Source organism: Bombus pascuorum, chromosome 10, assembly GCF_905332965.1.
Source record: "Bombus pascuorum chromosome 10, iyBomPasc1.1, whole genome shotgun sequence".
Lineage (NCBI taxonomy): Eukaryota > Metazoa > Arthropoda > Insecta > Hymenoptera > Apidae > Bombus > Bombus pascuorum.
The window spans coordinates 11,334,077-11,406,165 of record NC_083497.1 but is presented as its reverse complement, the minus strand read 5'-3'; the positions used below and the strand labels follow the sequence as shown (position 1 = coordinate 11,406,165).

At 45.2% G+C, this 72,089-nt stretch overlaps 2 protein-coding genes across 3 annotated transcripts; one reads left to right on the top strand and one right to left on the bottom strand.

Annotated features, from left to right (window-relative positions):
• Window positions 1–12,711: 12,711 nt before the first annotated feature.
• On the bottom strand, window positions 12,712–69,798 carry LOC132911504 (uncharacterized). The gene is made up of 7 exons (XM_060968195.1): window positions 69,558–69,798; window positions 64,983–65,082; window positions 61,788–61,950; window positions 24,994–25,182; window positions 17,855–18,044; window positions 17,190–17,482; window positions 12,712–17,125 (listed from the first exon to the last, which is right to left on the bottom strand). The coding sequence occupies exons 1-7, from the start codon at window positions 69,796–69,798 to the stop codon at window positions 16,574–16,576; spliced, it is 1,728 nt and encodes a 575-aa protein (XP_060824178.1). The 3' UTR covers window positions 12,712–16,573.
• LOC132911521 (uncharacterized) lies at window positions 65,076–70,541 on the top strand. 2 transcript variants are annotated; one of them, XM_060968223.1, is made up of 7 exons: window positions 65,076–65,367; window positions 65,438–65,967; window positions 67,722–67,919; window positions 67,978–68,056; window positions 68,121–68,188; window positions 68,309–69,453; window positions 69,543–70,541. In XM_060968223.1, the coding sequence occupies exons 2-4, from the start codon at window positions 65,587–65,589 to the stop codon at window positions 68,026–68,028; spliced, it is 630 nt and encodes a 209-aa protein (XP_060824206.1). In that variant the 5' UTR covers window positions 65,076–65,367; window positions 65,438–65,586; the 3' UTR covers window positions 68,029–68,056; window positions 68,121–68,188; window positions 68,309–69,453; window positions 69,543–70,541. The 2 variants fall into 2 exon arrangements, with proteins under 2 accessions (XP_060824206.1, XP_060824207.1); XM_060968224.1 differs by lacking the exons at window positions 65,076–65,367; window positions 65,438–65,967 and adding an exon at window positions 66,007–66,992.
• The last annotated feature ends 1,548 nt before the right edge of the window (window positions 70,542–72,089 follow it).

Below are 72,089 nucleotides of genomic sequence, written 5' to 3'. Positions count from 1 at the left end.
CCGGTTGACTGACTGCTGGCTTGGCAAGCACGCCGTCATCCCTGACAACGATAACGACAACATCGCCTTCTCAACGATACTTGTTCCACGGTCCTCCGGTCGCTTCCGGTTTCGTCGTTCACGCGAACGACTGATGCGAAAACACCGTGAAAATCGCCAGGTTTCTTCTCTTTTCTCGCTTCGATTTCTGGCCGTACGATATTCGTCGATCGAAACGACGTTTCGTCGAACCGATCGTAAAGAAAGGAGAAACCGGATTTCTTTCGGGTGGGCGACGTCGCGCGTCGACGTCGATAGGTCAAGGACGCTCTCACGGTTCTCGAGGTCAGGTCGACAAATCACCCTTTCCGGGCCGAACGTCCGCGAAAAAAGAGAGAGAAAAATAGGGAGCGATCGGGAGAGAATTCAACACCCTTCTGACGCTCTCTCTCTCTCTCTCTCTCTCCCATCACCGTTCCCCTTTGACCCTAAAAAAATACAAATCGCACGACCAATCCCGGTCACCATCCCGGCGTTCGCCTCATCGGCCACGGAATTACGTGACTCGCCTTCAACGCTCGGATAAACGGCCGGAACATATGCTGGAAACGGTCGGCGTGCCACGGGAGACCCCTTCATCTGCCATTTGACCCTGTCGCGACGATTTCGAGCGGACCGTTTTCGAATCGTGAAAAGTTCGATGGACCAAACTTGATTTCGCTTTAATTAATTGAAACATATTTATTGAACCGATCACTTACACGAATTGGCGGCAGCAACAATTAATGATTTTCAGTCCGTGTCCCGTATGTATGCCTCTCGAATCAACGACGGCCCGTTAAAATTAATAAAATGTGTCTGGTGAAACGGCGAGCGCTCGCCATTCCATATTGTCGGCGAAAAAATGGATTTATCGTTGCGACCGAAATTCCACGTAACGAAAAATACGCGCCGCGTATATCTCGGATATCAAACTATACGAGAATAACGTACTCGGGCCGCGGAGCAGCGAATTGGTTAGATTAAGAGCCGGCTCGACTACTAATTGCCTGATAACGGGCGTACAAACGCCGCGATCATAGCTGACCCTCGCGTTTAGAGGCGGCCGATCAATCATTCTGGCTATTTACGATGCGTTTGCCTTCCGTCCTCTACCCTGGGCCCTCCCTACCAACCTTTAAAATTCTGCGCGTTTCTCTTTCACCGTCTTCCGCTTTCACCGACTCGCGAATCGCCTGCTCGCGCCGTGTACATGCTCTGACCGACTTCCATATGCATTTCCACCGCGGATCTACGATAGCTTCTTTGTAAAAAAACAAGAAGGTCTACGTCCGTTAAGGCAATAGGTTCTCGTAAGCGAATCATCAATCGTTCGCTGTAAATAAGTTCTGAATAGAGAAAGGAGCAGAATTGCGATAAATGTCATGGAATTTCAATGACTAAAGTTATGTCACGCAATGGGATTAATAGAGAAACAGTTAGATAAACGGACGGGCGGTTGGCAATAGGGGAGAACGGGGGTGGAAAGGTGAGAGGTTGGTCGACCACGTGTGTCGGTGCGTGATGCTACCGGCGTCGGTACTCCGGAGCGTACGTGACTCTCGTTTTCGCCGGGTGCCGTATAGAAAGCGAAAACGGGCTCCTACCTACATTTCGCCCATTCACGCAGAGAGCCCGAGAACGAGGCTGGAGGGTGGCCGAGGGGCGCGAGGAAGGCTGGCAACGGACGGCGAGGGGTAGTAGCGAAAAAAGAAAAAAAAAAAAGGAAAAATAAAACGACGAAGGAGGAAGGAAAAAAGCGTAGAAAAAGGGAAAAAGCAGGACGCTGGTAGGCAAGCAGCGGTGCCACTATCGGCAGCGACGCGGCGAAAAAGGGTGTTTTGCGGAGAGACACCGAGCGTACGGTGAACCGTACATACTAATAGGCAGGCGCGCGTACGGATACGCGGGACGAGCTCGTGCGTAGGCTACGTTTGCAAACGGATACGCGTCCGCTCGAGGGTGGTCGGAGGGGAATCGCGAAAAAGGGTGTAGGTTCGTCGCGGATGAGTTGTAGGGCAAGGGATACGGTGGGGTGGAACACGCGACGAACCCGTGGAAGAAAGGGAGAGAGAGAGTCACGAGAGCGAGGAAGGACAGAGCTGAACGACGCGAGAGGTAAAGGGGAACTAGAGAGCGAAGAGTAGAGGAAAGAGAGCGGGTGGAAAGAGAAAGAGAGCAGGACGGGCAGAGGAAGAGGGTGGAAAAGCGAGAAAGAGAGAAGTTGAACGCGGGGTAAAAAGGGTGGCTAGGGGGCTGGAACGAGCGGGAGCGGGATGGGTTCGTTGCCAGGGATGAAGTACGTAGGTATTGATCTATTTAAAGCCTAGAGTTCCAAACGAGGTCCTTATTAAAAAGCGGAATGAAACAAGGGGCGCTTCGCCCCCGCGTCGTCTCCACAACCCTCGTTCTTCCTCCTCTCTCTTTCCCTTTCTCGCACGGCACGCCTTTCCGTTTCTTCCTTCTACTTTCTTCTTGCGTTCTCCACGCTCGATGCTATAGGGTCGGCTTGCCAAGCAAGGGAGGAAAGTTGCGTAGCGAACTGGTGGCAGACATTCGGCAGCCCTTTGGACCTCTCTCGAGTGCCCACCCACGATTCGAGAATCGTTGCTCGTGGACCTTGGCGGCGCTTGTCGTTGAAAAATCTTTCTTTCTTCCCCTTCTGTTCGTTCGTCGAGCTAAGAAAATAGGCCGACGATTAACGACACCAACTCCGTTCCCTGTTCCTTCCTCTAAGCGGAAGTCACCCTTCGAGCAGTTGACTCCAACTCCGACGCTCGTAGCTCCTTGTTGAGAACGAGTAGGACAAACAACGATAGGAAATCCGCGAAACCGATACTCTATAAAGCAAATAAAGAAAAACCAAGGAAGGGTGGCAACGAATCGATTCGTCGGTGTACGTTCGAAACGAATCCCGGGTTCGAACGATTCGATAAAAATCGTGGATCGCATCGGACGGACAGATGTTCGAGAGGATGATCGCCTTTGGGGCGCTACGGCATCGAGGAGACGCGTGTTTCGGCTGTCCTTGAACCGAATGGGGAAAAAACGGAGAACCGGCAGGGTGGAGCGCGTTAGGCCTGGCAACTCTCGGTCGGATATAAAATTCAGGAGTTTAAAGCATTTTAGTATCGATCCTCGTTTTTAGTACTAGACGCGAAACTCCCTCATCGGCGGTCGGCTGGTGGGGATGTACCTGGACCACGATGGTGGGAGATTCAACATCCCTCTGGCAGCCAGCCCCTGTCGCGGGTTGGCTTGCCAGAGAGCGATGCGTAGTTACACTGGCTGTATAAGTGTGTAAATGCATAATAAAACTCGCGCGCTGAGCATCAGAGAGACGTAATTCCTGCACCCCTGATTTTACTAAAGCGGCAAAAAACATGCATTTCCATTTGACGCGTTTCACCCCGACTGCCTATCGCGCTAGTTCCGACCACCACCCTTTACCTTCTCGTGCCACCTCCTCGCCCCCTCCGAAGCCTCCGGCGTTCGCGTAATTCGATGAATTTCGTTTATAAATTAACATGACCATTTATAATAATTAGTCGCATTACCGTAGAAAGTATATACCTATCGTTATTTTGCCGTAACAACGAATGCATTTCATAATTATCTCGACAGTTAAACAAACACGGAGGAGAGGTCTTTCTGTTTCTATGATAATTGCGTTCCCTCTCCTCTTACCCTGCTGCCATTGCCACGCATACGCCGGTGCTCGGTTGTCGGGCTTGTCGTAAATATTCGATTAATAAATTAAACCAAGGAAAACGACTATTAATTGCGTTCGCTCGGTATCGACGCAATATCTACGCGATAAGCGGCGGCGGTCCGATATCGGACGATACGACACTTCGAGCATCTGAAATAGCCGGTTAATCCTTACGTTCGTCCGACGAATCGATGAATCGAATTTACAAAAGCGGTCTCCGAGCGTTCTCGCTTTAACCTGTCGGAAGATCGGAAATTTTTCGAAAGAAGCGTAATTCCGTGGTTAAGCCTTTTGATTGAGTTTCACCGGTTGTTCTTACAGCCGAAAGAAACGATAACCGCTGCCGGCTTTCACGAAAGAACGCATCTCGTGATTATCGATAATCTGTCGTCGGTTTCGCGCGCAACTTACGGCACGTTGCGTTGGTTGACTGATGGTTCGTGGTATTACCGTTCATCGGATCCTTTTCCAATCGGGTGTAAAAAGGATCTCTCCCGGGACGGAGATGTCGATGACACCGGTCGACAAGATTTTCGCGCGTTTCTTTACGCACCTACGCGAGATACACGCACCGCGAACCAACCCTTCCCGATACCGTGAACCGCTTTCTACCCTTCCCTTCTTGCACGCATCGATGACCGTCGAACGCGTTGCGTTTCTCCCCTGGCCTGGATTTATCTATTAATAGCGGAACCTCGAGCTTTCCTTTCCTGTGCGTGCGAAGGAGACACGCGTTTCGATGGGCGGACGACTAGAAAATACGATGGACGGTCGCCTGCGACGATCGAACGATTCTCGGCAAGAAAAATATTTTTCTAACGACACCCCTTCTTCGTTCGCGCGATCCCTCGCGGCAGATTTCCTGCATAAATCGTCCACGGTTACAACGTACGAGTATTCTCGTCGAAGAATATACTATAGCCTGTACGGTGCTCGTCGGGTATGGACGTTCGCGTAACTTCCGTGAAAACAGTGAAAATAGAAGGTATATCGCTCGAGAAAGGAAAGAGGCTGTTTCCGTAAGATTTCAAGCTGCGCAAACACACCGACATTCTTGGAAAATTAGTTAGGGAAACGCGGAAAAAAGAAATATATATATATATGCATTACTCGAGACTGCTACGGTGAAAGAACGTCGAAGGGGAGACACAGGCAGGCAGGCAGGCAGGCGACGAAGTTGCCAGGGGTAGCTAAGAGGCTTCAACTTTTTTTTCAACTCGTACCGGTGGTAGAGCACGATGCGTATATTCGTTGCTTGCTCATATCGGTGCCGCTTTTCCCTCTGGCATTTTCAAAGGCACGCGAACCGACGCGTGTCGGGGAACCTACGAGTGGCTCGTCCTCTCATGGACGCCGCGCCGTCGATCTTACCGCGACTACGATTGAAAGCGTTCCCCGTAAATCAAAGACTACGACGTTTCGCGTATACCCATAACTCAACTTTGGCAAAGGAGGAAAAAAATTGGCGCGAGTGTTACTGCGATTCCGATCGTTTGGCGATATCGGACGGACGCCGGGGATGGCAACCGATGATAACGAATGTCATTCGACGGGTATTGTTGCGCCCGATGCGCGCGTGTGTAGGATCATCGGCGATCTATGCGTGTATAAATTACGCGACCGTATGATATTCGACGGGGAATGGAAAAGTTTGCAGAACGAAAGAGATGAGACGCGACTAGAACCAAATTCGACGAAGAATCCTGTATCCGCGTAGCCGACTTTTTTTTCCTCTCTCTCTTTTTTTTTTTTTTTTTTTTTATTTTCTGTAAGCTATAGGTATAATCGAGTACCGCCGCTTCGACGATTTTCGCGAACATTACACGCAGCTGGTGTTGGCAGAGTCCTTTTTTTAGACGATCCTGTGCACGTAGGTGTACGCGTACATTATATTTCTGTACGCAGGGAGAAAATTATGCGCGTAGGGAGGAAAAGAGAAGGGTAGCTCTCGGCATCTCGGTGTGCTCATGCATAATTCAATCAGAGTTAGACTAGAAACGTCAATACAGCTCGCAGATTATTTCTTTTCCCGGGCTGCTGCGCTCTCCCGCCTAGTCTTGTTCTTTCTCTTTCTCTCCGGCGCGTTCTACCTTCTCCCCGCTGTTGCCGGTCCAGAGAGAAGAGGAGCAAAAGCGAGAGGGGAAAAGAGATTTCTCCTTCTGGCGCCTATCCGCCACCCCTCCCGCCGCGCCACCCCGCCCGTGCCGAACCCTCCTCCATCCCCACCGCTCTTCTTTTATATTTTAATCAACTAATTCTGCGCAATGCGTACATTTATTGCGCCCTTTCGGTCGGCGGTATCCGCCTACCCCTTCCCGCTTAACAGCCCCGGCTCGCCGCCACCCTCCGTCACCCTCCGCCCGTGGTATACCATCCCGCGTTTTAATTGCAAATCTCACCTCGTCCGCTGATTCGATGGGATTTTTTCGCTGCCGGCCAATGAGAACGATCACGACCGATGCCGGCTTTTGGCAAAGTCAATTTTTTGTCGCTCTTCTTTGCCCCCTCGGTGCCCCTCTGCCGCCCTCGACACGCCGGTTATACAGGCGAACCCCCGTTTCCACCCCCTCGATCATACCTGGCTCGCCTATCGCCAGGAAAAACACACCGTTGTTTCTCTTTATATCCCCTCGCCGCTGCCCACCCGTCCGACCACCCAACCGCCCATCCCAACCACCCCCCCTCCCGCCCCCGCTCACCATCCTGCGATTCGTAATATTGTTAATTAAATGTCGTAACTCCGCTCTTTGTGTTTCACAGGGCATAATGATATTAATTATCCGTCGCGACTCGTTCGTTCGTTCGTTCGAACGAGTTCCGATGCGTAAAGCCATTATTAATCGGATGTTAATAAATAGCAAGCGGCGCTAGCGGAGAAAAATTTCTCGGCCGCGATGCCTGTTCCGACGAGAAAAGGAGCGAGAGAACCTTAAAAAACGCCATCATCTTTCACCACGTTCGTCCGGCCAATATACACGCGTACGTGTAGGCGCACATCTCGTCGTTTCTCCTCGGGAGAGCGTCGCCTACTCTCGGAGAAATCCAGCCTGCGGGGAGGGAAAAAATATTGCATTACCTTCTACGCTAATAGTTTCCTTTGACGGCCCATCAGCGTCTGCCTTTAATCTAGGCGGCCACAAAGGAACTCATCCTTCACCCTCTCACGCGCCCGCGCTCTCGCTCCCTCTCGCACTACCCTCCGCTCTCACTCTCGCTTTCTCGTTCCTCGACGTGGAAGCGCGTGTACGCGTAAAGTACGCATTTGTCCGTGATCCGCGGCACGCCGCGCGCACGCGGTTGCTGTCAGTGGAAAATAGCAAAAAAAAAAAAAAAGGGAAAAAGGAAGAAGAAAGAAGGAAGTAGAGGAAAGAAGAAAAAAAAATAGAAGGGAGAAAGAAAGAAAACTCGCGCGCGAGGACCGACCAGCGCGCGACGAGAATTATCGCGGAGGTCGTCCTCGGTTGCTGACGAATAGAAGCACATGGGGTGAAAGGGGTAAGGGCATGCCGAGAAGATTCGAGCAGGGCAAGGAGCGCAGAAGGGGGTGCTAGAAAAGAAGGGAATGGGACAAGGAAGGAAGGAGAAAGGGAGGAAGAGAGGCCGTTTTTTAAACACAAACTCGCTTCGGCACCGCGAACCTCTGTGTTTTACACAGTCGAGGGTATGTTCTCCTCTTTTTCGCGAGCCCTGCACCGTCCCACCCTCTCATTCAATAGTACCACCCTCCTTTTAGCCTCGGCTTCTCTTTTTCTAACCGAGTTCCGGTATCTTTCTTCGACCTTCTATTCGCAGCTCTCTCTCTCTCCCTTTCTCTCTCCCTCTCTCTCATTCTTTCATAGTGCTCTAACTCTCTCATCCTTCAGTGATACGATTTCACCCTCTTTCCTTGCCTTGCCTTGCCTCGCCTTGCCTTGCCTTGCCTTGCCTTCCCTCGGGCATCGGGATCCCTCCCACCCTCGAAGCGACTACCTTTGCCTTCGGCTAAAGAGGGAAATGAAAGCGAAACTGTTCAGCGATGCTCTCACCCGACGTTGTGTTTCTCTCTCTCTTTCGGTCCCTCGCGCGGGCTCTCGTCTCTCCTCTTTCTCCCTGTGTCGCTCGCCTCTTCGTATTCTCTCCCTCGACGTGTATCTCTCGCTCGCACTGACTCCTACTCACCCTCCCTTTTCCTTCCTCCCGTGTGTCAGCCCTCCTCGTGCCACCCTTCTAATTTTTCCACCTCTTTCACTAAAATTAAAATCAATAGTAGCACCACGTGCCCGGGGACCCCGCCAGGAACACCGCCACCCTCATCAGCCGCCGCGTCCCTCGAACCCTGAAAACTGCTTCGAAATAGTGCCTGGCATCGATACACTTTCTCTCGATCGTCGCGCGATTTCACCGACGTTCTCTCTACATGCACAGCGCTCCGCTCTCCGTCCTTTTTTTCCTGTTTGTTGTTTTTTTTTCCCTCTGCGCGCTCTCGCGTTGCTCCTTTTTTTTCTCACCGCGTCGCTTTCGCTGTGGAATTTCGTTAAAATCCGTTTGGCAGCGACCGTGAGCGGCGGATTTAATCCCGCTGTAGCCGCGGTGCGTATAACGCGAAATATTATTGCATACACGCGATCGAAGAGAGGACAAACCGCCTCGATTCCGGAGCCGCGAAACGGTCCCGGAATCACGGAAGGATAATCGGTGTACCTGTTGTACTCGCGTAACGGCGACCCATTCGTTAAATCGAAACGTTTTCCAGCGGCACGTCGGTGATCCGATTTGTTAGTCAAATTGCTTCGTTCTGGCAGAAATACTTTCTCTCGATCTTGCCTCTTCTTCTCCTCCTCTGTTCTTCCTTCTCAAATTTTCCTCCTATTTCTACGTGTTACAGATAGCTCGAAAGACGATCAGACAAAGAAATTCGGATCAAATTGATTACTTCCGATAGACCCAACACGACCATACAACGTAACAACGAGCATATGTATTGGTCGCAAGCGTCGTACGTACAAAAGATCGGGTACCAAAGCGTGACGATGCTATTTCTGTTCCGTCCCGCTAATCGTCTTTCCTATAGCACACGCTGACAAATGCAGGTAAAAGAAGGTCCGATATGATTAGTCGACGAATCTTTTCTTCTGCTCGATTTCTTCGTTTTCGAGTCGACCTGCTACGTAACGTTTCGTCGTCGAATTCGAGTTTCGTTACGATCTCGTCGTTATCCCGGAACGGGAAAAACGGATCCACCGAGGAGAGAATAATCGGGGTAAGTGGTGTCTTTAACCGGAAACGGAAATCCCCGGTCGAGGGCCTCGGGCCGACTACCTCGGTGCGCCGGACGAGTAACAGGTAAGGTTCGATCCACGGTTAAAGCATACAGGTGGCCGAGCACGCTTTCATCATCCTTTCCACGTGCGACCGTGTGTGCGAGCGTGCGGTTGTCCATGCCGCGAGTCTGTGTCCGTGAGGCACACGGCCTCGTATGTTTACCAGCACGAAGACGAACACACACAACGGAGAGTGTGTCCGCCATCGGATAAGAAGCTGCGAGAGGACGTCGACGAGCGATGGGGTTGCCAGCGACGCCGATGGTTACGTATCGGAAAACCCACCCCCGGTCGACACATCCGGCAGAACACAGACGGTTCCGTTGCACCCTTCCACCCCGAACGAGAGCGAAGGAATTTGGTCGAAGGGTGGAGAGGACAGCCGCTTGAACGACAGTTATTCCGTTCCCTCAAGATCGGCGACCTTGTGTGTCCTGTTTGTAAACAAGGGGATCGACGACGAGAGGGTGGCTCAATGGAATTCTTTTGTTCGATTTCGATCAGGTGTCGTATCCATCTACGAAACTTGGATCTAAGTCGCATAGTACGGATACGCTACTGGTCGCTCGTTGGATTCTTTGTAAACGAATTTCGTTGGTCTCGACGTACATTTTCTACATCGTTAGGACGTACGCCGGGGAATTAATCGTGGAGTAAGGAAAGGAAGCTTCTAATCAACGTAATTATCCAAGTAACAGGCCGATGGCTAATCGACTGCCAGCTGACTGAACCCATCACTTTGGCGTGCCAATCGACAACGATAATGTGTTTAGCAAATAATATGTCCGTTTTGTGACCATTGTCCGGTTCTACGTAATGGTCGTGCTTAATTAGCAAAACCAATTAAAATAATTAACGTAAACTCTAATTTCGTGTCGCGTATAAATTGGCCGGTCGTTGATGTATTAAAACGGTTACGAAATGTACATCGAGAATCGCGACATCGATATTATTGAAAATAAATATTCCTCTCTGCCAATTTGTTCGCGTTTGTCCGTGCACCGCGTGGGAAGCAACCTCCGTCGCTCGGCGCGCTTTTTTTTCGTTTTTTTCCCTCCCTCTGTTTTTTATTCCATTTTTCCCGTCTATTTTTTAATAATCCCCCGATACTTTCTCTGTCGCGCATCGATCAAAATCCAGCTGACCGAATTAAATCGATTTCGAGTTCTGCCGCGACTGACTGCCGTCCCAGTTCCGTGTTCGGTTTCAACGGAGAAGAACGATCGATGGGAACGAGCGATGCGATCCCGAAAGTCGTTCCCGTTTCGCTTCTGGGCACGCTGCCGCGTTCGGTGTTGTTTCGCCAAGGATGACGTGGCGAATGCTTGCGTCGGTGGGCAAACGACGATTAACAACGAACCGTCCCGCGGCAGCGACGCTTCCAAAGCGTCGACAAGGACGGATCGCGCTGTCAAAAGCCATTCTCACGGCAAGTGCAACGCGCGTCGTTCTCGTTACGAGGCTGAGCAGTGCCGTAACCGGTGCTCATACTTTTCACCCGGCTGAATCGTTTCTCCGGCACCCCTCGCGACCATCTCCTGCCGCCTCCCTCTTGGTCGGTGCCTATCCTTTTATCACACCCCTTCGCTCCTCTGCCGATTCCCGCGGCAGCGCCACCGACCTTCCTTCCTCTCTCTCTCCCTTTCTCTCTCTCTCTCTTCCTCCTTCCTTTTCTCTTCTCTTCTCTTCTCTTCTCTTCTCTTCTCTTCTCCTGTATTCCGGGATGCGAGCGTGCCGCCCCCACCAGCGCACTCCCTACAATGCGATGGTGGTATTGATTTAAAAGTACATTCGTGTTTTCATAATGCCGTATCTGTACCGACGCTCAAGCGCACCCTTCTCTGCCCTCCGTCGCCCCGCGCTCCTCTTCTTTCTCTTTCTTTCTGCTCGTCGTCCTCTCTGGCCCACCTCCGTGTCTCTTCCCTCTGCGTTCGACTCGCTGTATCCTTCTCTTCTCTCGCTCGTTCTCTCCGCCCGCTGTCCCGCTCACCCTTAACCTCCTGTTTAGCCTCGCTCTCTTGTCACCCACGCGTAGATATGAACGCTCCCGCCCTGCGGCCACCCCTTTTTCCTTCTATTTTCTATCTCCCGCGTTTCCTTCCGTCTTTGTCCATCCCGACTGCCATCCCGTTCTCTCCGTCCTCCTTCGGTCGGTCGTCGAAAGGACGACACGAGTGGTGCGATTAAATCCGCGTTAATCGCCGCGCCCGATAATTCGATTTCACGGGTAAAAATAATTGGCCAAGAGCGCGGTGCCGTGCGTCGGTGGGCAGTCCCGTTTCGCTCCATTCGCGGCCTGCGTCAACCTCGCGGATGGTGGGACGTCGGTGTGAAAGTTCGTCGCGAGTTCGTCGGCCGCTGGCCAGGCCAGATCGTTGCTCGCAAGTGGGCCGATTTTTCCTTCGGCATACGCCCGCTTTGGTCGTTTCGGCCCATCCCGATAAACGAATGAAGCCGCTGGCGCTTCCCACCGTGGCAGCGTGTTTCTCGTGAAATCGTCTTAGCGAGAATGAAATTTCAAAAAGATATGGAAATTATGCGCGAAGGTCCCGACCCTGGTTACGACAAAACCACCCGGAGAACTCTCGCGGCTGCGGCTATAGACTTTCCACGGTTCAACCATCCTGTCTCTCGCTCTCTGCTACAAACACCTGCCTCGTTTTTGCAATCGTCTTTAATAAACAGCAATTATGGTCGCGCGCACGTATGCCTTTTGCGTACCTCTGCCTCCTATTGCTCTCCGGTAACGCTCGCTTCGTGTCTTTCACGAGATAATTGGCCTCGCCTTGGAAAAATTATCGAATAAACGGCCATTATCGATGTCGTTTGAAATTTTCATATGCCGCTGTTCCTTACGCCTTTATTAACGAGCAAACTCGCGTATCGTTCACTAGCAATTTCTTTTTGTCTCTGTCCCCTCTATCCAGCGATTATATCTCGCGTCGATACGCAGGTCTTTCGTGCTTCGAATCATCATTTCGCTCGTTATCTCGTTTGACGCATTAAAGGAAAAAAAAAATTGTACCTTCGAAATCCCCCGATCGACCGCGAGAATAGAGAGCCAGTATTTGGCGGCTCCTCCCACACGCGATCGGAAAGGGTTGTCGGCAGATGGGCATTGGTGAATTCTAAATAGCGGAAAAATGGTGGGGATATATTAGCGGTTTTTACTATTGATTACCGAATTAAAAACGCGCATGTATAATTCAGTGATATTTTACGTTTCGCCAGATTCACCGTTGGCGCCGCCAGCCTCGCACTTCCATCCTCCTCCTTCGACTCTCTTCCGCCCCCGTGCAACGTTTTATCAGTCGAGGCGTTCGCTTTTAACCCCCGAGCTTTTCCTTCGATAGGTGGCGCGTAGCGTCGAGGGTGCAACGAGTAAAACAGTTCAACCCTCGGCTGCAGAGCTGCTACTAGGTTGGTCGATGGTTCGTACTGTCTTTGGGGATGCGCACTCGCTACGATCGATTTTTATCGGTTACGTGTTACCGACGCGGTGTTATCTTCTGTGGCTAATCGCAGACAAACATCGTGCATAATATTAATAAGTAATAAGTATTTCGATGGAACGAAACTGTGAAATTAATTCCACTTCAACAAAATTTGTTGAAACAAAGCACGGAAATACTTGAACTGAAATGGTCGATCAATCAACTTGCCACGCAAACTCACGATGACTCAGGGTTCGTGTCCAATGGTTTATTTTGCAAAATAAATTGACATATACAATGTGGTACTTTAGCGAAAACGAATGTCCGTCCACGCGTTCGTTCTAAAGGACTTACATATGTGTTCTCAGCGTACAAATATGCAGCACGATGGACAATGTTCCTTTCGGATTTTATTTCGATCCACCCCCGAGGAAGGGGTCAGAGGATTAAACGAAGATAGGAGCGGTGCTGGAAACTCATACGAACGAGAAAGGACTGAAAATTCATGAATCGAAAGCTCAATATCATCCAAGCCCAAATGTTTTTTTCTTTTTTTCTTTTTTTTCTTTTTTAGCTAACTGCTCTCTGTCATCATTCGCTGCTTAATTATTACGATTCGACTTTAATTGATCATATGGAACGGTTGTGTGTCGGGATCTCGGAGATCCGCGTCTCGCTTAATCGTTAATTAAGTCTTTATAATTACTTCTTGACGAGTCTCTACGAGTAATTATCTCTAAAGTATCCTTGCGAAATGATGATGCGCGATGCGATAGAACATCAGAGCATTACGTCGAAGAACGGAGAATGGAGACTGGATTTTTCCTTATAAACTTGACCTCGCGTCGATTTTCAAACGTCCGATACCTTCTATACCTTGGAGATTCGTGTTTTCCCTTTGACGCGATCCATCTTTCACACACAGACACACACACACAAAGGACGCTTTTAGAGCGGTCGAAATCGGCGCGAGGGCGACCTAAATAATCGATCGATCAACCGCTATGCGACCAGCTACTTGCGGTATGAATATTTCTAGAAATACGCGAGACATTCAGGTCTTATATAAAATTTATAGTTGTCCACAGTTAGACCTCTAATACCATCTAGTAACAGCCACACGAGATTCACTAAACCAGAAAACTAGACTTACTTCGTTAGCGATGTAAAAGCGAGAGAGACTCGGCGAGTATAGGAGTACGTATGAGTCGTGAAACGAATCGATTCTGTTCGGGGATCGTGTGTGAGTATGATTAAATCTTTAAGTTATGGTACTTAATCGCTAAATATGTGCTACACACTATTATCTTACGTGGACCGGTGAATATCTTTCGATGAGGGCATGTTTCGTGTTATTCGCGTTTATCGGCTCGGGCTCGATAATGGCTTCAAGTGTAAGAAGCACAGATGCATCTTAGAAACAGAGTTTCGTCATTTTTCAAAGTGATATTCATTCCACGGATTCTGGACCTGTGACTTTGAATTATTATTTGAAAGAAGTACGAAGACTATATCGATATTAATTGTACGATTATATCGATTACATCAACGTAAGAGTGTTGCAATTGGTCGAGTGTTAATTAAGTAGTATCCTCCGAAAATGACGAAAATTCTCACTTTCAAAGTACAGTTTAGGGGCACGTCGATTCTCACCGGAAATGTAGTGGCGCGCGAGTGCCAATGAGGCGCGACGAACGAAGAAACGAGGACGTAGGAGCGCAATGACTAAAGAGAAAATCAGCAAGCTACATCCTCGTCGCATAGATCCATACGCAATAGCACCATATTAACAACAACGTTCGCACTATGTAACGGAAGCGTATAAAATCTGAAATATTGGTAACGCAGCATTTGCTCGAAACGTACAGGTAATAATAAGATCATCGAGTATAGTCGTTTGGCATACGTTCATCGAGTTGCCCTCGAGAAACCTTAAGGAACTATTTTGGCACTAGAATCCACGTAACGTTAATCTTTAAGCCTCTTTTCGACTTCCTCGAGTCGCGAACCTCGTGTTTAACGTAAGTATGATTTACCGATACAGTGTACTTAGGAGCGTTTAATGGTTCTGATTACTTCCAAGTAAAATCTTGCGTACAAGATCTACTAAAACGACCATCGTCCCCGAGATTCGAAACGTACCGATGTCTAGAAATTTCAATATCGACGTTTTATACGAATTTAATCCTGCCATCTTCGAATTCTAACTTTCAGCTCCGCTTTTACGTGGATGATCGAAAGTATTTGGAATATTTTGAAAAAAAAGCCCTCATCCGCTAACTTAAGGCCATAAATCACACGCATCTCGATAATCCTTTTTACTTCTCTTTGAACTTAAGAAGCTACGATACAAAATGCCGATAGAGAATTCTTAGACACGATACTTCATCGAAACTCGAAGACCACGCTCGAAACCTTAACGTCTACCAATCTGGACACTTAATAGCGTTCCACTTACGATGCTTAATTATCTTCTATTTCGTACGTATGTTCTCGGACAATAGAAAATACTTAACAAATCTGGTTCGTTTGTAAAATTGTTTTAGTCCAACGGAATCTGGCGGTATAACTCTTAGAATGGTTTACAAAATTCGACATATGTATTCGTCCTGTGATACGGTCCTCTTCTCGAGTACATGTACTCGCGTTAGAATATCATGAAATTCGCTCGAAGATTCTCTCGATCGGGTCGATGAGAAGACTTTCAAAACTTTACTCGGATATCGACGCTTCCAGCCGCGCGATGAGACTCTGCAGGGGAGAAAGTCGTGCGTGGTCAGACAGGCAGACGGATGGCGCAGGAAGAGGGATACAACCGGCGTGTATTTAGCAAATCACTGCCACCCAGGACGGTTTTCTGTATTTGACAATTACCCAGCAACGTTTCTAAATATCGAAACGCACCCCTTTCGGTTGTCTATCCAATTCTATAGGCCCCCATGCTCTGAACGTGATTATCTCTTTCAACCAAACGACACGCTTTTTGTCTCGCGATAAGAATACACGCGATACGAGACAAGGACCCTTTTAGAAAAACAATTCCACCAGGTGTAACGCGTTTCTCAACGATACGGCGAGCGGACGACTGTTTGCAGTATGCGTCGCGGACAACTGCGGTGCTCTATTACCCGATGCGGTTGCGGTTGGCGCGCACACAGAGCCACGGACGCGGAATCCGCAGCAGCGCGTCGAGTTCGTTAGTCGACGATTGTTCTCCGCGGTTCGTAGATCCTCGCTTTGGCAAATTTAACGGGCGGGCAGGGTTCGTGGAGCGCGCGGAGCGAACAGAGAGGGAGGATTGAAGAAGGAAACGGACAAGAGAGAGAGAGGGAGACCGGTGGGAGAGCGATGAGTTAAGGGCTGGAAACTGGAGAGTCATTAGGATATATTGTCAATTCCAAGCGCCTCTGTCGGTAGCGACCAACGAAGCACAGTTTCCCTTGGATACGACCAATTTGCCCTGGTCACTCTATCAACTTCTACCGTGCTCCAGTCCTCATCGATCCGTCGCCGTGATTTTCTCCCTCGATGATTTTATCGTAGACAAACCCAGACGCGACATCTTTTTATCGCTCTGCCTCTGGCCGATCCTCTTTTTGCTGCCGTGTGAGTTCTTCGAGCGGCACTGCTACAGCGAGCTGGGAATACCTGATGGCTCGGCTGTCTCATTGATACCGTGGTACTTTTCTGAAAGCCTCGGCTAAAATCTCCTGGAACGTGCCCGATGAGGCGTCGGTGAGTTTTGGCGTTGATGAGATATCTACAATGACTTTCTGTTGGACTTTTCGTTAAATAAAAATCGTTCTCGACGAGGGTGGAAGCATTGTTCTCTGATACCAAATAAGATTCGCGACCACCCGTAGCCGTTGTTTTGATTTGGCTCTGCGCGAATACTGGGAAGGAAATTTTTCTAGACGTCGAAATTTTCGTAGAAAATGGTTATCACGCGGACGAGCTTCGACTTTAACGCGTCACGTTCGACGCGAGTCTCGACTTACTTTGTCCACGGTCCTCGAATGGGCAATGGACATCTCTCGATGCTCGTTCGATGGTTCGATGTTATGCTTTGAGATGTTTTACGATAAAGACGTAGCACACCATTATCTCCATTAACTTTCTTTTTCTTCGATAGGACTTACATCGTTTTGTAGAAGCTCGAACTTCGGACTTAATCCTGGGAGTATGCTTTTAGTGCTGGTCTTGATCTGACTGTAAATGTCCAACGACTTCTTGGGCTCCAGGTCTAATTCCAGGGTCTCCTCGATCAGTCGCGGTGGAATGCTTCCGCTGCGCTTATGGCTCGGCACAAAGGTGCAGCTTTCTGCCTTCTGATTCTTCGGCCTGCCTTCCTTGTGCTCCGGTGTTAAGGTGCCGTTACCCAGCTTTCGTTGCTGTTCCTGAAAAGTGTCCTCTTGGACGTCGTCTTTTAACAACGCTCCGGTTATCACGGGTTTGTTCATCTCTGATTTTCCAAAGTCGTTGCTCAGCGCTTTCTGCTCCATAATCTCCAGTTTATTCGGGGTGGCGCCATTCACTTGGAGGTTGGGATTCGAGCGAACCGTGTCTGTGGAAATACTGGCATCCGTTGAATCCTGCTGGTCCATCGATCCTCCGGAACCCTGGGAAACGTCCAGATTGTTCTGTTTTCCCGTTATCGATGGCTGAAAGGAAGAAACACAATGTTCCATCACGATCTTCCTTTTCTCGCTTAAAATCGTCACTTACGCTTTCCTCCGCATCCTTCTCCATACTCGAGGTTTTCGACGCGTTCAGTAATGCCTTTTCGGTGTCCGGCGACTTATCAAATTCCACCCATTTCGATCCTCCCTCGAGTTTCCGAGATAACGTATCGGACTCGTAACTACCCCCGTACATCGGGTAACCCAGATGGCCCGCATCGTATTCCACTTGATTTCCATAACGATAGCTGGGATTAACCGAGCCCTGGCTAGAGATCGAGAGGTCCGACTGCGACAATCCTGTATTCGTGCTACCGAATAATCTTGCGTTCTCGAACCCTGCATCATACAGGCATACTCTTTACTAAATATTTTTTTACAAAATTTTCTTCTTTTTCAAACATTCTTTGTCTACAGTGGCTACAAAATATATTTGCACATATCCTAATGTTCTCCAAACGCTTTTCCATCCGATTCTATATTTTCTATTTTTATACTACTGAATTTTCCTAGTCGTACGAACGTACGTACTAATAAATGATACGAAATTTAATATATCTGGATTTAATCGATTAGAGTTCAAACGTTATAAATTGTAACATCGTCCGTTATAACTTATAATAGATACAATGGTGTGCGAATACTTTTTGCAGCGACTGTACATCTCTTTATCGCGTACGATAACATGGTTGTATTATGAAAGCAACGTACCTGGCGCTTTATCTTCTGGAATTTCTTCTCTGTGGACCAGAGCCTGCTGATCGGTAACGCTGGTGGTCATGTCATCGGTGGATCCTTTGTTAGTCTCGGTTTCCTCGTTCTGATAGCTAGGTTGTATTTCGACAACGAACGAGCAGCCATCATCTTGGTACCTGCGATTTTTATTATCCTCCACCGTCACCTAAAACGCGGAGACGAGCGAGCTTCATTAACTTCTTCCTGCGGCTTTTTTCATCAAACCGCGCGTATACGGCTTCTACGTCAGCGAAAAGAAAACGTTTATTGCCCCGTCTCGTAAAAAAAGAAAGAAACGAGGAATAAATACGTGGCGAAGTATTAATCAACGGTAGGGTCGTTGAATTCGCTTGTAGGGTGAAACGGAAGGGCGGAAGGGGCCAGATCGTTTGACGAACGATCGTGTCATTAGCGGGGTTCGTTTTGCCTGCTTCGCTATCTCACCTCGACCTTTTACTGCCGTTTCAACGGTGCAACATGATCAGGCTGTGCGGCTCAAAGCACCCCGCAATTACGAGCTCGATGCATCATCAGCTGCTTTACTTCGGTTATCTATTCAAGACGACAAAGAAACGAATCGCCAAGAATAAGAACACGTTGAACGATTCTCTCGATCTGCGTTTAGATATGATATTCTATAAAGGGATTTCTCACGAGCGACTGACGCTCGCGTTTCATACATACTGACGTATTTATAGCCGTATAGTGGTAAACATATCCGCAAGTATTTATGACGAACGTAATCCTTTCTTCTATAAGCGATTTTAAAATATTGCGATAATTCCGAATGCAAGAGTGTCGTTACGCTGACGTCGCGAAATTCAAATCAATATCAGAATCCAAATTATCCGACGTTTTATGCGAAAGAATTGGCTCAAACGATTTGAATATACATATGCGAGATATTAATTATGATTCTGATTACAATTGAGTAATGTGAAGCAACTCGCCGTTGACAAGCGAAACGAATGATTCCGATATCCAACAAAGGCACCGTAGCGTATTCACGTCAGAACTAGGAAATTAATTTCCACCGTATGAATTTCCTAGATGATGTTTCTAGTTTACTCGTAGTCTACCATGACCGTCGGCCGCGGATAAATGCAACCGCGATCGGAGTTACTCGAGTCGACGGACCGCAGAATTAGTTCTCCCTATTGTTTCCAGTCTCTCCTATTCCGACGCATTTCTCTGTGTTTCGTTCACGACTCTGGGCGTCGCAAGCAACGTTTCCCCGCGGGGCACGTCGCTCACGCCTTCCGAATTATCGGCAATGCCAGAGAGGAAACGCATCTTCCAACTCAACATCGAAAACTTTACATTTTCTTCTCGATAGCCGATACGTCTTCGACTATCCAACTCTCGTAACCGAAAAAGTACGGTATCGTTGATACGATTTTGCTTTTACGATTCATAAATTGTTGCAGGAGTAACGTATCGTTTTATTTCTACGAGCTACTCCAAGAAAACAATGTTCTATCCGCGCAACAACCTTAGCATCGACGATGGTTCACGATCGATAAGCTTCCTATGTAGGTTCGTGTCGTTGAGAACAGGGCTGCCATTTGGAGACGCGTGACGCCTTTGATTTCGTGGCTACGCTGTCTAAAGTTTCACCCGAGCGATCCAATTACCGAATCCCTAGGCAACGAATTACTTCGACGCGTGATAAATTCTAATTAACCAAAAGTGTGTAAAGCATGTCAAAGTTTGACCCAGATTCTGCTCCGTGGCTTATAAAGTAACCGGAATCTGGCAGATACGTCCCCTATCAGGGAGTTACGGTTACCCGTCATCTCGAGGTGGTTAATTTAAAAGGTGGAGGGGCGATTCCATCGAACCAAAGCGGCGAGCCTTTTAGCCACGTATCACGTCGCATTTGCCTCGCGGGCGTTCTCCGAGAAACTTCTGAGAGTTTCAGCAAAAGGAAGGAATCGGTCGTACCGATAACACCTTTGTCCTGCCTCTTTCAAAAGGACAAAGAGACGCGCAAGGGTAAGAGGAGAGGCAAAGTGCCTTCTATTTCTCCATTCCTCGAGGAAACTTGCTCCCAGAGGCGTCGTATAACCGGGTCCCGAATCACGTAGTTTTTCACCAGCCCTCGGCAAGGTAGTGACTCGATTCAGAAATCGACTCCGTCAGCTCAGATCCTACGCGACAGGTCGACCAACGAATCGTCCACCAGAGACGCCACGTAGATTTCCCGATGACGCGTGACAGTAAGTACTGGAATCTTAAGGATCCGCCGAGGGAGAAATTAGAAGGACATATACAGTGGCCTGCGAAATGTTTTCAACGCTTACCATAAGGAACTTTCATACAAAATATTGTGAAATTTCGTTAGTACCGCAACGAAACATCGATCGTTATGATCATATCAGTTGACTTTCGAGCAATCTGACGATATACGTACTATATAGAAATTACAGGACGTTTACCGCGAACATATTCCTTATTATCGGTTGCTACGTAAATTTTGTTCGTGATTTCGTTTATATAGAGCATTCATACGAAACGAGGTCTTAAAGGGGACATTTTATTCTACGTTTTTCGATCATTTTCGCGTGTAGGATAACCTTCTACTGATTATTTTCTCAGTCAGTAATCGGCCAAGTTTATACGAACAAATTACCAAATTCGATTTCATCGAGAAGAAAGTACGAAACGAATATATTTCATGCTGTCGATTTGTTCTTTTCCGTAGAATCTTACTGCTGATTACACTACATTTAGTGGCACACCTTGTATAGGAGGGACGTGTTTGAGAAGAAGGAGGGGCGTGTCACGTGAAAAGGAAAATGGAACGACGTCGCCATTCGTTCCACTTTAAAAGGATCTCTCGAAATCTCAGGTAGAAAGGTGGAACTCGGAGCAGCTAGGGCCGTTTTCGAAAAGCGAAGTGGCTAGAAACAGCCATAATTCAGGGATTTGTACGCTTCCGCTTCCGAGTAACTCGCGAACACTGCCGAGAACTAGAGGGTAACTTACGCTCTGTCACCGTAAGTTCCCGACCTAGTACAACTCTGGTTTCGCTTTGCCACGATTATTAAAGATCGTATTTTACGATCCATCGAGCGTTCACGTGAATTTCTTGTTTATTCCGAAAGAGAACGGAGAACATGCAGTTGCAAATTGAAATGGAAATTCAGCGACGAATATGTTTTTAGCAAGGAAACTAAAGGCGTCAGACTAGTGGAAGTATATCATCGACGATATTATTTCATTACGATGTTGCACGTATAAATATGTATTGAGATCACAAGGGGAACGCTTCGCCGAGAATTTAATCTTCCACGTAATAAATTAATCGATGCATAATAGGGTGCGAGATTACCGATCACGCGTTACTGATCCCGGATGCTCTACTAAACGGATGACGCGTAGTTCGTGTCCCTTCTACCTGCTATTTATACATCGGCTGCTAGTTAATAACCTTTTATAACCCAAATTTTTTTATATCTCTCGAGCGAGATCAACGCGAACGGCGTTAATTGAAACTAATTATTTTTCTCGTCAGGGGAAGTAATTAAAAATCAACGAATTAAACGAAAGCACGATGGGAACGTTATCGAGAACGATCGCAGGACGCGGTGTTAATTGCAAAGTTTCGATCGAGTTTAACGAAAGAAATTCAATAACATTTCGAGCACAACGTTGAACAGGGCAAATGGCAATGGCAAAGCAAATGGAGACATTCTGGTGTCCAATAACCGTATCAGGGGTCTTGAATACGTCTAAACTTTAGATGCAATTGCATCTTCGTGGAAACTCTGTAGATTCGTGATGGTAATACAACGAGACGATTCAACGAGGTGTACGCTAACGTACGTATGCGACAGTTAATTTGTCGAATAAAGTTCAAATACCTTCGGCGGCGATGCAAGCCAGGTCACGGTGCACCTCTTTAAGGATGCATTTAGTTCTTAGATGGCTCGAGAAAACGAAGAGTTTCCTTTTTACGCGGAAACTGCGCGGAACTCGGTGAATAGATTGACCCAGATGAAAAAGAAAAATTTAAAGAAGACGAGTTCGTTGGTAAATCGACTGTGCAGTATCTATATATTTTTGTACTCCACGAAAGATCGTTGACGTCATATTTCTTGATATACACTGTGGTTCAGAAGTATCGGGGAATCTGTTTATTTGTGACACAAGAAATATATTTTAATTACAAATTAATAGGCGATTCACGAAAAGATATTAAGCGTTGCTTCTAATTAATAATTCATCGTTAGTTTGCGTGCCGTGGTAAAATTTATCTCTGCTCTTTCTTCCCCTCTGATATTACAGTTTCTACCCATGAGAAATAAATAGAATAAAATATTTCAATAATATTTTCAAAGCAGTGAAATATGCGATATTTTAAAAGGTCAATCTCATCGCTCTATGCGACGTGGTGACATCCGACGTAATGTGAAAGAAGGCAACGAACTGGATGGCCTTCGAAAACGCGCTTCGTTCCAAAGACACGACACTCGTAGCCTCGATAGTGTGAGTATTTCTCGAATTCTGAGGGTATTCCACGCGACCGAGGGTGAACACCGCGACTTGGCGCCAGGCCAAGTATTACGTCGAAGTATCCCGAGCATCCACCCCTTGAACCCTTTTTCGTTTCCTGTCCCCCTTCTATTTGTCCCGATCCACGAACAAACGCATCGCATGGTTTTTACATTCCTTTAAAGAGGAAGTACGCTAAGGCGCTTGTGGCTGAAATAACCAACAGCACAACGGATCTGTCTGTTTGTTCGTTTGTTTAGTCTATCCGGTGTTTTTTCTCAAAGTAGCTGCCGCTTTGTCCAACGTAAAGCTGATATTGTTGGCAACGTATCGATTCTTACTGCCTTAGTCCGACAATAGACGTCTCGTTTCTACCGCGACGTCACTGGCCAACCCCAAAAAGTCTTTCCTTCTAACTTGTTTGCCAGCGGATCAGATTTCTGACCCTTGCATTCACCAAGTGAAAACGAGACGTTTCACCGGTTTATCGTCGATAATACCCTCGAAGTATCCGCAGTGATAATCTTCTCATTCTTTTCACCGATACCGTTCGATCGTATCTTTTTATCGTTGCGGAAGCACGAACATTCGGCTCTCGTGTAGGTACACGTCCCGAGTCTCGGCGAGTTAATTTCGTCCATCCGTCGATTAATGAACTTGCTGTCCGTGTGCATGTTACGAAAAGACTTATCACAGATTTAGGGATTCGATCATGAGATCCACAGATTCCGATCCACGCCCTTTCGTTGTTCGATCGCTTTCGACGGCTTAGGGTGCGCGCACTTTGCTCGTGTATTCGTGGTGTCTGGGAGGGAAAGAAAGAGGGTTACGACCTAAAGACGGCCACGGACAGGGTATCCAGAAGAAAGGACAGACCTGAAACTCAGAAAAAATTTGTCCGTCGACGTCGACACCGGTGACACTTCTCCGATTCATTTCGACCGATTCGATCCACGAGACGAAATACCTTCAAAATGAAACTGATTCGCAACTGGTCATCCTGTAAATATCCAGGTGGGATCACGCGTATCTCGCAAACGGTGTTTCGATGAAATTACACCAATATCCAGGTAAGGGAGGTAAAGATAGTCGAAGCTCTGACCCAGCGGATTTGGCGAATCCCTGGCAAGATGAGTTTCCACGGATAAGTCTGAGCCGGTAAGTAGGACGATAGGCGGAGGCGAAATTGCCTGGTAACCTTCGACCTTACAGGGCCGTACGAATCCCGATAATTGCGAGCCTGTTATCCCTGTCAAAGAGGAGCCACCGGCTGACCCAGCTGCGCGAATCTCCGGTTGGCGGATCGATTTCACGATGTCGTGGCCGACTCGCTCGAACAAAGAGAAATATTAATCCTGTATGGCACTGATCCGGCATTCGGTTAACCGTTAGCGCTTTACGTCGCGTGGATACGACACAGAAAAATGTGATAAACCAACGTACTGTACACTGATCGATTTGCACGAATCGCGGATCGCTCGAAGTTTTCATTACGAGATAAAAGATACGAATTCGCGAATCTTGATAGAAACGAACACACGCGGGTCAATTAGTTTAAGGCAACGAGCTATCGGCTGGTTTTCTCCGGCCGACATGTCAATTTGTCAATTTGTCCACCTTTCCGCACCTGTTGCGCCTTTATTGTACATGGGATGCCGATTACTCGGTTCCAAAGACTTTACACGTTACCAGCAGACGAATCGGAAACCTTTGTTTCCTCGTATCTTCGAAGATCGACCGAGTTCTGGAACAGCTAGCTGTAAAGGGATCAATCGATGTTCGTTAGATTCTCCGGAGAACCATTTCAGACACCGACTACCCGTTTGTTGCGAACGCTTACGTAGCTCCTTGAACAAACCATCGTTTATCGATTTTTACAAATTAATACTATGACCTCGATTTGCCTGAATCAATTAATTAGAAAAGACTCGAGTAATCAAACGAAACGTTGTCATCTTTCGTATGAAACCGTAACTGCATGAAATATAATAACGTGTTGCACATTGTTACATGTACAGGTTCGCAAAAACGTAATACGATACATGTTTTAAAATTTCATTACCGCCGTAATTGAGACTCGACTACCGTTATTAGTTAAAATCTACACAAAAATTACAGGATGTTTAATTAATAATCAGTAAAAAGCCTGAGGTACATTTAAAATACATATTCGTACTCTTTTGCTATCCGATATTATTCGGAAAATCGAAATCTTACCATATTTTGTTTCTCTTCCAAAATTAATTAACAGACCTTTTGTCCCTAGTTTCGATCAGCTTCACCTTTCACGAGGATTAACATACATTTCCATTATTACACGAACCATGAAATGCACCTTGCAATTGGTTTTGTCTATTCTGCCGTGCGGATCGCTAATGATGCAACCTTCCAATTATCAATGAATTGCGTGTAATTGGATCAGCGGAAGAAATCCTTTATCCGTCAACAAAATGGAATCCCCCCGCCCCTGTACTTCAACCGCGAAATAATTTGGATCGATGCAACATGAACATCGACAGAAGTCCGCCAATCGACAAGTATTCTCCGAAATACGATAACACGTAACCCTCTGACATAATATTTGCAATTCCGTCGTTGGTGATCTCTAATATACTCACTGCTCGCTCCTCCGTCTCCACGATAAGATGGTTATTCTTGAGGGTGAGAGTGATGATGTTCCCGTTGGCGTTTTTATTGGTATGATTCCCCGGAGGAGTGTACTCCACCGGAGTGGCGTTGGTCATGTTTATTTCCGCCATGACCTCGCTCTCGCAAATGTACCTGGGTCTGTCGAGGCCGTTCACCAGCTGAAACCAAAAGAAAAAGAAGCTGAGATATCTGCTCCCTGTAGTCTCTGTGTGGTGGAACTCCATTTATCTGAACTTGTCACGGGACAAACAGTTTATATAATTGGATTTCATATAGTAGGGACGCGTCAATTTCCCCCATCCCCCTCCCACTGTCTATTGTTTTTCGTTCACGTAATAGGTGCTTACGTTCAGACAAGCGAATTCACCAGCGAAAGTTCAATTAATCGGACGTTAATTTCGTTCCAATAATTGAAATTTTGCCCGTAAACTCACGTAACGTTACTATTAGTACGATAGTAAATGGGTGAAGTCCGACCATACTGTCAAAAAATGCAATTGCGCGACTGTCATAGATGTATCATCGACGAGACAAAAATTCTACTATATACGTACCTATAATTGTGCATATATTAAGTCACAAATGGATTCTTTTAGGATCGATCTGTTCTTCGTACATCTGTCGTTAAATCATACAAAGCAAGAAAACCGGTCGATCGAGTTGGTGCTTTCTACGAACACGTAATCGCGTGGGAGTACGGTTGCAAAGTAGCAAGGTTCACGGACCGTGCTTCAGTCAGAGTCCGATTAAAAGTTTTTAATCTGAGAATTTACAGCGGCGCGAGCTTGACGCTGCGCGGTTAGCTAATTCATCGAATTTACGCTGGATTTACGAGCTTTGCTCGACTAAGCAACCCGTTGCTCGAGGCGTTAATCCTACTTTGAAACCGCGAGACTTCGATTTTCGCCATCGCGTCACTCCTTTCCACGTTTGGAGAATTTTTCTACAGCTGGAAATATAAAAGTGGGTCAACGTCTGCGACATTCTATCGGCTTCTAGACACGAATGTACGTTCGTCACCCTAGTTGATGGATGCATACGCATAGCCTCCGGTTTCATCGAGCCACAATTCCCGGGCTGATCCCGAATAACGGAAGAGCAGTTATCTGTCAAGGAAATTGACAGCGAAACGAGACACCCGGGCCGCAGTTACCCCGCGTTCGTTTCCTTAGGCGTCCCTCCAAGCAGAAATTCATCATTCGCTTCCCTAACAAATCGAGAAAAGGGAGATTCATCGAGCAACGTCCGTTCTTTTACGATTTTATTTCTATTCGACTCTAGCGAGGTGTTCGCCGAGGATAGTCGGTAATGGGCGTTGGGTGACGCGACAAGTACGACGCCCGATAAGAACAGATAACCGGAGAATGAAATATCAGAAGGCACGCGAAACATTCAACGGCTTCGTTGCAGAACTGTCGATCGCGTTATCGACGAATCAAGCTTAAGGAGGAGCGCTTATCGCGAATAATCTTTCCATAAAGGGCAAATACTATTGGAGGAGTGTCGTTTTACAAGTGAAAATTCTCTTCTTTTCTCGTCTTTACAACGTTGCAAGAAACGTCTACTGTCAGCAGATTTTTCTCATCTCTGTGACATTCTAACCGACGTAACGCAATCGCTCATATTCCCTTTACGAACAACTTTTTGTCGTCTTCGTTTTCCCATAGATTTCCATGACGACGTTTCGTCTGGTTAGAGACATCGAGAGCGTTTTATCTACCGCGATATTCCCGCGGGTTGCAACCACGCATAGAAAATGTCAGGAAACCGAGCAACCGGCGTATCGATAAAAATTTAATATTATACTTAAATTCGACACAGGAGATGTATAGTCGCTCAAGGAAGTATTTGATCACTTATCGTTTTATGTGCATATTGTGTGTGTGTGTCGTATAAAATATTTCGAAATTCTGCTATATCGTATTGTTACGTGGCACGACTATCGTGATTATGTGGGTAAAATTTGAAATGTTCCGTATAAGACGTACGATATATTTCCAAAAGATTTCGACGAATACTTTCGCGCGGAACTGTACGCGTTTCCTTCATGCGGAGAGTCTCGCGATTGATTTTCCACAAGGTGCACGTCCTCTGACAATTTTCCAAGAAATATTTCGATCGAAACATCCTGTTTTCCAAAAGCGGATACGCTGTACGGTGCATCTCACGTCCCGAGCGGTTCTTTGTCTTCAGGACGGTAGTCTTGCCAAGCGGCGTAGCAGGGTGCGACCCCATTCTCAACCCTCCCGATCGAAGGCCTGATTGGTTCATTGCCTCGTTCGCCTCTCGATGATCGTCACTGATTTAGAAAGGGTGAACGCCGGGATACGTTCGAGGGTTCGTTAAAGGGGCGACATCGAGAGGGAAATTATTTCCGGCCTCTCAGTCCGCTCTTAACTACTGCTTTATTCCGATTACGACGCTTACGGAGACCGAATCTGTCGAGCAGATATCGCGTCTGCTTGGTATCTCTCTTCTAGACGAATTACCATTTTGGTACGTTCCAACGAAACAGAAATATTTTCTGTCGTGACAGAAACACGAAAAGAATTGAAAAAGAAAGGGTTGAAAGAGGATTGCAACTAATTAAGGAGAATGGTCAACTAATTAACCCTTTCGCCATCGATGTCGTGTACGCAGGTACTTGGTGCTTTAAAACGTTATTGATGAATCAAACGATAAACGCGATCGAAGACTACAGGAAACGAACGTAAACATTTTTGTAGACTTTTCCGATGTTGGTATTGTTCGACGTCTAAGAGGTGCTTGATATAACCTAATTGCAAAGGAGATTTATAATCAGAGGATAAAAACTGTCCGATAAATTACCATTATTCCATCATTAAAAGTAGCCGACCATGAGAATTTTCAATTTCTAGAGCATCGACTCGAGTTTTCCGGAAATATTCATAGAAATCGCGTCGCGCCATGGGAACATGGCGCGTAGGTACGTTTGCCTGAATATTCTTATCTCGTTCCTCTATCGTTCTTTACACAAGTCTCGCTCGGAATACATACCGATATAGTTCGTGGAACATCGCAGGGAACAACGTTCATCGATCGGGCGAATTCTCGAATTCGGGACGAGACGACGTTGCAGAGAATATAACCCAATATCAACGAAAGTGGTCTTTTCATTTAAATAATTGGTAGATCGAGTGTACTGCACTGCAAGATGAGTCTTGGTATTCAAAAGGTGCGTCGGAAGATAACACGGTGCTCGAGGTTGGAAAGCTCGACACACTCTCGAAGCGGTGTCGCGTAGCTATCGGAACGAGGGCAAAGAGGATCGCGAGAAGGAGGAGGTAGATCACGATCTGCCGTGGGCCTCCGTAGAGAATCAACGTGATTTTGTAAAGATCGAAAGCACCAAGAGTGGGGAAGATTCCTCGTTACAAGCAACCGCTACCTCCCTAATTGCCTCGATGGAGAACCGGGCCATCCGTCTGGTCGACGTCCACGCAGTTAGCGTAAGAAAGTTAGCGCCTATGAGCCGGATACGCGGCGGTGATTACGAAGAAACTCCTCTTGTAAGAAAGTAGCCCGACAACCAGTAATTTACCGGAAATTTTCGCTACAATTTTATCGACACGCGTATCGATTTTTGACCATTACCCGGCCCTTATTCGCGGGAGTCGCAAGCTCCGCTGCTGGCGAATCGACTTCGGGGAACTCGACGAGAGAAGGGAACCGCTTCGAACCGGGTACGTATCATCTTAATTGCCAGCGCGTACCGGGGCTCGTGGATTAATGTGATTAAACCTGATTACACGTTTCATTCCGACAGAGCTGTTAGTTCGCAGCCGATCTTAGCTTTTCGTTTTAATTGCTATCGGATAGTTATCAACCTGAAATCCCCGGTATGCGGACGAGATACCAGCTTTATTCGTTTACCCGATTAATGGGATGGATATCCCTTTAGGGTGCAGGATACTGAAATGATACGAGTATCGTAATTTCACCAGCATCCGGACCTTTTATCTTAGACGAATACTTTCCATTTTACTTCTTCTTTTACTGTCGCCTGCTCGTTTCGTTTGCCGATCATTCGTAGCTGTATTTCGCTATTGAATGTTCACAGAGCTTAAGAGTGACACAGCACCGAGCCCTCTTGCGTTTACAATAGTTCGAGCTACGATTAATCGTAACACTTTGTACACTAAAAAGTTTCGATCTCGTGCGTTATTAAATGAATAATAAGAATAATAAGTAAAAGATACGAGGGATCGTTAGCTCGTTACACAACGGAATTTGAAAACTAAAGAAAAGGATTTCATTCATCGCGGATGCGATTGATCGGATCGATAAGCAGGCAGATTTACGTAACACCGTATAAAATTTCGCTGCCAACTCCTACGTCTCCGATTTAATTGCGATCAAACGATTATCGATTCGGACAGCGTTGCGCCAAGCGAGGATACACAGGGCTTGTTCAGCGATACCGGAATTAGATTTAAATCGTAATTATGTAATAGATGTCGAGTTGTATCAAATTGCAGTAATTGTCGATCCGACGATAATTAATTCAGAGGGTAAACCGAACTGTTATAAAATTGAAAATGATTAATAGATAGATAGCCGATAACGATTCGCATATTTTGCTACGATTCAACTCGTTATCCCGCGTCGTTCGCACGTTTATTCATCTTTCGATGTTACGTCCACGTTATCTAATGCCATCGTGTCTCTAACAAAATCCAACAAGGATAAAAAATCTCGATTTACGCTCGTACACGACGCACGTTACGTGGCTCACGACGTACACAAACCTCGAATACTTTCACGCGCGTATACGAGTTCCAGACAACGACCTCAAGAAGAACGATAGAAAAGACGATAGTTCCTAGTCACGCTCGGCTTGGCTAGACACAGGCTAGACATAGACATAGACATAAATTCCTAGACTGGTTGGCCAAGGTTGTTTCATTCAAGTGAACGCGTGTCTTGTCTAGCGGGCTTTGAATCGAGATATCACCGGTCAAAGGGACCGACCGTAGAAAACGGTAATCCAGAACAGCACGACGACACGTTACGATTACAATTTCAGATCGCGTCGGCCGCCTCTATAGCTGGCCGAATGAGAAACGAAACCTAGACGCACTTCTTTGCATAACAAGACCGCTTCGGTGGTCGGTCGGTTAACCGTCTAACATAAGTAGAACGTTCCGCACGTAAACGGACGAACGTTAGTTCTCGAAAAAAGAGACAGTGGATTGGTCGCATTGAATTCGTTGCGTTTAATGCGTTGCATTGAAATCGTCGCATACGTTGAAAAGGACTTGGAACGAAATCGTCGAATTTCCACAGAAATCGCGTGTCGAAGAGTTCGTCTGTTAGGATGGATTTAGTTATCGGTACCGAAAGGCAGCACTACACAGGTGTGCGTGTGCGTGTGCAGGCGCGAGTTGAAGCGCGTGTGCGTGAACGTGCGTGGCTGCGGTTCGAGTGGCTTGTGCCAAAGGGTACTGACCCTGACCCAAGGGGCATTGCTCCTACGGTGCGTTTCTCCCGTTCCTTTTCTGTTAGATCGCTCACACCGGCGTAGCGACGGCTTAGTAACGATGTCCGGGCATCATCGGGAATCTTTTTTACATGGATGCTAAACGGCTCGCCCGACAAACTAGTCGACGCTGTGCTCTCGGCTCGATTCTCCTCGAGACCGGCAGAACGAGGAAGCGATCGACCGCCACTCCCGACCACGCTCTCCCGCGACCAGTTCGATTGGAATGCTCGCTAAATGTTCCCCACGCCTTTTGGCGATCTTTCCGCTGCTAGAATCGAACCAATTTCAATTAACCGGACGACCGTCGGTGAATAGCGTTCCTAGAATTTTTGCTCGGTTTCTCGTAGTTATATCCTTCGTGTTTGTTTAAATGTGTTTTTCAAATATTTTCCGCGACACTGCTCCGCTACGTTTTTATACTTCCTTCGTCGAACGCTTCTCTCGGACATTCTTTTTAAACATTTTTTAAATACTTTCTCTATGCGTTTCTTTTCAATCAGACGCTGCTTATATTTTCCAGGCAGCGCACGAATGTCATAAAAGTGTCCGTTTGAAGTCTAAACACTCTAGAAGCATTATCTGGTACAAGGCATTCGATATCGCAAGTTTATATATGTACATAAAAATATTTTATACGACACCAGCCATTTTTCAAGTATGTATAAAATATCTACGTACTGTACGAGTTACGCGATGGTTGTCGTTGGATGTTTAGATCACTTAGATCGCAAGATGAAAATCACGTTTCCAAACATCCTCCTACGAGGATACAGCGTTGAATGGCGGAGAATGGAGTTCCATCGAATTGAGGACAAGCGATCGCGGTCTCATCCCATCTTTGTTAGAAAGTATTCGAACAGGCGAGTCGAAAGAAGAGCATAGTCCAGCGATTCGCGTTCCGATTTCTCGGTGGTCGTTCGCCTTCCCCATAAAAGGTACGGCTAAAATCACTCCCCGAGCCCCTCGTCTCGCGATCCTCTCCCTTCCAGTACGTCCTGTAGACGTACCGTCAAGAAAAGGATACCACGTAGACGAGTTCTGGCCAGCCGGTGTCCCATATACCAGGCCTTTCACCTTTGCCGCGAATCGGCGAGTCGCGCGAGCCAGACTACCATCTTTCGCAGCTTGGTCCGCGTGCGATTTTTTGCCACGTATCTCACATTGAAATTACTCAATGGCGTCCCATTGAGACATTCACCAATAATGTATCATTCGTAGATGTTGAAGTGATCGTCACTTCTAAGAAAACTCGACATTTGGTCTTCGGTTTTCTCAGGCGCTGAGGTCATCGATAACGCATAGACAAAAGAATGCGTCGATGACAGACCATAAGCGGTACACGTGCGACGTTGGCTTCAGGGTTCTTTTAGGCTCAGGGTAACATTGCTAGCGTGCGGATCTGGACCAGCTTACATTGTATTCCACACTTTGTACTTTAATATTCACAAAATATATATACTTACAATGCCTTACAATTTACCCACACGTTCCTTTGATTCCACATACATCGAATGACCTTAACAGTAGACAATGTACGAAACGTTGAAAGAATCCATGTTACGCGTTCCTTTGACTCTGAAGATTCTATAGAATCAACGTATTCGACTTTTTTTCCACATGCCTCGCGAAAGAGTCACCTAATGATGCTTCCAAGAACCGAGAAATCGGTCGAAAAGGTATTCCCCGTAGACGATATCTTGGTCGAATTATTTGTTCTTTTTGATTTGCCAAATTCTAAAGAATCGAGGCGTACGAGAAGTTGCAACTTATTTCGCTGCGATTTCTTTTAACGCCGCTCTCGCCAGACCACCCAAGCTATTTCGTGTTTCACGCGTATGCACGCTCTCGCGACGTTCAACAGCTCGCCAGTTCGAAGAATGAAAATAGTCGAGACAGGCATTCGACGGGTGAATGAAGTCACGCGATAAACACGATCGCGTAGGCTGTAAACATCGTGCTTTCGAGTATTCAGAAATCCTGCGGTTTCTTGTTACGCAACAACCCGATCGATCCATCGATCGTTTCCAGATCGTCACGGTGATTGTAGACCTGTCGCATATCGATGAAGAAATTCAAGCTAAAAGGCGAATAAAAATATTTTTGCACCGTTGCTAGGATGCGACGCTGCTTTATGCGACGTATTTACGATTCGACTATCGATTTAACTATTCCAGTTACTATACTATGTTTTACGCGCAAAATATCTATCCGCTATACAGAGCGTTCAATAACAGATTCTATGTAAAAAAATAAATTTACTAATTTCGATAATTAAGCGTCAGACGATGTTAGCGTGCGGTAGCTTTTTTGCGGTTCGACGTCCGTTTTAAAACACCGTACGTTGTTACGATATCTTAGGTTTTCGTTCGAATACGTCACAGACAGACTATATACGGTCGCTCTAATTCGGCCTTGAGTCTAATCCTCGTCGTTGACCGCTGGTCACAGACCCCGACTAACGTCCGTTGCAAATGGCTCTCGTTCGGCTCGGTTGAAAAATTCGCAACGCAGCTTCGAAACTATCGTAGACAGCCATTCGAATTCTTCTCGAATCTGGTAATTTTTTTTATCGTTCGAGATTACCAGAATCTCGTACGAGAAAACTCTCAAGAATTTTAATTAATCGATTGACTCGGTCTCTGTAGTGTCGCGACCGATTCTCGTTGTCTCATCGACGTCGTAAGATGATCATTTAAAAACAAAGAACACGCGAATATCGAATACTAAGTGCTCGGAGCAGTGGCAAACGAATATTTCGTGATCGAAAGTTAGAACGAAGAATGGCAATGCTCGGGAACGCGTTTGTTATCAGTTAATAGTGATTTCTAGCAAGCTAACATACTGTGACAAGACGCAACCCAGTCGTAATTCAAACATTACTCATCTTCTCAACGGGGAAAATCCACTGTTTTATGAAGTATGTAACGCTACGTTAACGAATAGAATAGACGCTTCAAACTCCAGTGCGAAAAGTATTTTATTCGCATACAACGATTCGATATAAAACCCAGTCTGGCAGAACGTTCGAACAGACGACAAGAGGACGATACTTAGTTTGAAAATGAAATGCGAAAATAATTCTCAGGTGGAATTGCTTCGACGACGTAGTGGATTTAAAAATTACTCTTTTATGAAAGGAGCGAAATGTGACTCATCGTGTTTCCCTACCAATAGCCTTTAAATATAGTGATCTATAATCGAGCATTGTCGCGTCTATAAATAATGATGAGAGGAAAAAAAAATAAAATTTTTCACAGTAGAATCATCATTGAATTTAAAAGTACGGTAGAGGAACGATATTTTCGTTCGCATTCCAGCCTGTAGATTCTGGCAGTGCGCGACGTCTATTCATAGGACAAGTGGCTTCTAACCCACGTAGACGGTCTCAAGGTTGTCGATGCTAGTTCAAGGCTAAGAGATGCCAAGCGGAAGTCTGGCACTGATGTGTTAGGAATACATCAAGAATTAACGTGTCCAAAGCGTTCTTCCAGTGGATGGGAACGCATTAGACGGGTCTGGTTGGCCAGTTGCGCGGTAACATAGGTTAGTGACACTGTGAAGGTCGTTCCTAGCACAGACAGACTGGGCTGAGTCAAGCGGAGTCGAGAGGAATTGAGTCATAGATCGTGACGCGATCTAATGGCGTTTACACCAGCCGCTTAAAAATATGCATTCGGTCAGTCGATTGTTTCGCGATTCTCGCGAAAATACCACGCGTTAACGCGTTTCCAACACGATCCTACGAGAGCCCAATGGCTCGTTTTACCAACGAATTAACAAACAATTTTGTTGTTCGAGAAATTTTTCAGTTATTATTTACCTACTACGCGGTCGATTCCAATTTCCAAGATTCGTCAAGATCAGGCTCGTGATATTAAAAGTTTCGCTTGTTTTCGTCAAAGTGGCTCGACTGGAATTTTCCAACGTCTGATCAAACGCATCTACCGAGACGGTGCGGCGTGTTAATACGCCCGCTATCATTTGGGAATTTCCTCGTTTCGCGACACGTTCCTGCATCCTGCGCTCGCGACGTTCCGTTCGGAATCTTAAATACGATTCGAAAGCGCCGCGTATCCCGATGCACGTTCCAGTTAATTCCATTAAAAGTTACGCAAATGCTTGACGTGTTTTGATATCCAGCTTAAAATCAGAACGCGCTATTTTATCTCAGAACGCGAGTTTGACGGTCTGGATTCGTTCAATCGCGACTTAAGTGGTTTAATTTCTTCCATGTTTGATACGGCTCAGACAATGAGTCAATTGATGCCAGAAAAAAATAGATTGAGTCACATTCATCGTGACTCACGAATTCGACCGCTAAACATAGAACTTTAATTTCGTATCGGAGTAACAATCGAACAAGGAAACTACGCGCAACCTGTCGCCGTCGTTTCGTTTGTTAATTTATTCGCTCGCCTAACCAAGTAGCTCGATTCCGTCGAGCTACGTTATCGCGTCTCGTGACTACTAGAGATTCGTTTCCTGGAAACGCGGAAACGTCGGCGTGATAAAGTTCGGTCTGGTGGTCCGCATAAACGTCGGGTTTACGAGTACGCAGACGAGACTGTGCAAGTGGCCGCAAGATTAGACGCGTCGCAAACGCGCCTCGATTGCTTAGTCTGCGAACGAGTGTTTACGTTACGCCCACGAACAGACTCGTCACGGCTCATGGCTACCCACCGAACGTGTCTGACCATGATCGTCCACCTCCTCGATTCATCACTCTACTTTCGAATTTCTCCTCTCCTAACGCTGCACACGACCAACGCAGCCAACACCGAACCGTTGCAAACGTTTTAACCAAATATTTTGCTTCCTGGAACGTGCATCTATAAAAATGCCGTCACTGCTAGCTAGACTAAGTGTAAAGAGAAACGAACGAAAACACGCGTATGAGAAAAATCTCGAACGAGGAGAAATATTGATCGAACCTTCCAAGTTTCTCATCCTACTAGGCTAACAAATTGCTGCGATTGTTTAAAGAATGCAGAAGTAAGTTTAAACTGTTCGTACGTTGGACGCGAATGTTCGATATAAAAATATCTAATTTAATATTTTAAAGTTTCGATGCGAAGATCTAAAGAGCGGAAACCCCGGGCGTTTTTCCGATATCTTCGCTACAAAATAACAAGAGATGTATAGTCAAAGAGCGTAGAAGTTAGTTGGAAGATTTCACAGTTCAAACTTTCGTATACATTTCAACGCCGATATATTCAGTTTAAGATCTTAAACTTTTGTATAAATTTCGCGGCAGGAATATTAAAAATAGCGGTTTTGTGAAATTTCTAAAGGGAAATGAAATATTCTTAAAAAAAAAGTTACGTTAAACTTCTCGCAGAATTCAAAGTAAATGGCGTGCAACTTTACGTAGAATAGAAGATTTTGAGAATGTAGTTGGTGGACGGTGACGCGATGTATCTCGCAAAATCGCGTCTATCGCGATCGCATTAGCAGACTCCTCGAGAGTTGCCTCTCCCTTCCAGCAGTAACGTGCTAGACACTCAAGGATAAGAATCTTTATTTAACGACTAGTTTTTTACCAACACCGTTAGAGGTTACAGACGGTCATACTACTTTGGAGGACGTTTGCAATTAGAAGGAAACGATCTAACCCGTCAAGACTCCGACATCGAAGATAATCGAGCTATGTTTGCGAAGAGATCGTCGTTCGAGCGTACAAATTTGCACACGATTACGAGATTTCTACTCGTTCAAATTCTCATTTTTTGATTTTTAAACTACAGAGACGAACGATAGGGTACGTTCTAGCGGTGAACGATTGTTAGTACAGATTAACTTTTATATCAGAGATTAGATAAACTTTGTCGTTTGCGCCGTAAGATAGCGATCGAACGTTGCTCGCAGGAGTCACGGATAAATAACGAAGAAACTCGATACTTGTTTATCGGAATTTCTAATTAAAACTACGAGCGCAATATCGCCAACGGAATCGTACCGATTGTCGAAACAAATTCCAAATTATCAGCGAAAATTAATTGCGAAAGTTTATGCAATCGATGATTCGTTGAAAAATTGCATCGGCAATTAATTCTTTGAATCGCGTAATGAACGAACGTTGTATTCGTTTCGACTAATTTGTTGAATTCCGCTCTCGATTTCCTGGAAATTTCGCATTGTTTGCGTGGATAGGATGTCGGGACGTCGCGCGGCGCACGAGATTCGCTAGCGTAGTTCGTGGTAATAGACGGACAGAAAAAAGAACCAAGGCCGTCTCGGGAGGAAATAATCTTGATTGACTAGAATGAGCCGGCAGCCTTAACTTTTGCTTTCTAATGGTAGGGTCGCAGACGGTCGCTTCGAGCTAGCCTCGTTAGAACGATCAAGGATCCTTATTATTCCGGCTTAGTTGCGCAACTTTGCCGTAACACTCGCCCGAACACCGGTTCTGACCATTACGTAAGTGTCTAAGCAAGCCTAAGAGGCTGCAAATGTGGCCCCGCAATGGCAGACCTTAAATGCCAACTGGATTCTTTGGCTAGCAACGACAAAGTAACAAAATAGCAGACGTTATTTCGCCTTTCTTTTATTCATACGTTTGCAACCCATAGCCTCGAAAAACGAAAATCTGATGCAATTTATATCAACTGCCCGCGCGCACGTGTATTTCTTTCTTTTATCCTGGATACATTAAAAATATTTTCCACCAGCGGAAAATCCGTATTCGTTCTTCGCAGGGGATCGACTTTTCGTTATTCTCGCTGCCAATATCGAGTCTCGATCACGTTCGTTCTATCTTCGTGACGCATGAAATATGGAGGAACCATTCTTCCGCGCATTCACCGGCGTCCCGCTATTTCTTTTCATCAAACGATAAAGAACCGCCGTTGAATATCTGAAATTGTACGGTCAACGGTACGGGCTTGATAATAAACGTCGATTAATTAATTTAACCTTCTTCTCCCGACGTATTTCGTTAACGAACACTCACAGAGCTTCGTGAATACTTTCGAGTTATTGAAAAAAAAAAGAAAAAGAAAAAAAGAAAATATCGTCGTCTAACGAGTCTGACGGAAACGAGTCTTTTACGAATAAAGGACTCGTACGGCAGGCCAGTGAAATTGTTGCTTAACACACTTTCCAGCAGCCAAGGACGGTACAACGGTTTCCGGCTGTGCTTCAATTATTAACTGGAACTTCCTTTGTGAAACCCGCTCCATCTCGATTCCTACGTTTTTCCCCAATTTACCGTCTTTTCGGAAATTTACGAGATCAGTCGGTATACGAGACTGAACACACAGAACGACTAGATAACGCGGAGGAACAAAAGACCGCGAGCCAGGTCTGGTTTTGAATTTTAAAACGCAGAGAAACGTCCGGCCGACCGGTTTGCAGTCAGAAATAAAGAGGTAAACAAACGGACGGAAATAGCGTGCCAGGTTGTTCCCATTACCATTATTGTGAGAACGTAATTATTCATTTCGACGTTTCAAAGGCTGGCTTATCGTCGCGTGAAAATAAAATCGGCTTTGATAGACCGCAACGTTCGACTCGCGCACCATGTCCCGTAGCAATAGCTTTCACCGCAGAATTTGACACAATGTTCCGATAATTTTCACATTTCTCTAAAAACTACAATTTTTGCCGCGACTCGTTTGGAATGCAAATTTGATAAAAGCAAATTCCGAATTCATTCGCTTTGCCATCTGGCGGATGCGACATTATTCGCCGAGCACGCGTCAATAACCGGTTTCGATAAACCTCAACCATATTTCTCGCATCGTTAAAAACAATTATCTTTTTGTCATAAAAAAAAAAAATAAGTGTAAAAGTAAAAGATACGATCATGCGACTAACGTATCAATAAACGCAAAGGATATCGATGAATACCCATTTACGTTCTATAACTGTGAAATGTTCAGTCGTACAAAGGATTCTTTTTTCTTTGTTCCGACCGACTCGCGAAAGTATTTGAACACTTACCATAGAAATCTTCTACAGGTTATAAAATATTTTTATTTGTGTTTATTACACGATACATTTTTAGTTTTCTACAACGCACACGATATATCGATAAAAAGTTTCTACGAACGTTCAAACGCTTTTATAAATTATCGTACGTTTTTGATGGAAACGACTCGAAAGTAGAAAATGTATCATCTTCGTGTCAATGTAAACGAATTACCAACACTCCTCCTTTCGTTGATCTTGGCCGACTTTTCCACGGTCGCAGCCGGCTGTCAGTTTCGTTCTATTCCGGTTCTAAGGCGGACTCGTGTTAGAAACGCGTCGATCTATCTCACGACTCCAACTTGACCAAATTATCAGGCCGTACTCGCCACGACTGAAGGACGTCTAATGTTCCGGCGGGCGTCGAATCACGCTCTTCGAGGTCGTTTTCTAATGGCGCAACGTGGTATATTCATTACCAAGGTCCGTTGAGAGACAACGACCTCGTCAGGGAACGAATCAAGGTTCACCGTGACGCGCACAGAGAGTACAAATGCTTTTTTCGTTCTCGTACAAGGGCCATTATCGCCTAACCTAAATTCCACGAGATGTTGGAATGTCGCGGAACATGCCTTTGACGCGTTTCTGATCGTCAGACTTCTTATTTCCAGCAGTGACTCTCCGTATCCTGTGATACGAGCCCGTTATCTGACGAGAGAAAAATCAGGACAAACTACATAAGCGAATCATTTCGTGCCGGTTTCTCCTCCTCCATGATCTTGTCGTCTGATCTCTCGAAATGCTAGCTTAATCCTCTGGAAGCTACTCCCCGTCATTCGTCTTGCATCGTCCTGCGTTTCGTAAGGAAATTCTAGGATTAGAGACTCCGAGCAAATCCAGAAGAGCGAGAAAGAAAAAGAATTTCTCGTGACCGTGTATTATTTTTGTCGCCGGTATTTCAAGCCTCCAACGTAAATCATCTTCGCCTCTGATATTTTCCCAAAATTTCGCATCTAACTTGAGAAGCTATCGATAATAACGAAAAAAAAAAAAAAAGAAACAGCTCGCTACAGGGAAAGTTGGTGGCGAATGGTAAGAAAGTTCGTGACAAACTCGTCCCTCCAGCCTCTGGCCACCTATGTATTATTCCATAGAAACTTCGGCGTTGAAGTTGCGAAGAGACATTGGCAACATTTAGCAAATTCGTCGATAAAATATAGCGAAACGGGCGTGAATAATTAAGCCATGACCTCATACCAAGAATTGTCAGGGAGGATCCGGCGTGGCGCGTCTTTTTTTAGCGACGTATCAAATCGCGATCTGGCTTTCTCGAGGCCTCGTTAGTAGAAAACCGGCTAGTAACTCGGATAGAGGGAACTTAGTTCTCCTTAGTGGGCCGCCATAAACCAGTCGCCCGTTATGCGAGTATACGTTGCGCCGTATACCGTTAGTATACAGAATAGTGGTAGCACAAGCAGTCGGCCAGGTAGTGCGAGTATTATGCCCACGTCTCTCGTATAATACCCAAAAGCAATCTTCGTCGGAGAGGTCACCGAGACAAAGACCAAAGATGGCCCGTCGCGATATTCCGCCGCCAGCTTTGCACCGTCCACGCCATTATATCCTACTCCCGGATGGCGAATCTCCGATTTCTGTCCAGGGAAACCGTTGTTAACCCCCTGAATATCGTCCAACCCCTTTGACATCTTCCTTATTGTCTTCCTTATAATCGACCGCTTTCTTCTCTCCACAGAGGGAACGTCTTAAGAAAGTGGAATTTGCTCCGTATATCTGCTGTCTTATACACGCTGTCTTCTATGCTTTTGTATTACGTAGATCAATCAGTAAGTAAGTTTTCTGCGCTCTCTAACTTCTGTTCTAAAAGAGCAATATATTCGCCATTGTATCCATTTCTGGTTAGAAATATTAGGACATTTAGAGAAAAAGACGAACCCTGACGAATCGTTAGGAAATAATTAAATCTCGTTTAAAGCCTTGGAATTCATGTTATATTCGGTGCAACGAAAATCTCGCCAACCATGTATACAGTGTGCCAGCAATCACGATACGGATTACAATATTTCGATACGATAGTGGCTGGAAATCATTCGTACATGAATAACGAAGCAGAGGATGCAACGTTAGAACGGTGTCGGGAAATCGGATGCAAATTCATTGAAGACGGAATTTATAAATTGGTTGCTCGTTACGGCGAACGTTTGTAGAGACTAACAAGGAACTTGTTACGAAGACGTAATTAAATGTAAGTTCACGCGATCGATAAAACTATTTTTTCAAGAGTCAGAGTCTAATAATTTCACCACAGATTTATCGCGACACGTTGAAATTACCGCTAGGCGGAGAAAAGTTTCTCCACTCAATGGGTAAGATAACAAGGCTGGATAATTCTCGGCTACGTTAAGAGAAAGAAAATTGTTGCGAGGAACCGGTGAGAGGCGGCCCGAAGGAATTTATGCAGAAACTAATGAAAAATAGAAGTACGACCAACCAGAAAAAGAGAAAACGGAAGCGTTAATCTGAGAATTGCTGTGTCAGAGACGCGGCCCGTTGCTGCATCGAAATGAGTTTTTAAATTAAATTTTCAAACATTGCCCGCTACGTTGTTCGCCTTCCGAGGAGCTTTAATTAAATGACACGGGCCGTGCTGCAGTTGCCGATACTGCGCTTGCTTTTTCCACGCTTCCTCTTCGCGTTTTTCTGTGCGTAGCGTACGGTAGCTCGAACAACAGTTGGTCCCAAAAAAAGGCGGATGAACGATGGTTTACAACGAAACACGTCGAAAGACACAACGAAGCGATCGAGAAGCGAACAACGATGGTTGGAACTCGTCAAACGAAACGAATCTGGCATAATAATTTATATGTATCATAAACGAATCGAGGATAATAATAGCCTTCTTGAAAATTGGAGAAAAAATCGTCCTTTGAAGACCTTGTTACAAACCTATTTTATCAGAGCTTGTTACATGTGTGTGTAATTTTTAGCTGGTTCCTTTCGTACACTAGCGAGTAATGGACAGTATCTGTTAATTATTATCACCGATAACAATAATAACATGTAATAATAATAGTACCAATTATTATCAAAACTAACTGCGGTCATGAGTTGCCTGGACACATTCGAACGAGCCCCGGGGAAGCAGAATGGCATTGCCGATGAAAGTGTATTTAGACGATATATCGGTAAAAAATGGTACACTTTTCTGAGTGCAAAAGTTCTACCTCTCGCCGTTCTTCGATGACGCACACCACGTCAGAAATAAAAAGTAGAAACGGTGGCGATTAAACAGTTTGTTTGTGACAGGGATCGAACCTGTCGTGTCAACTCTTCAAAAATATCTCGAACGTCGTTTTAGTCGAGTATAATTCGACAAAATATCTGTGTGGAGGACACTCCATGTTTTCGATGCGTTGCTCGATGAGTGGTGCTCATAAACGTTGAACGCGGAGATTGATATTCATCGAGAGTTCTTGAAAATGTATTAAGTTCGTCGAACATTAACTCGAGGCTAACCAAACTATCGTTTAGAAAAACATCTCGTAAATCTAAACAGCGTGTATTTAGGCTTCGAGTTGCACAGAAACTATAGATCTAGAACGAAGACTTTAGAATCGTATGACTTAATTAGACGAATCTATTTCTTGAGTGGAACGAATGCAAGCAGAGCTGCGAATATTTTTTTTTAATTATTTTTATTTTGGTTTTTTACAATTTGTCCTTATGGACATTTGGTAAAGTGTTATATCTTATTGGTGAAAAAAAAAAAATAAAATAAAAATAAATATAGCATGTGGGTGGTTACCCCCAGCGGGGTGCCAGCTTCGTGTTTTCTAAGTTATATCTTTTATGGAGCTGCGAATATTGCAAGTTTTCCTGAATTTCTAATGTTCCAACGAAAAGGAAAAGATATTGATTTTTCGTAATCTAATAGCGAAATAGAATATTCTGAATCGCGTTCCATACAAATAAACGACCACGCGGATATATCACATGTTCGAAAGTATGTTAAATAGGTATCGTAAAATATTATGACGCGATCAAATTGACTTTTATAAGATATAACGAAGAGACTGGCGTTTATAATTACCATATCTCGTAAAATTATTCTTTCGCTTGGTCTTTATCTTCGAATACTTAAAATTCTAATCTGATAGGACGACTTCTGATGTTAATATAACCAGCGATATTTGAATTGTAATCGCATGTAATACGGTAGAATCTCGCTTACTGAAACAAAATTTTAATTACCGCCACTGAGTTAAACAAACTCCTGCCTATAGAATTCATTTATGTGAATATATTCGTACGAAGAAAAAATCACAATTACCGACAAGGGCATTAATACGTATCGGAGTTCCATGAGCTATTTATCTAAATGGTAAATGGACATCGACTCTATCAAATGTAATAAACAGTAAAATATATTACTGTGTTTTTTAAAATGTAATATGAGTAAATTGTGGTCTGCTGATTTCAAAAACGATAATAAATGTTATAATTGTCAATTCGTCACTAATTCGTACGCTTTGGTCAAATTGAAATATACCGTTACGAACTGGCAAAAATGTCGGAATGCTGACGAACGATAATGTACGTACTCTGAACATGTGATCTATAAAGCGTCTGTGTCGGTACGATAGCTGGAAAAGAGTAAGAAGGAGAAGCGTATCGTCGAACTATAATGAGCGGTGTTCACTGAATTGGCTACTAGATTTATTTTCGGGCCGCTTTTATTATAAAGGTCAAGCGAATTCGCTCACGGCGAATCGGCGAATCTCTCGTTCGTGTTTTCTCGAACCGCCGCTCCGCCTCCTATAAATGTTGCATGAGTGTCCAAAGCAACTGGCATTAATAATTTAAGTCTCACGACGAAAGGAACGCGGACGCGCTCGTTTGGAACGTCGCGAGCACCGTGAATGAAGCTTCTCCGGTTCGTTGGACCATCCAGAGAGTTCGGTTTCCCCTCGGATCTCGCGATTTTAGTCCGACAAATTATTTCACCCCTCTTTGTGAAACGCCCTTTCTCTCCTCTCGGCCCTGTGAACGCGCGTTAAAATAAATTTCCGCGACCCTTCGCGATACCTGGCCTCCGTTTCGTATTCCGAACGGCGCGCATGCAAATGGGCTCGATTCATTTGGGGTAATCCGCGGAACTCCAGCGGTCGAAACGAAATCGTTCCCTGACGCGATCGTGCGTAGACCTGAAAACGTTGAATTTTCGAGGACGAGCAGCGTCTCGTGATTAGATAACGATTCGAAACGGAAATTCTAACGCGTGGAGAATAAAACACGCGCAAAACAGTTTGAAACTTTAATCTCAAGGTCGATCGCGACGTTATCGTTTAATTTTCGCGCAGAATGAAATTCGAAATGAAACGCTGTCCTAACTTTCTCGCGTTTGAATCGGAGCTCGCGGGATGAATCTGTTGTTTCGACGAAGCCACGCGTAGAGCGTTGATCTAAACGTCCGTCCTGGTAAAATACGTTTCGCAGTTTGGAGTCTCGGCCGGGTTGTTTGTACGACGTCGGTCACTGAAATAATATTGACATAGTACTGGCGAGTGGACAGAGACTTCCTTGTGGTTCGTAGTCGAGATAAGTTAATCTCTATCATAGTCTGGAGCGGTTCGCGAACGCATGGCAAACAAGCGGTGTTATCGCGGCGCGGCACCTACGTCACCCGATAAACCAGACTGCGCCATTTCGCTCTAAAAACCTAAATCTGCGAGCGAATAGTTCACGTGGCCCGTTACATCTGCAGTTTGCTCGCGGAATGGCGGCGTCGCGCGAATCGATAACGCCGTTTCCCATTTTTCCGCCTACAAAAGGAATTTATAGCTCTATCCGTGAACGTCTGTTCGTGCGTTTTCGACGATCGAAACTGGCAAATCGCGCGTTACAGCCTAGTCAGATTAGTCACGTAGCTGGAACGAGAGGTGACAGCAAATGGCACCGGCAATGGTAGCTAGGTGCGCGCCCATCGATCCAATGAATTTAGCAAATCGTGTAGTCGAGCTGTCGTCTACTACCATCATCGACATGCGTGACACTTCGTCTTCCGCGTTGTTCGAACGCGGTTTCGTGTACGATCCAGGGTCCGTCAGGAGCCCGTGAAATGAAAATTACGAGGGGACAAGAGAGTGGACCGACGCTGCAATAAAATACGAGAAGGCTATAATCACGATTGGTGCAAGATACCTCTAGCCTGGTCGCGACTCCTCCGAGTGTGAACACGCGCGCACACATCGCCAAAACTTCTTCTCCTTCTTTCTCTTAGCTCCCCTCTATCGGCCTCCTCCGATAAACCCCCCTTCGAACCAAGCAGATTTCTTTCCTCTCTCGTTTTCATTCTATACGCTTCCTCCTTCCTCTTCCTCCCCTGCGGAGAAGAACTTTTTGTCTTGGCCAGGTTTCGTGCCACCGCTGCACAACCGAGCCGCTGCATTTCCGTCATGCACGCTTCGTGAATCCCGTCGAAACAGCGTGATTTCCTTGGGCCTCTTTTTCCCCTCCCCTGGGCCGTGCACTCCATCGTCGAGAGAAGAAGGCATTGACTCCTACCGAGTGGATCACGAAACCGAAGGAAGGAACCACGATCTAGAAGTCGTTGCATCTGCCCTCCGGTTGCTCTTATTGCATCCAACACGGCCTCCGCGATTCGTTCCTCTTTCTTTCCAACGGACTATCGCGTTGCGTCAGACATTAAGGGAGCGATCGTTCCTTTTTTATCCGGGTGACAATTGCGCGCAATACACGGCACCGGCGAATTCCCTCGCTCGTCTAATTTGGCTCGCAAGTACGCTTTAATCCGTCGGTCTTCTACACGACGAGAGGCGAGAGGCGAGAAAACAAGGGAAGAGTACAAAAGGCGAGAAGAAAAGGCCCGCACCGGGTAGATCAGCGAAATCCCGTACGGCGAATCATAATTTCCTCGAAATTGCGCGTCGAGATAAGAGAATCGTATACGCGGATACTTATCGCGAATCCCTTGTCAAAGGAAAAAAGAAGAGGAGAAAAAGGAAATTCCTCATTTCTCGACATAGGTGCTGGGATCAGTGAAACCGGCAGCAACAGCAGCAACATCACCGGCATTACCAGCCCTCGTCCTTTCCCCGTATCTCTTTCGTATTCCTCCCTCCTCTCTTTCGTCTATCCGTCTCCTTCTCTCGTTACCCGGGCCGACTCGTTCTATCGTGACTCTCATCCCTCCGCTGAACTGAGCAAAGAAGTTGTCTCTCGGTTCCCAAGTCGAGTTATGCCTACACGAGAGGGAACAACTACCGCGAAATAACCGACTATCCGAAAGAGCCGACGGTAAATAACTATAATTTCTTTTGGACCCGGCTACATTCGGGGGTTGAGTAGGTTGGCCAACAACACACGTACGACGATAGAAGGACGAGCAAGAGGAGGGAAGGGGAGGGGGGTCGAAGAAGTGGCTCTCTCTTCGCGCGGCGAACCAACGAACGGCCAGAAGAAGAGGAGGAAGAAACGCGAGGAAGAACGGGCCAAAGAAGACAGAGAGGAAAAAGCAAAGGGAGGTGAGGAGATGGAAAGAAAAGAGAGAGAGAGAGGAGAAGGAAACGACGGAGGCGAAGAAGAGCGGTTAGGTCCGCGAGGCTGACCAGAAGAACCAGAGACGTGGAGGGGATGAAAGCGGGCCCAACCGAGTGCAACGACCCCTTCTGTTAGGTCAGCTACCCCACGGACGAAGCAACGCGACTGTGGACCGGACGAACGGACAGACGGACGGGTGGTCGGCCGGACATACGGATGGACAGATGTACAGACGAATGGACAGTCGGATGGACGAACTTGGAGAATCGTGTAATCGCGCGACCAGAGTAACCGCGATGCGTTTCTTCGCGGCCCTCGCGAATCGTTTCCGATTTCCAACCACACTCGGTTCGACGAACCGACCGTTCCAAACTCTCTTCTGTGCCATTAATATCGTTAATCGTACAGAGTGTTAGAAACAAGGGTCTCTGACTCTTAACCATCGTTGTAACTTATCGTGGTCACCGATAATCTCCATGTTTTACGAGTATTACGTATCGCTGAAGTTTCACTACTTTGCGAAACGCTTTGTGTATAGCCAAATTCTTGAATAATATATCTGTCTTGGAGTAGAGAAGTTGACAGTTATAAAAATATATTTCTGCAAAATATTTCCATATTTTTCATGCTTCCATCAAAGATTCGGAATTCGAGGCAAACGGTTGGCGAACACGAGGGCAACTTGTTATCGAGTTACGGATTTCTCAAATCTATGCTCCGAGAATGAAATGAAATTTTCGCATGTAAGTGAAACAAAGAGCTCGCCGAGAATCCTACTTCCAGGTATACTTATTGGTTTCTGCTCGACAGAAGTTGAAGGGACAAAACTATAATATTGGGAACGATAGTGGGATCTATCAAGAGTAGGAAACACGGAATATAGAGTCGCGATGCGAGAGGATATCGACAAACGCGGTTGCGACACGATCCAGAGATCGATAGCCTCGTATTTACCTACGTTTCGTCAGCTGCAAACTCGAGCTGTGGTCTGACCACGTCGATGGTCGCGACTCAAACTACTTTCGTTGTTAGGTCGAACTGCTTTGGAAGCGAAACGAGTCGCATCGTTTAAGATCGTAACACACTTGCATAGGATGTATTTTAATTGCGATGACAGAACAATGGGCAAAGTGTATAGAATTTTGACAGGGCCCGCATAACTTTCTTCGTGAATCATGACGACCGGACCGTTCGAATATAAGCGCGTGCCTTGAAAGATGCAAGGCCACGTGGCACTTTCGTCCTAACAATGCGCGGACAAGTATGTCGCATGTTTTAACGAAATAACAAATAAAATAAGTCGACAAAAATTCCAACGTCGCGATGCAACATTCGCATAAACATGAGTAACAAAGTGTTCCGTGCCTGCGTATTGCTACCAGACATAATCTTTCTACAGGTATGTCTTGTGCCACTTGATTTGCAAAATTACGACGCAACGGTTTCAGTCATCGTGTATTAAGTAATAGAGAACTAATGTCAAGCGTTATATTTAGAAATAAATTGGTCCAAAAGGTATTATACCGTGTCTGACTAAACATCTACCCGACTCGAATCATTGTCTTTTAAATGCATCGTCAAGACGCTTAAGAAATGAATCCTTTGTTCCATGTGGAACATTTGTTCTTAACTTATCCATATATAAAAATGTGTCTCTTCCTTCTACGTGATATATTTTATGTAACTAAAAAAGTTTGTCTCGTAAATAAAAGAAAAAATGAACGCTTCCAACGACGCATCTGCAAATGGATTTAAAGGTGGCGAATAAAACTGGCTGCGATATTAGCCCATTGGCGAAATACCCGCTCCTTCGAACGTGACTCCTGATGCGCGATATACGCCACGTTAAATCCTTTTAATACGAACGTGGCCGCGCGCTGCGCCCATGTAAACAGGTGTACGGAACGGCGGCAGCTCGAGCGGGTTGCATCCTTCCGAAAGAGAGCAGCGCAACGTGCACGGCAACGTGCACGCCAATTTGCACAGCTCTACCTTGTACATCGTTCCAGCTTGCGCAGGACGAGCAATCACGAGAGCTGCATCCTTCGCGAGATGCGCGCGTACATCGATCTACGTTGCATTCTCTCGCGCATTATCTATAAGCTCCGCTATAAAGACATAGTTGGCAATTATCGATCGCGAGAGTACGGCGAAGAAAAAGTTCGTTACGTAACGAGTTTCCATAGGATAACCGAGCGTGGCTCGGTACTTCGCGTTAAACGTAACCTGCACGGTGCGTCACGCATCGTGGCCTTTGCAACCTCCTGTCACGCTTTGTCGAGTTTATCGAGCCGGTTGATACCAATCGGCTCGTTACAGCGCGAAAATCGATTAGCCACGATCAGCGGGGATCTGTTGCTTTTTCGTCTTGTATCTCCCCTGTGTCCTCTTTCTCGTTATGTCTTCCCGTGTCTGGCTACGCAAAAAGGTCCGACCCGCGGAGAAATCTGCGAGCCTACCTCCGTGAATTTCGAGATCTCCAGCAACGCGTGCCTGCGAAAGATGGAAAGCACGAGACTGCTCGATCGTTTCGACGATCGTTGTTGGAGTCCGAAACGTAGAACGATACTCTGTCGGCGTAAAATTGTAAAATAACGCAGCTCCGAACGTAGGACGAGCGCGATGCTACCGTGCCGGTCGTGATCAACGTGCTGTGCAGTTGCAACGAGAAGCAGCTATGAAGAGAAAGGAAGTGGGGGCACCGATGGCAAGGCGCCAGATAAGAGAACTCGCCGGATGAAAAAGTTATAAATAAGCGTTGCGTTCGACGACGTGTTCGTAGCTAATGCAAATACACAGCCGTGGTTCTTCTGACAGTGATCGCAGCCGTCATTTTCGTTCCTTTATTTATCCTGCAGGATAACAAAATTCTGAATCGCGTTTAGCAATCCGATTCACCGATTCGATGTAATTCGCCCCACAATTGGAGAGTCAACGTTGTTCCAACTAAACGATCTTACCCATCTCGCGAGCGAGGCAAACGGATTTGAAAAACTCGCGCAGCGATGCGTCGAGCGCGATGCTGCAGCTTTATTTTTGGGAGAGTTTATATCGTGCTGCAGGATTTTAATAATAGGCGGCGGTCTATGGGCGGGGTCGAGACGAAATAGTGCTGCCCGTTGTAACGCGAGCGCGTTCCTTGCTCGAAATAGTAGGCAACCGTGTAGATCCGCGAACCACGGCCATCCATGGCGTTATCAAACATCAAACATATGTTTGCAATCTACGATACGGCGATAATGAAAACAGTTCCAACGCAGCGTGGAAAGTTTTCGGCCAGCTACAACTTTTGATGCGTGTCTACGTTCTAAGTTCGTTTCTGGTATCGAAAGACTGTCGCATCGGTGGGGCCTAAGTAGAACCGGACGTATAAAAATTTTACGAGCGACGCCTATTGTCTTCCAAGCGGAACACCATGGAGAACGTTGATCGACGTTTCATTACGAGCCACGCGAATCTCCACGACTTGCCGAAAAATACCACAAAAAGAGAAATTCCACAAAATCTCGGGAAGCAGTGGGAAAGAATAATAAAAGCGGAGGAGCACAGCTTATTCGCAAACGGAAATAACTTTCCCGTATTCGATCCAAAAACAGTTCCTCCGAATTTTATTTCCGTCTCGGAGAATCGTTTGCCTATCAATCGTGACGGTTCCCGTGCTCCTTGCTCCGTTCGGACGGGACGATCTGCTAGTCAAATATTTTTCGAGCATCGTGCAAACACAAATACATCTATGGCGCAAAGCATATGTATGCAGACTTTAAGAATGTGCAACGAAAGGATACTAAATAGAATCACGAGGAAACTTAATCCTGAAGGGAAGTTGACCGCTGCGTTGCAATGTGTATGAATCGGAATGAAGAGAAATTGGGACACTTTAGACTGTGAACAACCGATTAAGGTCTAAGGCAATTGCAACGGTGGCCGGAGGTCGATTGCGAGTCGGCTGTACGTAGTCGAACGTCGAAGTCGAAGGCGATACCAAAGTCAGGAGCGAAGCTGAAGCCGAAAACCAAAGGCAGGGAGGCAGAGAGTCGAAGCTGGAGCCGGAGTTGCAGCCGAAGACGAAGTCGCCTAGCAGGGGCTAAGCTGGTAGGCCTGGCAAGGGGGTGAAGCGGAGTCGAAGGGGGCAAGAAACTGTCGGTGGGCGGCGTGGCATCGGGCGACGGCGACTGCCAGGGCTCCCGAGGGGCGAGAGGAGGCCACCAATGACGGCAGTATAGGGGCAATGGAGGGCAACGCACCCAGTCAGCCTTGGCATGAATTGAGTCTAGCAATGCGAAAGTAAGGTTAGCAGGCGCATTAGCGCCGCGTCCAGCTAGTTCTCCCCGCTTGCAGCCAAGTGCATCTCTCCGGAGTGCCGGCCCGTCCGCTTATTTTACCGTGGTAGGATTTTATCTCGACCCCGGACCCCCGAATCACCGCGTTCTTGGGCCGTGCGGACGAATTAACCGAGGGTTCCAACGTTGTCGATGCTGTCCAGCCGGTGAAAAACAAAAAAGAATCACGAAAAGAAATTTGTCTGGATAGGCAATTTCGACAGTAGAGAAATACCCCTCTATCCCCCCGCTCCTCGCGGGTCTGACAGAAAAATGAGTCGCTGCTACTACGTTGGCATGTAGCATACCGTGACCGTAAAACCGCAAAACCCGAAGCTTGGACTGGCAAGAGTTTTCCAAAGAAGTCTATTGATCCGTCGATCGGATTCAATTTCGTCCGAGTTTACGTCTCCCATCGATGCGAATCGGCGCGAAGAAGGATATCTTGCGCGATAGCCTAGCTTTCTCTGAAGCGAGACCCTGTCGCGTGGAATTAAGCTAGTGTACGAGGAAGATAGGATTAATCGACATTTTCGCACCACCGCGTATCGTCGATGAAGAGACAGATGCTCGCGTTTTCGTGAAACATTCGCGTGACTCCACCACGGAAGCGAACCCGGTAGCGGAAATAATTACCCTTATTTATCTTACAGTTACTCAGACAGGCAGTCCCCGTAACAATGTACCATATTCCCCCGAAATTTGGCCGAAAATTACAAAGCCAACAGCGAAAACCGTAGTTCCTTTTAAAGATGGATTAAAACTTCGTTTGGAGAAATGGTAACAGCTTTTCTGTCGATCTTGCACTATAGGTAGGCCTTGAGTAATCGTCACAAACGCGTTGCAACGGAGCCGATAAACCGTTCGCTAAATCTTGCGACATCTTTGCCTCGCACTAGGACATAAATTATTCATGCTCGTAAAAATCTCAACCTTGCGATTCTTGGTGAAATCCGTGGCGGCAATAACGAACCGGACGTACCATAAATTTCCACGAAAATACCTTGACGTTCTTACGTGAACGCGGATCATGGAAATTCGATTGGATAGGAAAAGATTAAATCTGTTGCGAAGTAAAATTCGCTAGAGAGAGGGCCGAAGAGATCGTGCGAAGCTGCATAGCCAAGCTGGTGCAGCCGATGCAGGCGATCGTGTCGGAAAAAGAGCTAGAGGCATGCAGGAGTAGAAACGGGAGGATGGCGGGGCAGAGAGGTGAAGGAACGGAGAGGTGGTGGAACGGAGAAAGAGGAAACCGGAGAGAGATAAGAGCAGATAAACAGAGATGGACGAATAGCGACGCAAATGAACGCTGGAGAGAAAGCGAGACAGCGAGAATGCAAGTCGAACGAGGAACGAAGTGCAACGTCCGGTAGTGGGGGAGCTAGTTGACGATGGTGGGGACGGCGCGCCGCTTTTGAAAAAACCGCAAAGCTTTAAGAAGGCGCGCGGTACCCCCCACCCTCGAGTACTACGCGAGCAACTAGCGGCAGACATAGACAAGCCTCGCGCTTACTATTACTGGAAAATAGTTGGATCGAAGTGGTCGAGGATCGCGCTGGAAAATCCTCCAAGAAATCGATCCATCGGTGAAAGTGTTCTGCGCGCAGCCGAGGTCGGCCGGTTTTAACGGAAGAACGTTTTCCGATTCGTCGATCGTTCCGTGAAAGATGAGATTACGTCCGCTCGGCCACGATCGCCGTCGGAAAAACGAACAACGAATCGAACCACGATGCACGCATCGTCGAAACTCGTCGATGGAAAATCCAGAGGGAAAAAGCACTCTGCGTTCGATAGAAAACCGCGCGAGGAACGTGGAGATCGAAAATCGGGCAACACTTTGTTAAACGAAATTTTGGAGATCGTCAGACATCGTTCGTCGTTCAAGTGCTGTGTCGTCGATTGGAAAATTCGTTTCGCTCTGGATTATTTTCCGCCAATTCCTACGCCGCGCTATTTTCGCCGACAATTTTTTCCATCGACACACAGACGAGATCGAAACGAGGCAGAAGCCGAGAGTATCAAACGGGAAACACTTTGTCCACTGGGCTTGATCAAAAGTGGCGATCGAGAACGCAACGTCCTCGACGATGTTGACGCGGACCCATCCTTGGTAATCCTCCATGTGCTGCCACGAACGAAGGGATTTCGTAGAAATCCAATTACCACCTTTGGAATTGGGCACGCACCATTGCCACCCCGAAAACGTCACGAAACTCAACCCCGCCGATGTCCAGTCCGCAAGAAAGAAATTAAATTTTCCGTATCTCCGTGGTTCTCCTCGATCTTCGCAACTTATCGTCGCGAGGAGGACTGACTCTGGCAATGAAACGAGAAATTGTGTTTCGATGATGAAGTGCGCGACGGTGGATACCGTGGACGATTTACCGCCACGATTAAAACGCGAGAATATTTCCCGATCGAGGCGGTATTTTTTCCAGTCATTTGGTAACGCGAAATTTATTAGATTCGCGGCCTAAGTAAAGAGATTTATCGCTCGGTTGTGCACGTGGCAATCGTTTAACGACGTTGCATAATTTATATCGGCAGTTTTGCCTCCGTATTATAATTTTAGGGGTTGAAGAGAAGGGCGGGCGTGTTCGATTGACGGGTAATTTATTACGTGACCCAACTTCCTGGTCACGGTGTTCTCGAAGATCGAGTGTTCAGAAATTGCTTTTTCACGTCGTTGTAGTGAAAACGAATTTCTTCCTTCTTAACGAAACTTTTCCTTTTTATATTCCAAGTTCTTTCGCTCTTACAAAGGCCAATGGTCTCTTATAATACGCAAACTTGGTTATTCCGTGCAAAGTTAAGACGTCCAAGCATAGGTGATTCGAATAAACTTCCCTATATTTGCCAGAGCGTTGGTTGGTCAGAAGATGCCTCTACCGCGACTATAGCCTTATTCGACTTTCTTCTTACATCTAGAGGCCGTGCCTCGCGTAGCTCACCGTAAAAGGTCGTTTACTTCCCCCATATGGAACCTTTTAAAACCTGTCCGCGTTAGTCGATCACGATTATCGCGCTCTATACGGTCCATATTCCTCGAAGCGACGAGACGTTAGCGACATATTCGAACTTGATGATTCTCTCGAGTCGAAAGCTTGCGGGTTGAACTTTGTAAACTCGACGATTGTAAAATTATTCAACGGCCTGTGTCGGTTCACCGCGCGATCCGCAATTGCATTTAGACAGGTGGCCACGTTATGACATGCCGAGCCCGTAAACCGCTTACCCTGGGTGGCGATACGCTCTCGGAGCACGTGGAAAATTGGATCGGGATCGTACGTATGCAGGCATTGTTAACATAACTTGCACGTGTGTCACGCGCCCTGTGTACGTTGGGCGCGTCTCTCGCACGTACGCTTGTACAAAGGTACCGTCGGAGTCGGGGTTTTCGCGCATAACTAGCTCGAGTTTCCATAGACGCTTTCCTCAAAGCGAAGAATACTCTGTCTCTTGAAAGCACGATAGTGTTTTCTCGCCGGTATTATTTGGATTGTTATTTCTGGTACTATCGACGTTTCGATAGGGAACGACGTTGCATTTCCATGTTTTCACGTTTCTTTCGTCCTTTGTATTTTTCCTTGAAATTCAATTCACCGGAATAGCGTTACAAAAATCAACACTCCAATTTGATCGTACACACGAGAAATCGTCTCTCGTCTCGAGCATACTGCGATAAACGAGTCAAAGGTTTCGAAATCCTGGCTCGGTATTCTTTCACTGGAATTCTTCACCTGAGGAGCCATGTCTTCGCATCATTTGCGAGATTAAAGTGCAGTTTCAAGCACCTACCATGGCGGGCCGAGCCCGTGCCTGTGCCGTGCACGTCCGACAGATCTAATCTTTTATCGTGCCACGTCCCGAAATCTCGGTAATCGCACCGATTCTCTCGACACCCCACCGTGCCTACAAACCAGCAAACCACGTTTCTTCGTCCTTAGAATCGCGAGTGCGAGTGCGTGAAATTTCGTTGATTAGTTAGTCAAGTGATGCGAAAAGTCCCGAAGATAGAAAAATAATAAAGAGTATCTTTCTATTTGGTGCGCGAATAGTTGCGCGAATAGTTCTACGAATTGCAGTTAGAAGTGTGGTGAAACGTGAGTGAAAGAGTGAAACGTGTATCACGAATGAAAGAAATGCGCTTCGAAAGGGTTACATAAAAAATAAGAGAAATCGAGTTTGGTACATAGATGAGAAATATAGTATGTTCATGTAGGACGTTCGCATTCTGCGCGAATCTACTGTATTACCATTTATCGCCTGAAACATGGACAGAGGTAAGGCACTATCGTCAAATAAGGAGTATACGATGAAAAATAGAACGAGCAGCTATGAACGAAACTGCGTCATTGATTAAAGGATAATTGATCGCATCGTAACAGCGTAGAGATACAATTTAACCCCCAAAGTCAAATAACACGTTCCATTTTCTTTAGGGAGCGTTTGCCCGTCCAAAATTGCGAATTAATGTTGCAAGGGTTAAAGAAGTAGGTCGAAGGAGAAAGAACGAGGGATGGTCGTGATTAAACTATCAAACGGGGCCGTAATGGCCTTCATGCGTCAAACGAGATATTGGCTGACACGCTTAGGTAGACACATTGTCCTAAGATGATGCGAATCTTCCCGATCTACCGTGAGTCCGTGGAATCGACTATGTAACTACGTTAATGCAAGTATAAATTCACCGCGGTGATCCCTTAAAACGACCCCAGCAATCCCGTAATACCTTTCCTAGGGAATAGAGTAAGATAAGGTTATTTGTGACGGTAGAATATTTGGATCAAATTTACCTTGTAATTTATCAAACTCGATTCAATTACGAACAAGTTTGAAGCGAAAAACGTGACAAGCCACATTTTCCGTCTTTTATAGAAGAGCAACTTTAAAATTCAATACGTTTATACGTGTCGCACCAAAATTATCTTTCTATTTAGATATAATGGAATTAACATACGACATAATATCTCGCGATATACAAACCCAATTACATTATGTCAACTTTTACATTTTACTTTTTTTAACATGTCGAAGTTTAGCTCACTGAAATAATCCTACCTTATTCCACTCCATTCCCTTTGAATCCGATGCAACTTCTCATTCAGAATTACTCGAAATCGTATTTTCAGTTTGAAACAAACTTTTGAGAATAGCTTTTTTAAAAGCCGTCCGACGTAGAAGCAACGTTAATGATCGAGAGATGAAAAGTCGAGAGATTTGTCCGTAAATGGGAGTATCGCGTAATCGATTCTGGTTAGAACGATGCTCGAATTTCCTGCATGCAAATCGAATGCAAGCCTGAGCCGTACGTGCCAGACGAGGATACCTACGTTGCTTTCGACCTGCCAGACCAACTGACACATTGGAGAAATCAGTGCACCGTAGACTGTAAATCCGGCGTCTATCCAGCGACAGATCGTGGTTGCATCGATAACTATTCATAGCCTCAAGTTTCTCCCAGCGATTGTGATCACTACGTAGTAAACTGACTCGAATTACGGGACGTTTCTAATTGTTCGTACGCTAGCGTGAATAGGCAGAGAAATAATTAGATTCTGTATCTTCCGTCAGTAGAGGGTACATCGGTTTTATCTTGAATAAACCGACGAAGCAAACAAACAAATTGACTATGAAATATTTGTACGCGAAGAACAAGCGCTTAATTGCTATGATATTCCTGAGCCTAATGTATCGCACGATCTATGTTGCAAGGCCATAAATAATAGAACGCGCGGAAGATAACGCCAGCATGTAACGAAAGCCGTGCTTAGATCCGCATTTAACGAGTATTTATCGGTATTAAAACGATTACACGGATTACCAAGCTGCATGGTTCACGGACAATTATACGTTTTGTCGTAACGATCGAAATCCGACGATAAAGGCCGAATAAATTAACGAAACGACGAAGAGTGTTTAGCAGGGTGAGTTCGAAATATAAGGTTAATATAAATAAGTGGATAATCGTAAATCTACAAGAAGTATTACTCGTAATCTGCTCTAACATCGTATAATTTGGCTTCGAATTACGAAAAAGTCGGGATAGATAATGAGAGTGCAAGCTGGCTACTTAGTAACTCCAACATTAGAGAATGATGCACGGCATAGAAAGGAGTGCGATGAGTGCGCGCCGCCATCTGGCATGCATTGTACGCGTTTCTGTGGATAATCATGGGCCGCGGTGTACTTTGTGCAAAAGCGTCGTTTCCATTCTTGAATGCCGCTCGTTACGGATTTGCGGTCGCAGCCTCGTTTTCTTCAGCGACTCGTTTGGTCCGCGAGCACACGGCACAACTCCGGTCACGATAATATTTTCGGTAGGAACGCGATGCGGTTTATTCCCCGTTTCCCTCTTAGAGAGCTTAGAAAGAGGTAAATTTCGATCGTTTAGCGAACGCCAAGACCGACAGCAAATATTGGCACGGGCCACCGACAAAGAGATTTCGACTTAAAGATCAGAAAAATCGTGGCCAACTGCGAGCGACGCCAATGCAGCGGGTGCCCTTATGCCCTACGGGTTTCTGCTGGGCGGGCAAACGGTGGCAAAAGGGGCGGACAAAGTGCTTCACAGCCGGTGAACTTTTGTGGTCCGCCGCGGCCACGTAAGAATCGAGGACGATGTCTTTTCGTTTCGCGTTTCGTTTAAAAAGGCTTGGGGGAACGACGTTCTTCCATTGCAAGATGCTTCTTTCACGATTTTCCGACAACTCCTCTCCGACCTCGTCTCCCATCGATCCGATATTTTTCCTACTAAATGTCCTTAGAAAAAGTCTTTTAAAACCGAAAGAAAAATAATAAATCTATTTTTGTTGATATTCTAATTTCGATGCTAGTTGACAGCCTCGCAAGTGAATATTTTGATATATTTATATAGTCGGGAAGACTTGTCAAATCTAAAGATACAAGATCTCCTAGAAATAGCTCATTCTTCAAGCGTACACGTTTAATAAGACTATGCTACGAACGATCATTAAAATATTCATATCTTTTTTCGGTGAAGCATTTCGCATATCCAAGAACGAAGTAATTTTATTTTCTCGAAAAGCAACCCTTGTCGTTTAAACTAGACACCTTTTAGTCAAGAAGCCCTGCTTTTTTCCTTTAGTTGCCCGCGGCGTCGTTTTCGTTGTCCGATCTGGTGTGCTCGTAAAGCGAGAGGAAGAACACCGACGTTGCGAAAAAAGCGAGCGTTGAGCGGGCAATTTCCCATTTCAGCTGGAGCGCCACATTTTCCTTGACCCCGACTACGTAATGTCGTACGTCCATTTACGTCCCGTACAGCGATTCGCATGAAAAACCAAGTATTCCTGCCTCTCGTTAGATTCTCGAGTCCCTTTTTCTAACACCTGCATACGTTCTTTAAACGTTAGCTCTCTTTCATCTAGAGCATCTCCGTTCGTAGAAATTGCACCGTGACAAGATGCTAGGCACAGACCCACTGGACTCGTCAAAGAGAGTAAGTCGAGCGGAAAGTTTCAGAAACTTCGTTCCTATTTCTACGCGATCGTTATACAATAAACAAACCGACGATGTGTTCTCGCGTGTCTTCCGTTGGTAATCTCGATGAGCCAAAAAAAGGAAAAATCTTTGAACTAGATCGAGCACAACGTTGCAAAAAACGAAGTGTCGCTTTACGTTCCGGTTGGCGAGCGGCGCGCGATTAAACGACGCCGGGCAGGAGAGAAGCGAGCTCGAGGTAAGCGAAACACACCGACAGGAAAGGTGGTTCTCTCGCGCAACTCATCTAAGCACGGTGACTGTTATCGAGCACGCGTGAAATTAAAATCAGGTCACTGCCGCTGACTGCCACCAGAACGACCGCTCTCGGTATTTTCAGCCCGACTTGAACGATCCTGCTTTATATACGTGTGTGATCGCTTACACTGATCGGGAGCGGTGCACCGTGTCACCGAACGGTCGATAAAATTAATGGATAGCACTACGTATCGTAGACGAACGCTTTTTCGTGACGGTCCATCGAACAAACTATTTGAGTCAGCACTATTCTCGATATTTTGTTTCTCGATATATTATTTCTCGATGTTAAAACAGAATAAAGCCGAAACCGCACTCATTGATTTCCACCTTTCTAATGACATTTCCTTCGAGAACCGGGGCAATGAAATTTCATGCAAAACAACTTTTGAAACATTTCTCTGTAAGAAACGTTTACGTATAAGGTTAAACGTCATCGTTGAAACTAGTCCATATATCAAACATTTTTTCAAATCCATCCTTTTAGTTACGAAGCTCCCTGGAAAATAAAAATTCTCTTTAAACTTCCCAGGCCAATAATTTCATGAAAGCAGGATTCCGAAGTGTGTTTGACGGAGTCGAGATTTCATTTCACAAACTGCGGGACTCCATCCGGTAAAAGGGTTGCGTTTCAAGCGTCGTTGTGAACCTTGAAAAATGCCATTGGTGGCCTCCATTCCATCCCTACAAAGTACACATAAGCGTTCTAATTACCCGCCAGCTATGTTTCGTAATTGATACTCGCGGTTTGAAAAATCTACAACCTATAAACCCAATATTTTACACTCGGCGCGCCATACTTGCAATAGTGTGCGTATATTTAATATCAAAATCAAATAAGAAGGCAGAAATTGCAAATATAAAATCGATCGATTAAAATTGTTCCTCTCTAAAAGATACGATCCTGTGTTCTTAACAATGATTCATAATGATTTTGTAACCTCGTTGATCCTAATTGCGAATGCACCGTTTAACAGAGTTTTTCGAAGTCGCGAGACGTCTGGTAGAAAAAATCCATAAACGGATCATTCAGTGATATAAATGTTTGAAACTGCGGAAGAAGATAAGCGGAGGCGTCGCTGACATGAAAAGTCATCGTAAAGGGCGGGACGGTTGATCGTAAAGTTGAAACGAGCCGGGTGTTCAACGACGCGCGAGGCCTGTGCCTGCGAGTCATTTGACCCACATTGTTCCGACTTAAAGTCGATGTAGGGACCAGCGTATGTTTGCAATGGCCGCAAAGCGGTTACAGCAACGAAGCATCGTGTTCACCGTTAAAAACCGAATGCAAACCGCAACGACGCGACACGAAGCGACGCGACGTAGCGTAGAGCCCTCCGTAGATTTTGGTTCTGATCGTGCGCCGTTTTTGCATATTCGATCGATGTCCGATAGGAACTCGTTGCATTCCGAACGAACGGAGCTTGTGTCAGCTGCAGTCGATAAATGGTGGCGCGTTTGTCTCCTCCGCTTTCCACGTTTCTGGACTATGCTCGTCGCCAATGCACTCTTAACGCCGCGTTGCTTTCAAATTTCCAATCGATGTATCTCCTTGTCGATTCGTTCACGTTCAACTTCACGATCCATGAACTTTGACGCAGATCGATAAATATTAGGTGTCTTCTCCTCGCATTTGAGAACGCACCAACTGGAGGAAGTTTGCGCGCATTTCTTATCGCGATCTCGATGTTAATTGATCGACGCAACGAATGTGTACACGGGTTCACGAAAATGTGGAAACTTGTTCCGAATACACTATACATGTCGCGCGAAACATTTCGACTCGAACTCGAAGCAGTACATAGAAGTTAAGATATTTATTGGAAACATACATACACTTGATAAAAGTTACAACGTTATTTAAGCAGCTAATTATCCGTTATATCGGTCGATATTTTAATATTTTAATGAGATCATTTGTACCAATAATTATACGTTTAACCATTCGCAAGTCTTTATGAAATGTATATTCGAAATACATATCCTTTAACTTCTGTGTACATTTCCGAATTGATTTCAAATTTAATTAATATAATCGTGACAAATAGTCTCTCGTTATAACGTTAATGAAATTTCCAAATGTTTGATAAAACACGCAATACGTGAATAGAAGGCTTCTACGAGCGTTCGAATGCTTCGATGTGCCACTGTACGAGGGCCAACGATCTGATCGACGCCTGAGCAATGAAAACCGAACGAGCAAAGTGGCTGCAACGAGCGGGCAGAGTTGGGCGCTAACTTTCGATTGGATTTGAAAGCCGGCCAAGTTGAAACCGACTTTCCAAATTCAAGCGGAAAATGTTCGCCAAACAAGGAGATACGCGAACGAATTCGCGGCGGGATTTATCGAGGGCCATTTAAAATATCACGATCCGCGTAAACGGGAAGAAATCGGCTTTTAAAACACCGAGATTTCGTTTTTAAGAGGGATTTACTTTGGCCAAAGGGACCGAATGCTTTCTTCGGGCGCGAGTGTTTCCTTAGAGATACCAGGCCGCAAGCTAAATCGGAGATAATTACGTGACCATGCAAACTTTGAGCATAATCGTAACGCTTCGTTCTCGGCCAACTTCGCGTGCGTTTATCTGGAATATAATAGGCAGAGACCGGAAGGGATTCGAGCTCGCTCCGCGAACATTTCTTCGAACGTTTTCGTTTGCTGATTAATGGAATAACCGGAGCGAAAAATGAGATTTCGCGTCGACAAAAATTCACGTTGTTTCCGATACGATTAAAAAAAAAAGATAAAGATATTCCTCTGAATGCCGTTGATGTCGCATAATGGGAAAGCAATGTACGCTGTGTTGTTGTACGTGTCACATCCACTCGCCGGGCAACCAATTCAAGGGAAAGTCCATTATATTTTTTCCTCCCATTCGCTCGCTACGAGCCGACATCCCCATCGTTATTTTCAAGCTGAAGTATTTGTTAAACCGTCGCGTGAACTCGTCAGTTTCGTCGTGTTTTTGTTAAGGTTTGACGGATTGATTCGCGTCAACTAACAATCGATAAGGAAAAATATAACGCAACAATGTAGAGACTGGTGCAAGCTGTAAAATATCGTACCACGATTAGGATATGAATGTCATATTTTAAATGTTATCACACGTAATGCAATTAATATAATATATCGTTGATATGATATAATAAGTTAATACGAACAATATAATATATTAATATGATAAAAGAACAATTTTAAAGTCCGATATCATATGAAAACTCTTAATCGATGTTATATCTAAATTCTCCGTCGTCTCGTCGTATTCTTAAAGTGTTAAAAATCACGTACATCGCGTTATCTTTTAAATTTGCTTGCATAAAGCTATTGTAACTTGGTTTTATTGTTGAAGCTCGTGAAGAAAAATGAGCCCAAAGTCAGGAGACAGGTCGGATCGAGATCAGAAGCAACTGGAGCGTGAGAATTCCGTTTTCCACGCTCGAGAACGTGGCTTGGTTTTCTAGCGGGCCGAACACGTTTTATTTATTCACCGAGCGTTGTCAAAATTAGCATCGTGCGCTACCAAATTATCGACGGAGGATCGATTTCCGAACGCGTCAGGGACACTTCTCGGCCGAGCCAGGTGTGTTCACTGACCTAAACCCTGACGATCCCTTGAAAATTGTACGGAATGGAGCTGGTGAACGCGAAGCGACCGGTAAACGCATGCATCTAGATAGCGGGACGTAATATACTCACGTCCTGGGCAGACAGAATCCTCGTGGCAGACTGAATGGCCGTGCTTCTCGAGTGGGGTTGATGATGCAAGGATTCGGCGGTATTGTCTCGAAAGTACACACTCCTATACCAGGGCAATCCACTTGATCTGTCTCGTCTGTTTCGATATTTCCTCCACACGTGCCTGTGAAACAGAACAAAACCTCGTCCTTCTCTCAGAATACTCGTTCCCTATTCGTCAGGCTCAACTATGCTTATTCGTGTTTCCTTCGTTAAGAGGCAAAACTTTGAACGTGACTACCAATCCCACTTTCACACGCTTTGTAAACTGACAGAGATCTTTCCATTTTCTGGAGAACATTGCCATTTGGTTAGTGCATATGGTTCTCGTATTAAATTTAATTTTTAGTTTGGCGATTATTAGACTGTAGATGTTTATGCGTTTAAAAGAGCGCGGAATACATATAATATGAAAAACAGAGGAAAAATAGAGAGTGTACCACTTGTCGACATAATTACTTGGTGAAAAGAAATCGCTACTTCATTTTGTTTCTTCAATTTCACTCGTAATATTATAAAGTATAAAAACCTACAGTCTAGTAATTAGTACTGGGGATAAAAATTTGGAAGCCATTCCGTATTTATAGCGTTTCAAAGTGCAAGAAACGTACGTTTGAACTTTTATGTTGCAGAAAAAGAACAAAAATATGTAGTACTTTCTATAATAGAGTTGATTCAATTTATATGCGAGCGTTTCTATTTACACGCTCGCTACTATATAAAATGCCTTTTGTTCGAAGTTTAAATCTGTCTGGTTAATATCACGCGTTAAATTTTAACCATGTCAAAGAAGAAATCTTTTATAAATAACGTGTATTTTAAAATTTATGATGAAATTCTCAATCTTAATTGCTGAATAATGAATCTTCACGAATAATATTCGTCTGAATTTCTTATAACATGAATTTAAATTCGGACAAGTTATCGTTATAGTCAATGGAAATGGAAATTTAGCGTGAAAAATTAAAAATATCTTCTATTCTGTGCAAAAAAATTTACTAATGTACGAGCATGAATTACTTTAAAAGATATTATTGCTACGATAAGAGATTGTAATACCTTCATTTCAGGAAATTCCAAACTATTTAGTCGTTTCATAAATTTATAAAAACAATTTTATGTATACAAAGCGTCAAAGATCTTACTTTTGCTCAACCAGACAATAATTTAAATTTATATGTATTGAAGAGGAAATTGATTCCTGTAATTCAATGTATTTAATGGAATTTCTCGAGCTCAATGTTGTCATTTTATTTCAGATAAAGCAGAGCATATTTTTTCATAAAATAGAGAATAAACTAAAAAAAAAAAAAAAAATATATAATCGCCAGTCAATAATTGAATTCCCGGTAAAGCATCAACCAAAATCAAAGAGTAAATCCAAAAAACAATATACTAAAAAGAGCTTCGAGTGCAAAGGGTTGCGGTCAAATATTTTTAAAAGGGCGTTGTTTCGACCGTATTAAATTAAAATAATTTTTTTTTTAAATTGAGTATATTTAAAATTGAATCAAAATCACGTAAAAATTAATTGACCTGGTATTTGCAAAAGATCCAGTTAAAAAAAGGAAACGAAACGATCAGAGAATTTTCGAGTAGCAAAGGACGTATCTTCGCGAATAACGTATGAACTACGCGGTGCAACGAAAAAGTTGCGATATTTAGCAATGAAACAGCACTTTCGAACAGTTTGTCGACTTTCGATGAATCAGAGATAAATAGTGATTTTAATTAATAATCATTTTGCCGCGTTTGAACCACATTCGTACGTTTTAGTCCCTCTGGTTTATTTGCATAGAACGTAATGGCAATTATTTCGACAGGAAATCTCGGAATCGTGCCATTACAGTATAATACAATTTCCATTGAAACAAGACCTGGTTGCACGAGCTTCGAAAATAATTTGAATACATCTACGAGCAGTTGAACAACCATCGAATAAATTGTTCTCGTTCTACTGAATAGACCGAGCATAATCCTCTGCTCGTGGTCGTAATTTCAGCAATAACGCAGGATTATTGTTTCCTCCCTTGGCTACGACAAAAATTTGCGAGTTCCTGCACCCAGACAGATCCGTGGAATCGGTTTTTATTGCAAGGATGGCGTTAACAGAGTCACGACGTAGGCCGGAGTTAATTTTTCGGGATCAAGAGATCCGGTCGAAACTCGTGCTATTCTATTCGCGTATATTCTACGCGACGATTCCACCGAGAACGGAGTAAACTATTATCAGCTAAAACGCTGAAAGTCGACGTTAACAATACAATCTTTTACGTAGGGTATTTTAAAAAGCTAGGACCAAGCTGGAGGAACGTATCTTTTCGCGGTTTATGTTACCTCGATGGAAACGATAGACTTCGTTGACTTTGCCCGAACGTTATCGCCGACGCATTGTAAATGGGGTGCAAGAATCGCGTGGGCTTAGATGTCGATACATCGTAAGGGATTAGAGATTACGTAGCAGCCAAGGCGACAATCGATCAACCCGTGAATTTCCTACGGAGGTAGGTGTGATAGTAGCAATGGTTCGACAGTGATCGAGTCGCGTGTGACGCGCACATCGGCTTTGTCTTTAATTGCCCCATTAATCAACGTCGAGGCTTTCGCTTTCGCGGTATAGCCACGAGCAGAGTCGTCTTGTTCGCAGTTATAACGCGACTGACGCTGTACCGTTAACTTATTCGCTGACTTAACGGTTTTTCTGTGCTGCTCTTTGTGCGGTTAGATGCGGATCTCGCCTCTGTCCCTTAACGCGATTTCGCGTGCACGCGATGCTACGAACCGACTGCGTTGCGAATTTAGAGATGAAGAAGCGGCACAAAGCGTATTGTTGCGCAGGTGTGCGCCTTTTCAAAATTGGAACGTACGAAAGAATATTTAAATATAGAGAGCGTGTTTCACCTGTCCTCGTGACAGAGCGTACTCAATTAAGATAATCTTCGGTGCTTTTAAAACTATTCCAGCGATGAATAAAATGCAACACTGTAACGTATCGAAAATTCTCACCTTTCTCTCCTTTCAAGAGTACACGAGTACAGCTGTTTGCGCGATATAAAATCTCCGACGATAAGATAGGAAAGTATGGTTAAAGGAACGAAGCAAAAGTTTGCGGCACTTTCCTAAGCATACGTTGCGAGACAACTATGTTTCTCTTACCTGACGCAGAAGGCGATTCCCAGCGCGATCATCAACGGCAGCAACGTCGAAATACACGCTAGAAAAACTGTCTGTATATCTGAAAAGCCAGCGAGTATACCTGGAAAAAGTATATTCGTTAGGATAGTACGTGAAATCATGGTGTTTTAATTGGTCGTAAAAATTAAGTAATTCGGTTTAACTGATACGCCGGGTATTCATATCGTACATTTCGGTCATGGCCACTGCGACTTCGCCAATTAAAATATACGAACTATACGAAACGAGAGAAATGGACGGATGTACGACTTTCCTAACAGTGCGCGTAGCGCGTATATTCCCCTAATTACGACGGAGAATGTCTCGAGAGAGCTGCAACATGACGACCATATAATCTAATCGATGAGTAAGTTTGCTCGCCGTTCTAACTGATTAGCTTTTCCATTAAAATTCATCAAAGTAAAATGAACTTTAAGGTTACAACCTTAATTCCTAATCTATTCGCCAACCTAATCCAAACTGCAACGTCAACGATGCATCCCAGAGAGATAAGCCTATCGTCCATCTCGCTTCCATTGACCCTAAAAGTTATGATAAGCGGACAACATCGAAACTGCTACATGCAATGAGCGAGTGTTCGGCAAGAAGATCATCACGGAGGATCATCGAACACGAGAAATGGATGAATTACTATTTCCGAAAACTGGCGTCGCTTTACAGAAAGTCACCGTGTCTGTGGAAGAAAGACACGCGGGGTTATTTGGACAGCGAGTACAGACATCGTGCTTATAGTCGTATTCATCGAGCCATGGAGTTGCCGGGGGTGACTTTCGTCGAGATAGTCTTGAAGATTCGCGAGATGCGCCGCCTCTACGTGAACGAGCTAAAAAGGTTACTGGGGGCCAAGTCGCACGGCCATTGTTACGAGATCTCGCTACCATGGTTCTACAATTTGCATCAATTTCTCTACCCGTACCTGGATTACGACGAGGCAATCGAGTTGCATGTTCGTATCGATGAACTCGTTACCCTATTAGCATGAACGGTGGCTCGACGATTTTACCAATAACTTTGATGTAGTTTCTTGTTACGGGGCTCCGCATCGAGACGTATGCCGTGTAACGTTTTTAATCCTCCGATTACAACGGCACGGTCGATAGATACAGCTGATGCATCCGTTGCTTCTAACGGAAAGTTCCGATAAGCCGAGATGTATTACGTTCAGACGAATAAATTAAGTTGTATTCTATCGAAGCGTTGTGCATGAAGAATATTAGTGTCTTGCGATCTGTGTACTCGATTGTACTCGGTTGTAGTAGAAAATCTACCGTAAAATAGTAATTTTTAAACATTTTGATAATTTGCTGGTAATCTTTCGCGTATACGTATCTTCTCGTAAGAGTTTCGTGATACCGACGAACTGCAGTGTACATCTACGAATTTAACGAAAGTCTCGGGTAATATCGTCTAACAGACTCTCGTAGAAAATGTCGACGAGCGCGGAGAATAAGAGAATTTTTTTAAAGTAAAATACGACCTCTGAAATGGCTATATACGAGGATTCTTGTCGCGGAGCCTCGTGCACAAGTACGAGAATATAAGTCGACGGTTATAAATATTTAGAGATAGTTTTCCTATTTCGTGCAATATTTGCGCTATTATTTTCCCCCGATGAAACGATTCGTCGTCGGATTTCCACAGAACGTAGACGAAACTTTTGCCAAGAATGAGAACTGCAGTTGCTTTCGATGCCTGATATCGAGTAGAAACACTCGTATTGAACATTTCTTGCCGTCTAGCACACAACGAACTATCCCTACTCTGAATTCGATTAGTTCCCCCGCCGTCTCTTTGCCAGAGGTCAAGACTCGCCCTCGAACTTGCCCTCGCTCCTGCAGCCGAATTTCCTATACTAAGAAACGACTGGACAGATTTCCTTCCCGCGCAATCTGCACAACGATCACTTCCTGCTGCGAGAACTTGGAACATCATGGAGATATGGCTGAGAACGAATTAAGGGACACGCGAGAGGTTGATCGATAATACAAAGTGTGAATTTATTTAGATAAGAAACAGGTTGTGGAAGTTTATGCAAGCTCATATTTTGAGGTAAATACGATCGAGAAAAAATGTACGCGACAAACGTTTGTTTCAATCGCCAAAGATTATGAAAGGTATCGAGGATGTACCATGAATATTTCTATATAAATATTTTAGATATAAATCGAATTTTTAGAGGATATACTCCGAGAGGTAGATTTTAACATTTAATATTTAAACGGTGAAACAAGCAATTTTTTTTATTCTATTTCTTTTTTTCTATCTCATAAAAATATAAATTTGTGTAAACGTCTACAGTCTAGCGGTATTTTTAAAAATGCAATTTGACTAAGAAGCGAAAGAGTCTCGAGTGAATCGCTGAAAAATTTAAAGAACAGCAAGAATTCAAGGAGACAGAGAGGAAGAGTGCTGAAAATTATCATTTTTGTTTTATTTCTATTTATTATTAAATATTTTTCTGTTTATCTTGTTTTATATTTAATGAATAAACACCTGCCTGCCTGCAATCCAATATTTCTACAGAAATAAGAAATTAATCCTTCTACTTACAATTTAATGCGCAGAGATCTGAATTGATTGCCAATGTAATGAAAATTAAACAAATTATCTTATCGTCTTGCCGTACTCATAAAAATGAAGGTTTAATTGCGTGTACTCTCGAAGTTCTACACAAATACAGAAAACTCGTTATTGAAATAGGTAAAGTGTCACGAATTTACAATCTGCGGATTACATAGCACAGCATCGAGTGACGATACTTGCGACACTGACTCGGATCAGTTGGAAACTTTCTCGATGACTGTGACACGTTGTCTCAGGAAGTTGGATAAACCGTATGCGCTTAAAGCGCAAGCAGAAATTCAACAAATCTTGGAGAACATGCTGATAAAATCAAAGGTAATCAAATCATCGGCTATTGAAACTGGAAGTAATTAAAAACTCTCTCATTTTACAGAACAATTCCCCGAAAAGGACTCGTTTACACGAATCGTCCTACGATTTGTGATGAAACGTATTGCAAGATCCAAAGCAAGGTAAATTTACAACTTAAACATCTGAAGAGCTATCAAGTTAAAAATACTTGATGCATTGTTTCAGATCCAGCACGGAACGTATTGAAGAAATCCAACGTTCGATCGGCACCTCCCTCCGTTCATGCATAGCAGGTAACTCTCATAAATATTACAAAAAATCCTGGTGGCATGAGTAGCTCGCGGGAAGCATGAATATCTAACGACAAAAAGCTTCAATCGGAGACTGAATTTCGTCGTATATCATGGTTCTAGCGCGCGGATGGTATCGATCCGACTTTGGTAGACCGCAGCGTTATGATTAGTATTCAGCGAGTGTCGCAGTCGGCCGGTCGGACAAGGACGAAGATGGCAAGATTTGCTCTGGCAAAACGGAGGATGCGTGCCACACAGCCTGTCTCTGATAACAGGTTATCCTTTGATCGAAACCCCTCTCGCAAAAAGTCCACGTTCCTGCCGTTATTGCTACCAAACCGAAACGCGATCGGACGAAGTCGCGTTAATCCTCAAAGCGAATCATCGATTAAGGGATTATCAAAGGTTGTATCGAATCTCATTCGCCGTCGACAACGTATCGACACGTTCGCTTGGCTTCGAGATCGATTACTCGATGAAAAGAGTTCCGTTCGGTATATCTTCAAGTTTTATAACGCGACCTGAAAAAAATCGACGTACTTTGAACAACTCGAGCCTTCGACTTTGCAAGTGGAAATTCTCGCCAGCAATTCACAGCAATTTTTCATGAAAAAGCAAGTTGGTGAGCGGCGTGGTAATAAATCCAGAGGGCTAGCAGGATTAAGCTTCGCCGGAAACTATTTTGCGCACCGCGAGGCAAAAGGAACACGGGAAAACCCGGGGATCTGTGGATAGTCTAGCGAGCAGTCGAGAGAACCTAGAACGAACGGCCAACGTTTAGACCAATTCTCAAAATCCCCTTGATACCCGATGAAACAGGATTCGAGTGTGCTTGGTCGAAAGACCTCCCAACGCGATGACTGAACGACTCGCGACTACCTGCCCTGTCTCTCGGCGCGTTTCGAATGAAATAATTGTCGGAACAGTTGAACACTCTCGGCGACATTTAACGCGGAACATGTTTAATTCATTGAAACCTGAGGTACGTCGCTATGGACAAACGTCGAGATCGTTTCCAAAGCGCACCTGGTTGCGCTAAACGAAGGCTGATCGAACTTCGCGAATCCTGTTAACACGTGGCTTTTCGCGATCTAACAGCCGCAACTCGAAATACGATTTTTATCATGGAAGGGACATCAAAGCGAATTCCATCGTTCGCCAAGCGGAAAGGACGAGCAAGGAAAAGGGGTAAGAGAGAGAGAGAGAGAGAGAGAGGCAAAGGCGGACAAGGTTAACGGCGCAAGGAGAAATAGTCGAGGCGATTGGTAAGTGGCGTTTCCGGCCGAGAGCGGCGTAATGCAGTCCCATTAGGTTCGGCTTTGACCGGTATAACGCGCATTAACCGTATTCACAGGCTCTTATTACTTACTGTGATCGAGGTCGTCGTGTTCCATGAGGTAGTCGGTCGCGTTGTAGATGTGATGGTCGGATTTAGCGGTACTGGTGACCGCAGCTCCACCCGTTACTGTCGTGGACGGATTAGTCGGAATTGCTGTGCTAGCGTTAATCGCGGCTGCGACCACGCTAGGTGGCGACGAGGATATCGTTGATACGAGATTCATCGTGCCCGTCGAGGTCTCGACCTCCGTCGCGTTCAGTTCACTCGTCATTGCTCTACCGTGAATGTCCAACCCTATGCTCGCATATCGTTTCTCTCGAAAATTTACGAGTCGAGTACAACCGCAACGCCGTTATTATTCCAAGGCTTACCGAACGGCGCTAACACGAGGTCATCGGTTCGATCGATCGGTCGAGACGGTCTGTCGTCCGATGGACGCGATCCAACATCCAATTTGCAATTACTATGCAATTTAGATTTAAGCTACGCTGATTAGATCGGTTCGCCGCACGACAACCTCTTCGAGTTCAGGGATGCAAACGAACTCAGACCGAGTCGACGGACCTGAAATCGAGTTTCTTGCCACGCGAATCCGGACTTCCGTGCTTTGCATCTCTTCCACCACCGGTTGATAGGCGAAACCGAAATACGCGATCCGAACACAATTATAGCTCGACCAATGTCATTCAGCCCGAACTCCTTCAAGACTACCAGCTAATTGGATTCACCGACGTTCTACCAACCAATTAACCAACGATCGTTCACACCTCGGTAAACGTACAAACAACTTGAATTAACGAGCTTCTACGATACGATCTACCAATTTCTACGGTCCTGCGATAACGTATGAAACGTCCTTGTTCGTTCAGATCTATCAGGACAACGATCGTAAATAGTTATTGTACGCGAACGAAGGAAACCATCGTAATTTTTAGCCGACCTGTCGGTGATTTCTCACCCCTGACTGGCTTTCGCGAGTGGATTAAAGCCAACCAAAGGAAGAAATCCTGGCAACGGGAATGAGAAACTTATTTGCTCCTTGTCTATGTTGCCCTATGTTTCTCTCTTTGTGAAGTCACCAGACGATCGTTCCACGGTTCAATTTCACCGGTGTAGAAGACGATTTTGTTGGTATTTGTTAGCAGCCAACCGAGTGTCGCTCATTCTCGCTCTGCTTTCCTCCCGAGAGAACCGGCTTCTGAAACAGAAAAAAGGAAGTCCTTGTAGTGGATTGCCCGTGTAATTTCATTTCCTGCGGGGGAATTCATCGACCGTTGTAAGATTACTCTCGTAGCAGTTAGGGGGGGAGGGCGTTAAAGGGCGCGTTTCGAAGGAACCGTACAATCCGTCGCGCGATTCCCGAGACCGTCTCGACTTACGGTTTACGGTTCACGCGCCTCCGTCGCGGCGACTTGCTCGGTCATTACCGTCGTTAAATGCGCCATACTCGAGAGAAATCTTTTTCAAGGTCATTTCACGTCGGTTCATCATCTCTAGTGTTTCTGTGTCGCCTCCACCCTCCTTTTATCGTCCATAAAGTACCATCGAGGCACCGTTTCTAGCTGCTCTGCGTCATTACCAACGCCATTACCATGCTTTTTTCTTTGCAACAGTCGTTGCATTATGTAACGATAACTAAGAGAATCGCCCGGGCGCTGTATGATAAGCCTGTATAGTTGAAACAGAAAATAAACTCGTAGGTTTAAAATTACAAGACTTTTAAAAAGAGATAATAGATTGAACAAGTTTGAAAAAATATGCTTAATCCCAAGATCAAGTAGAACGTGAATTTCGTTTAAATGTGATCGATTCAATGTTCCAAAATTTTAAAATTCCTTTCCTGTTAAAAGCGAAAAGTATAACTTATTTTTCCCCATGTATTCTTCGTATCGAATAAATTCCATGAATGAAATTCTGTAATACATATGAAACACACGATTGTCATATTCCACTCCCACGCTCGTTTCTGAACCCCGTCGATAAATTCCGAAGCTTCCGGCACTCTTCATCTCGGCTCACTTTCATTCACCCTCTGAAATCTGTCTTTGTCCTCGTAACCATATCTTGCAGCTTCCCCTAAGCTTCTTTTCCATTTTCAACTCATCTTGTAAGTTCTTTGCGTACGCATCAACGAAATATTTTAAACGAGAGTAATCGTGGTGAATCGTGTCAGGAAGAATCGCGCAAGGAATACACGCAGGACCAGTCTGATTTTCCGCTGACGACGCTGATTAGTAATAGATCAATTTCGAATTCGAAGCAGCCAAGGATAGACGATTCTGAAATATATCGTCCTATAATCACAATAGCTTTTCGCAACGCGAGCATGCCCGATAATTAAACTTGGCCGATAGTTAGCGCTGCATTGTTCCGCTAACAGTTTTCCGGGCATACAGTAATTATTCATAAGCGTAAGTTCGTAATGAACGTATGCAGGCGCGTTCTCGGCCAAGCTTGAATTTCGGTCACCGTAACCAACTTCGGTGACCCTCTGTTTTCCAATTTTCAACAAACCTTCGTTTTCCCACCGTTCTCATTTCGTGAACATTTCGCGCAATTTTC

What these genes read in the sequence shown, in the direction of transcription:
- LOC132911521 (XM_060968223.1), top strand. Translation starts at nt 65,587, where the DNA reads ATGAGCGAGTGTTCGGCAAGAAGATCATCACGGAGGATCATCGAACAC. An exon ending in ACGAGGCAATCGAGTTGCAT is followed by an intron (nt 65,968 to 67,721) that starts GTTCGTATCGAT and finishes TTATTGAAATAG; the next exon opens with GTAAAGTGTCACGAATTTAC. An exon ending in ACATGCTGATAAAATCAAAG is followed by an intron (nt 67,920 to 67,977) that starts GTAATCAAATCA and finishes CTCATTTTACAG; the next exon opens with AACAATTCCCCGAAAAGGAC.
- LOC132911504 (XM_060968195.1), bottom strand. Translation starts at nt 69,798, where the DNA reads ATGACGAGTGAACTGAACGCGACGGAGGTCGAGACCTCGACGGGCACG. An exon ending in ACACGACGACCTCGATCACA is followed by an intron (nt 65,083 to 69,557) that starts GTAAGTAATAAG and finishes TACTTTTTCCAG; the next exon opens with GTATACTCGCTGGCTTTTCA. An exon ending in AGAAGGATGCGGAGGAAAGC is followed by an intron (nt 17,126 to 17,189) that starts GTAAGTGACGAT and finishes TCTTCCTTTCAG; the next exon opens with CCATCGATAACGGGAAAACA.